The sequence below is a fragment of the Nomascus leucogenys genome, chromosome 23 (genome assembly GCF_006542625.1).
Source record: "Nomascus leucogenys isolate Asia chromosome 23, Asia_NLE_v1, whole genome shotgun sequence".
NCBI classification, from domain to species: domain Eukaryota; kingdom Metazoa; phylum Chordata; class Mammalia; order Primates; family Hylobatidae; genus Nomascus; species Nomascus leucogenys.
The window spans coordinates 19711148-19783236 of record NC_044403.1 but is presented as its reverse complement, the minus strand read 5'-3'; positions in this window follow the sequence as shown (position 1 = coordinate 19783236).

The following is a 72089-nucleotide window of genomic DNA, read 5'->3' as shown; positions in this document are numbered from 1 at the left end:
GGCTGGGCACGATGGCTCACACCTGTAATCCCAGCACTTTGGGAGGCCCAGGCAGGTGGATCACGAGGTCAGGAGATCGAGACCACCTTGGCTAACATGGTGAAACCCCATCTCTACTAAAAATACAAAAAAATTAGCAGAGCATGGTGGCAGGCACCTGTAGTCCCAGCTACTCAGGAGGCTGAGGCAGGAGAATGGCGTGAACCTGAGAGGCAGAGCTTGCAGTGAGCCGAGATCACGCCACTGCACTCCAGCCTGGGCGACAGAGTGAGACTCCATCTCAAAAAAATAAATAAAATAAAATACAAAAAACTAGCTGGGCATGGTGGTGCGGGCCTGTAATCCCAGCTACTCGGGAGGCACGGGTGGGAGAATCGCTTGAACCTGGGAGGCAGAGGTTGCAGTGAGCGCAGATAGCAGCCACTGCACTTTAACCTGGGCAACAGAGTGAGACTCTGTCCAGAAAAAAAGCCGGGCATGATGGCTCACACCTGTAATCCCAGCACTTTGGGAGGCCAAGGCAGGTGGATTACCTGAGATCAGGAGTTTCAAGACCAGCCTGGCCAACATGGTGAAACCCTGTCTCAACTAAAAATACAAAAAAAATTAGCTGGGCATGGTGGCAGGCGCCTGAAATCCCAGCTACTTCGGGAGGCTTAGGCAGGAGAATGGCTTGAACCCAGGAGGCAGAGGTTGCAGTGAGCCGAGATCACACCATTGCACTCCAGCCTGGGTGACAAAGCGAAACTCTGTCTTAAAAAAAAAAAAAAAAAAAAAAAAAAAAAAACTGAGATTTTTAGCATTGTTATGTAGCAATATTAACTTATGCAGCCACCTAATAATGGATGGTGTCCTATCTAACCTATTACACATAAGCAATAAAACAAAGTAGTACCATGCTCTGTTTCCTACAACCTATTCAATGAATCCAGGCTGAAGGGTAATGCCTAGGATACAACTATCATCAAATGCCATAGAAAGGTAACAAAACAATTGTCATGGATTTATCATGAAATTCTCTATAGAGAGGGCAATGGACTGGTATAAGCCTTAAAAGCCATTTTCTTCTGAGTATTATTAACAAAGAAGTAGAGAAGTACGCAAAAAATTCAGTTGTTTCTTTTTTGAGGCCGATAGATCAGGTTTAGATCTAACTCAGCACTACTCTATTACGCTAGCATTATAAACTGAAGGCCCATAAGCAAAAATGCATTCTAAACTTCTGTTTTGTTGCATGCCCTGTATCTTTTGCCCATACGACACAGAGCTTCTTGAGCAATTTTATCAGGTTTGTTCAATTCAGCAGCATCTAAAACAGAATATCTACATTATGGGGCAGCAGAAGACATCCTAACATACCTCACTCAAATGATAGAACTTACCAATAAATAATTGTTCATAACACAATGTCGTATGGCTCAAAATAGATGTCTGTGTATTTGGGAAAGATACCACCTCACAGATCTAGGAATGTTAACTTAAAAATCAGATCTCTTACCAGCATCATAAGGAATATTGTCAGTCTTGGCATTGAGATAGTAGTCCTCATATTGATGTACCACTGGAATGTGTGTATGCAGAGAATGGAAGACAGCAGGACACTTAAGGAGCTATTGTGTAAGAAAGCTGATGTCAAAAAAATCACAAGCAAGCAGAGCAGGATAAACGCTATAAGAACATATCGAAGCACAGCTTCAAGCAATGCCACAGAGCTTTGGACTGCTGGGAAATAGCAGCAGTACACAATCAGCCCTAGCTGCCGCTGTAATGAATGTGAAGAAAGCCTTCAGGTGAGAAGCTAAACAACAATGGGCTACCTCTGCTAACCCAGGATCATATTTCTTATGTGCATAGTTTATTCTACATTTGCCTACTTAGCCACACTTGAACTTGAACATAGCAGTTGTGGCTTGATCCCACAGCATCATCTTAAAAAACAGAAGCCAACAGAATGACTCTACTTATAGCCTATCAATCCTTTATTTTTATATTATTTTCTCAACAGTTGTATGCATAAGTTCTAATCTCATTTGAAAATGCCACATACTACAGGTAATAGATTAGTAGGAAGAATTCTGGCAGCCACAGATATCTCATCTGTAACCACTAATTCAGAAGCCAGAAAGTTCTGTGCCCTACAAGGAAATCAGCTATAATAAAGCTTATGGAGTTTATCTACAGAAGAAACAGCCTGCCATGGGTTTCAAGACTTACATTTTTGTAAAAGCTTATAGGCTTCATAAACTATCTGCTTTCTCTAGAAAATGATCAGGTTTTCTGAATTTCTAAGGGGCATCCAAGTTGCATTGGAAAGGGCATAGAAGTATACTTAGGAAACAATTACAAACATCGTGAAAAACACAGCCAAATTATCGAACATAATCACACATCAACCAGGGGGCATATTATATGAGAGTAATAGTCTTATGAGACTCATTAATTCATAAGGTATTAATAAAACACAACATAAAAAAATAGTGCTTCATAATGATGACACTGGCCTACCAAGAAAATGCTATATTAAGTTGCTTTCTCTGATTAAGAAGACGTAGAAGTAGTGGGGCACAGTGGCTCACGCCTGTAATCCCAGCACTTTGGGAGGCCGAGGCGGGTGGATCACTTAAGCTCAGGAGTTCGAGACCAGCCTGGCAACATGGTGAAACCGGATCTCTAAGAAAAAATACAAAAATTAGCCAGGTGTGGTGGTGCATGCCTGTAATCCCAGCTACCTGGGAAGCTGAGGTGGAAGAATTGTTTGAGCCGAGGAGGTAGAGGTTGCAGTGAGCCACAATCGCGTCACTGCCCTCCAGCCTGGGTAACAGAGCCAGACCCTGTCTCAAAAAAAACAAAAAGAAAAAGATGTAAAAGTAGAGTACACTTAAGGAGACTTTCCAAAAAATAATTTAAACAGTGAACATTTTAATGTTTAAGTGCATTTGGAAAATATAAACATGTAAAACACTTCATTGTGCAATGGCTGTAGATTGCCACTGTCTAATAGAAATATAAATGCCAGCCACAAATGGAAATGACATCTGTAATCTTTAATTGTCTTGTAGTCACTTTAAAAGAGATTTTTTAAGAGTAAAATCGCCAGGCGCGGTGGCTCACGCTTGTAATCCCAGCACTTTGGGAGGCCGAGGCAGGCGGATCACGAGGTCAGGAGATCGAGATCACGGTGAAACCCCGTCTCTACTAAAAATACAAAAAATTAGCCAGGCGTGGTGGCGGGCGCCTGTAGTCCCAGCTACTCGGAGAGGCTGAGGCAGGAGAATGGCGTGAACCTGGGAGGCGGAGCTTGCAGTGAGCCGAGATTGCACAACTGCACTCCAGCCTGGGCGACAGAGCAAGACTCCATCTCAAAAAAAAAAAAAAAAAGAGTAAAATCAATTCTAATAGATGTTATTTGATCCACTGTAGTCAAAACATTATTATTTTGACACATAATCAACATAAAAATTATTAATAAGATTTCCTTACATTACTTTATTTACACTAAATTTATAAAATCTGGTGTGTGTTTTATACTACAGCACATCTCAATTTGTACTAGACACATTTCAAGTCCTGGATAGACACATTTGTTTAGTGACTACCATATTAGACAGTGCAGCTGTCAATCAATGAAGCTTTAATGAAGAACTGAAATTAACGTAATATACAATCCCAATATTCCAATCCAGTATTCCGAACCACTAGAAGAAATGCAGACATCAAGCGACATGTGTTTCTGAGTTCCCCCGTAAACTCTGTAAGCAAGGATGAAATAATTTCCTATATATGTTTGAAAACCATTACAAAGGCAAAAAAGGTTAGTACTAATTCCTGGGGAGGGGGAGCAGAGTGCTAAATTCTTAAATTTTAGAGTTATAAAGAAACCGTCTCCGTAAAATTTTTCTTGAGCATTCAGAAATTAAGTACAGCCTTTGATACTGTAGTCCTTTCATAACTGGAGAGGAGAACGGAGAATTGCAAGCACTTAATACCATTTATTTAGTAACTTCTGGGTTTTATAAAAGTTCAATCTTCAAAGCCATAACTCTAAAATCACTAAAACTTAGAAGATTTAAGTTTTAATCTATTTCTGGACCACAGAGCCTATTAAATAAATCTACTAAAAATAGTTAAAAGTACAGCTTTTTTTTTCATTTTTTTGTACCAAATATCTGTTGATTTAGGGTAATTTGTTTATACGATTCTGAAATTTTTATGAAAACTTGCTATTAATATTTAGTAATTGTGTTATTATTTAGAGCTATGAGACTAAAGTCATGTAGATTTGCTTTGTTTAATTATACCTTTTCTAAAATAGAAATAATTTTAAAACTTATTAATGCAACATTAAAATTAGACTTTTTATATACAAAAGACAGGAAATATAAAGAAAATATTTCTTAGGGAAATATGCTTTCTCTTGATCTAATTCAGATCTTGTGCCATTACATTATTTTCTACAAGTCCTGGTCTTACTGAGAATTGTGCCTTGTGGAATTCCCTGTTCAACTTCCTATCCTGTGTCAAAAGGGAGGAGGTGATCCTTTTTTCTCTAACTGGATGAGACCTAGAACACAGTTTAGCAAAGCATTAAACAAAAAGGAATTGTATAAGTTTATGCCAGTGTGGACTGGTGAGAAGAATAACTCTTAAATGATGCAGGTAGAGAACAAGTCTGAGATCTTAACCCAAGGGGTAGTAATTAAGAACCACTGGAAGACAGAAGGGGTTTAGAAGGCAGATTGCAAGATACAGTACTTTTGGGAGGGAAACTCACTGCTTGAGTAAATAGGGAACTCAAAGAAGGAAGGATGGCAAGGATGAAACCTGCAAGGCTATTACAAAGTTTTACTTACCACATATTTAGTTTGTTTAAATATGCTAATCTTAACAAGGTATGGAAGCTTATTATATATTTCTATAATTTTATTTTCTCAAGGCTAAATCATCCTGTATCTTTTCATCTTTCTCTATGGCTCTCATATTCCAATACTTGATTACCCTCATCTGAACTTTCTCTAAGCTTTCTTCCTCTTCTGAGTTGTTAAGGATTTTAGTACAAACCATGATACATATTAGAGTCGGCTGAGTACAGTAAGACAAAAATCCAATGGTTCAGACTTTAACTTGCTCTTATGAAAGATCTTTGTGTTACAGGTTGATTTTTTTCAAACAAAATTGCATGCTGGTCCTGACCTGTTTTTGCCCCTCGTTGACCTTGTATTCTCTCTCAGCTTTGGAAGACCCTTTTATGGATCAGCAGTATGAATGAATACACTTCATAGTAATCACAAACAATAGATTGATGCTGTTATGCATCAGTTAGTTGATAGAAAAAAAAGCTGAAGTGATTGCCTAAGGGCAAAGAAATATGGTAATCTTAAACATTCCTGTTGACATTTAGATGCAAAATCCAGCTATTCAAGGTAGTCTAGGCAATTCCCATGATGTCATGTCACCAGGATGAGTTTTCAGAGTCCAGAACTCATTATTGTTTTCCAGTGGTACCTAAAGTTCTGGCTACCCTTCCTTTTGTAGGTATAGGTAAGTAGACAGGCATCTGAAAGTAAATGGAAGGGGGGTGACAAATTGACTCACACTAGCTAAGAGGTACATGAGATGAAAGTAAACATCAAAAGGCTCTTGCATTAATTTACAGTGAGAAATATAAGACCACATGTACAAGAAATATCACATTGGCCTGATCAAAACATTTTGTTTTTTACTTGTGGCCCAACCACATAGAAATCAAAAGATGGTTTTGTGAGCACAGACTCAAAAATAGGATGTAGATAAATCAAATCTTTAATTCATTGTTTCCCAAAATGCGTTATGTTCTGTGAGATGTTTTAATACATCTTCCAACAACGACAAAAAGTTCACTAATACAATAAATTTGAGAAACACTGGATTAAACTCAGATGTCATAACTGCATTCTTTCCTTTGGACTGCAGATATACATTGTGAATCTCAAAGGGCTCAGATAGACAGCTTTTCTAAAGTGCACTTGACTCCTGTCTATATAGAATACTTATCAATAGCTCATGAAACAATACTATTCTACAGATACAGTTTCAGAATGAATGAATTCTCAGTCTGATGTATAATTCTACCATAAAGATAATCTTGCCAATGGGCCTGGCATATTTGAAATGCAAGGATAAATCTCTGAATTATTCATTCTAGGGACATACTGTCCATGAGATCTAAAATAATCAGTCTCCGTTTTGAATCTCCCTTTCCATTTTAGAGCTTGGGTGAGCACTACCAATATGAACCTATGTCATTCTCCTTCTGCTTTAATTTGATTTAATTTTACTAGTGATTAAGACACTGAAGAGGTTACAGTATGGGCTTGCTTGCCTACAAACAATATCTTCTTCAGATGATTTTGCATATCTTTATTGTAAATTAGGTGTTGATTTTTAAATGTGACTCTAAATTACTCTATTTTCTTTATTTTCAATGTTAGAGTCCTGCCACACTATAACACCTAGTTGCTTGTTAAAAGTATATAACCAGGCCGGGAATGGTGGCTCATGCCTGTAATCCCAGCACTTTGGGAAGCCGAGGCAGGCAGATCGCCTGAGGTCAGGAGTTTGAGACCAGCCTGGCCAACATGGTGAAGCTTCGTCTCTACAAAAATACAAAAAATTAGCCAGGTGTGGTGGGGGGCACCTGTAATCCCAGCTACTTGGGAGGCTGAGGCAGGAGAATCGCTTGAACCTGGGAGGCAGAGGTTGCAGCGAGCCAAGATCATATCATTGTACTCCAGCCTGGGCAACAAGAGTGAAACTCTGTCTCAAAATAAATAAACAAATAAATAATAAAAACACATAACCAGAAAATAATGTAACTGTGGTAGGCAGAATAATGCCCTCCCCCAAAAAATCTACATCCTAATCTCTAGAACCTGTGGATCTTTTTACAGCAAAAGGGACCCTGCAGGTATAATTAAGTTAAGGATCTTGAGTTGGAGAGATTGTCCTGGATTATCTGAGTGTGCCCAGCATAATCACAAAGGTTCTGGTAAGTGAAAGAGAAAGGCAGGAGAGTCAGACTCAGAGGAGATGTGATGATGGGAGCAGAGGTCAAAGTGATGCAATTAATTGTTAGCTGGAAAGAGGCCATGAGCCAAGGAATATGGGTGGCCTCTAGACTGGAAAAGTCAAGGGAAGGGATTCTCCCCTAGTGCCTTCAGAAGAATTCAGCCCCGCTAACACCTTGATTTTAGACCTATGAAACACATTTCAGACCTTTGACCTTCAAAACTGGAAAATAATAATTTTTTATTGTTTTAAGCCGCTAGCTCCATGGCGATTTGTTAAAGCAATAATAGGAAATAAGTACAGTAGCTAAAACTTTTAGAGATACCTACCCCCTCTTCACATGGTCTTTTGTCATGCATATCCAATAGATGACCCTCTGGAATCTACCCTGACTAAACACTCTGAGCCAGTATCTATCTTTTTTTCTTTTTTTTTTTTTTTGAGACGGAGTTTCGCTCTCATTGCCCAGGCTGGAGTGCAATGGCATGACCTCAGCTCACTGCAACCTCCGCCTCCCAGGTTTAGGTTATTCTCCTGCCTTAGCCTCCACAGTAGCTGGGATTACAGGCATGCGCCACCATGCCCAACTAATTTTTGTATTTTTTAGTAGAGACAGGGTTTCTCCATGCTGGTCAGGCTGGTTTCGAACTCCTGACCTCAGGTGATCCGCCTGCCTCGGCCTCCCAAAGTGCTGGGATTACAGGCGTGAGCCACCATGCCTGCTGAGCCAGTATCTATCTACCCTTTAGAATTGATTTGGAGAATCATATGAATCTCACTTTATAGTGTTATGGAAACTTTAAGAATCTTAAGTACTTTTGAAAAACATTAAATAAACCACTGAATTTCTCAGAAAAAGGTCAATGTAGTCAGTTAAAAGAAGAAAGATATTAACTGAAGATGTTAGCTAATTGAGAAATGTGAGTTTTCAGAGCCCCTGGAATAGAATCAACTCAGGAGAACTGTCCTATTCTAAACTAATTCACAAGAGACTTGATATAAACCAAAATGTCAACTTACTAATTTAAATTTGGGACATTTCTTTCCAGTAATTAAAGTATCTATGCTCACAAGCCAGGAAACCCTCTTAGTATCAGATCATTTGATGGATTTAATTAATAATCCTAAAGCTACTTGATGAGTGTGAATCAGAACAAAGGTAGTGGGATACTTGTGGGAATAATCCTACTGTACTGGTCAGAGCCTTCCAATTATACTTGTCTTAGAGAAGTCTCTAAATTTTTGCCTTTTAAATCTGTCTCTATCAATAGATTTTTATTCTTTGTTTCACTCAATCCCACAGAGATGGGCCACTATCTAGAGGTCTAGGAGGTGTCCCTATACTGAATAGTGAGTGACAACCCAGTAAGATCATTTCTCCTTTAGATTTTAAATATGAAACATATATAGAGAGAGGAGAGAGAGAATAAGTAAAAGCCTTAAGACAGTAGAAGCAATCTTTTATCAGAAGCAATTATACAGAAAAAAAAACAGATTAGTTGGATTTGCAGTGTAACGCAAGCGCGGGTAGAGAAAGAAGCAAATACATAAGTGCTAAATCACGCACCTAGCAGACTAGTGGAGTCAGAGGCCCTTCCAGTGACAGCCATGCTGCTGTCCTGAGTGCAACAACCTGCTAGTTCTCCATGAGACTTGCGTGTGAAATGATTGTAGAGTTTGTTTCCCTGCCTTCCTATTTCCCTATGTATCTTTACAACAAATCCCTCTAGTTGGGGTAAATTGTGAAAGTCTCCTCTACTTTTTGCAGCCAAAAACTTGGACACATTTACCTAGGCTCTAGGAAAGCCAGATAAAATTTCACAATTTCACTACACGTGATGGTTAATTTTATGTCAATTAGATGGTCTAAGGAATGCCTAGTCAAGATAGCCAGTAAAACATGATTTCTGGGTGTGTCTGTGAGAATGTTTTGGGAGAAGATTTGCAATTAAGTTATTAGACTAAGTAAAGATCTGCACTCACCAATGTGGGTGGGCATTATCCAACCCTTGAGGACCCAAGAACAAAAAGGCAGAGAAAGGGAAAATTCTCTTTCCCCTTCTGGAACTGGGACATCCATCTTCTCCTGCCCACAGACATTGGAGCTGCTGGTTCTAGGGCCTTTCCACTCTGGGACTTACACTGACAACCCTACCAGTTTTCGGGCTTTCTGCCTCAAACTGGGAGTTACACTACGGCTTCTCTGGGTCTCAGGACTGCAGACTCGAGCTAAATTACACCACAGGCTTCCTTGGTTCTCCAGCTTGCTGATGGCATATCTGGAAGATCATGGGGTTTCTCAGCCTCCAGGATCATGTGATCCAATTCCCTTAATAAGTCTCCTCTTTTATATCTGTATACATCCTATTGATTCTGTTTCTCTGGAAAACCCTAAGATACTATCCTACAAGAGATTCTCCCACTAACCAGTGTGTTTCCACTGTCTGTACCCTAGATCTTTTGGACAATGCTGGAGACGTAGAGACTTTCTATGACTTTTTGGATTCTCCCCTCAATGCCATATAATAATTACAACATACAAGATATATATGCCCAAACAGGCAACAGACAATTGGTCAGGTCAATGCTCTGACCCTGTTATTACTATAAAATATGATTCAGCTTTTTCATCTGTTTCCCGGAATGGCTTGGGTTACACTTGCAAAAACTGTGGTACCACAACAAAAGTAAAAATAGATAAATTGGGCTACATCAAAATTTAAAACTTCCATGCATCAAAGGACACAGTCAAAAGAGTGAAGAGGAAAGAAACAGAATGGGAGAAAATATTTGCAAATCATATATCTGGTAGGGCGTTAACATTCAGAGTATATAAAGTATTCCTATCACTCAACAGTAACAACAAAACAACCCAATTTAAAATAGGCCAAGCAGCAATAGCCACTGAGGACTACTAGAGGGGGAAGGGAAGAAGTGAGGGGGAAGGGAAGAATTAAGGGGCAAGGGTTGAAAAATTATTGAGTACTATGCTCAGCATCTGGGTGATGGGATCAATCAGTCATACCCCAAACCTCAGCATCACATAATGTACTCAAGTAACAAACCTGCACATGTACCACCTGAATCTAAAATAGAAGTTGAAATTATTTTTCAAGAAAAAAAAATAATAGGCTGGGCACGGTGGCTCACTCCTGTAATTCCAGCACATTGGGAGGCCGAGGCAGGCAGATCACCTGAGGTCAGGAGTTCGAGACCAGACTGGCCAACATGGTGAAACCCCGTCTCTACTAAAAATACAAAAATTAGCTGAGCATGGCGGCACGTGCCTGTAATCCCAGCTACTTGGGAGGCTGAGGCATGAGAATAGCTTCAACCCAGGAGGCAGAGATTACAGTGAGCTGAGATCGTGCCACTGCACTCCAGCCTGGGCAACAGAGCAAAACTCCATCTCAAAAACAAAATAAAATAAAATAAAATTTATCTGAGTAAGAAAAAAAATTTTTTTTAATTAAAAGGGAACAAGGATTTAAGTAAACATTTCTCCAAAGAAAATACACAAATGGGTAGCAAGTACCTGAAGAGATGCTCACCATCACCAATCAAGAAGATGCAAATCGATAGAGTGGCTGGCAAGATGGCCGAATAGGAACAGCTCCAGTCTACAGCTCCCAGCGAGATCAACAAGAAGGCAGGTGATTTCTGCATATCCAACTGAGGTACCCAGCTCATCTCATTGGAACTGGTTAGACAGTGGGTACAGCCCACAGAGAGTGAGCCAAAGCAGGATGGGTCATCACCTTACCTGAAGAACAAGGGGTGGGAGGAATTTCCTCCCCTAGCCAAGGCAAGCCGTGAGGGACTTTGCTGTGAGGAATGGTGCACTCCAGCCCAGATACTACACTTTTCCCACAATCTTTGCAACCCACAGGCCAGGAGATTACCTCGGGTGCCTACACCACCAGGGCCTTGGGTTTTGAGCACAAAACTGGGCAGCTGTTTGGGCAGACACCAAGCTAGCTGCTGCAGGATATTTTCATATCCCAGTGGCACCTGGAATGCCAGCAAGACAGAACCGTTCACTCTCCTGGAAAGGAGGCTGAAGCCAGGGAACCAAGTGGTCTAGCTCAGTGGATCCCACCCCCACAGAGCCCAGTAAGCTAACATCCACTGGCTTGAAATTCTTGCTCCCAGCACAGCAGTCCGAAGTCAACCTGGGCTGCTCAAGCTTTGTAGGAGGAGGGGTGTCTGCCATTACTGAGGCTTGAGTAGGTGGTTTTCCCCTCACAGTGTAAACAAAGCCGCTGGGAAGTTCGAACTGGGTGGAGCCCACCACAGCACCACAAAGCTGCTGTAGCCAGACTTTCTTTCTAGATTCCTCCTTTCTGGGCAGGGCCTCTCTGAAAGAAAGCCAGCAGCCCAGTCAGGGGCTTATAGATAAAACTCCCATCTCCCTGGGACAGAGCACCTGGGGGAAGCTGTAGGCACAGCTTCAGCAGACTTAAATGTTCCTTCCTGCCAGCTCTAAAGAGAGCAGTGGATCTCCCAGCATAGTGCTCAAGCTCTGCTAAGGAAAAGACCATCTCCTCAAGTGGATCCCTGACGCCCATGCCTCCTGACTGGGAGACACCTCCCAGCAGGGACCGACAGACACATCATACAGGAGAGCTCCAGATGGCATCTGGCGGGTGCGCCTCTGGTATGAAGATTCCAGAAGAAGGAACAGGCAGCAATCTTTGCTGTTCTGCAGCCTCCACTGGTGATACTCAGGCAAACAGTGTTAGGAGTGGACCTCCTGCAAGCTCCAGCAGACCTGCAGCAGAGCGGCCTGTTAGAAGTAAAACTAACAAACAGAAAGGAATAGCATCAACATCAACAAAAAGGATGTCTCCACAAAAACCCCATCTGAAGGTCACCAACATCAAAGACCAAAAGTAGATAAATCCACAAAGATGAGGAAAAAACAGCCCCAAAAGGCTGAAAATTCCAAAAACCAGAACACTTCTCCTCCAGAGGATCACAACTCCTCACAAGCAAGGGAACAAAACTGGATGGAGAATGAGTTTGACAAATTGACAAAAGTAGGCTTCAGAAGGTGGGTAATAACATACTCCTCTGAGCTAAAGGAGCATGTTCTAACCCAATGCAAGGAAGCTAAGAACCTTGAAAAAAGGTTAGACAAATTGCTAACTAGAGTAACCAGTTTAGAGAAGAACATAAATGACCTGATGGAGCTGAAAAACACAGCATGAGAACTTCATGAAGCATATACAAGTATCAACAGCCAAATCAATCAAGCGGAAGAAAGGCTATCAGAGATTGAAGATCAACTTAATGAAATAAAGTGTGAAGACAAGATTAGAGAAAAAAGAATGAAAAGGAACAAACATAGCCTCCAAGAAATGTGGGACTATGTGAAAAAACCAAACCTACATTTGATTGGACTACCTGAAAGTGACTGGGAGAATGGAACAAAGTTGGAAAACACTCTTCAGGATATTATCCAGGAGAATTTCCCCAATCTATCAAGATAGGCCAACATTCAAATTCAGGAAATACAGAGAATACCTCAAAGATACTCCTCAAGAAGAGCAACCCCAACACACATAATCATCAGATTCACCAAGGTTGAAACGAAGAAAAAAAGTTAAGGGCAGCCAGAGAGAAAGGTCAGGTTACCCACAATGGGAAACCCATCAGACCAACAGCAGATCTCTCTGCAGAAACCCTACAAGCCAGAAGAGAGTGGGGGCCAATATTCAACATTCTTAAAGAAAATAGTTTTCAACCCAGAATTTCATATCCAGCCAAACTAAGCTTCATAAGTGAAGGAGAAATAAAATCCCTTACAGACAAGAAAATGCTGAGAGATTTTGTCACCACCAAGCCTGTCTTCCAAGAGCTCCTGAAGGAAGCACTAAATACGGAAAGGAAAAACCGGTACCAGCCACTACAAAAACATACCAAATTATAAAGACCATTGACATCCTGATGAAACTACATCAACTAACGGGCAAAATAACCAGCTAGTGTCATAATAACAGGATCAAATTCACACATAACAATATTAACCTTAAATGTATATGGGCTAAATGCCCCAATTAAAAGACTCAGACTGGCAAATTGGATAGAGTCAAGACCCATCAGTGTACTGTATTCAGGAGACCCATCTCACGTTCAAAGACATACATAGGTTCAAAATAAAGGGATAGAGGAATATTTACCAAGCAAATGGAAAACAAAAAAAGAGCAGGGGTTGCGATCCTAGTCTCTGATAAAACAGACTTTACCAACAAAGAACAAAAAAGACAAAGAAGGGCATTACATAATGGTAAAGGGATCAGTGCAACAAGAAGAGCTAAATATCCTCAATATATATGCACCCAATACAGGAGATCCCAGATACACAAAGCAAGTTCTTGGAGACCTACAAAGAGACTTAGACTCCCACACAATAATAATGGGATACTTTAACACTCCACCATCAGTATTAGACAGATCAATGAGACAGAAAATTAACAATGACATTCAGGACTTGAACTCACCTCTGGACCAAGCGGACCTAATAGACATCTACAGAACTGTCCACCCCAAATCAACAGATATACGTTCTTCTCAGCACCTCATCGCACTTATTCTAAAATTGATCACATATTTGGAAGTAAAACACTCCTCAGCAAATGCAAAACAACAGAAATCATAACAAACAGTCTCTGAGACCACAGTGCAATCAAATTAGAACCCAGGATTAAGAAATTCACTCAAAACCACACAACTACATGGAAACTGAACAACCTGCTCCAGAACGACTACTGGATAAATAATTAAATGAAGGCAGAGATAAATAAGTTCTTTGAAACCAATGAGAACAAAGACACAACATACCAGAATCGCTGGGACACAGCTAAAGCAGAATTTAGAGGGAAATTTATAGCACTAAATGCCCACAAGATAAAGCAGGAAAGATCTAAAATTGACACCCTACTATCATAATTAAAAGAACTAGAGAAGCAAAAGCAAACAAATTCAAAAGGTAACAGAAGACAATAAATAACTAAGATCAGAGCAGAACTGAAGGAGATAGAGACACAAAAAACCCTTCAAAAAAATCAATGAATCTAGGAGCTGTTTTTTAGAAAAGATTAACAAACTAGGTAGACCACTAGCAAGACTAATAAAGAAGAAAAGAGAGAAGAATCAAATAGACACAATAAAAAATAATAGAAGGGATATCACCATTGATCCCACAAAAATACAAACTACCATCAGAGAATACTATAAACACCTCTATGTAAATAAATTAGAAAATCTAGAAGAAATAGATAAATTCCTGCACACATACACCCGCCCCCCAAGACTAAACCAGAAAGAAGTCGAATCCCTGAATAGACCAAAAACAAGTTCTGAAATTGAGGCAGTAATTAATAGCCTACTAACCAAAAAAAGCCCAAGACCAGACAGGTTCACAGCCAAATTCTACCAGAGGTACAAAGAGGATCTGGTACCATTCCTTCTGAAACTATTCCAAACAATACAAAAAGAGGGACTTCTCCTTAATTCATTTTATGAGGCCAGCATCATCCTGATACCAAAACCTGGCAGAGACACAGCAAAAAAAAAAAGAGAATTCCAGGCCAATATCCCTGATGAACATCGATGTGAAAATCTTCAATAAAATACTGGCAAACCAAATCCAGCAGTACATCAAAAAGCTCATCAACTGCGATCAAGTCGGCTTCATCCCTAGGATGCGAGGCTGGTTCAATACATGCAAATCAATAAACATAATGCATCCAATAAACAGAACCAATGGCAAAAGCTACATGATTATCTCAATAGATGCAGAAAAGGCCTTTGACAAAATTCAACACCCTTTCATGCTAAAAACTCTCAATAAACTAGGTATTGATGGAATGTATCTCAAAATAATAAGAGCTATTTATGTCACACCCACAGCCAATATCACAGTGAACAGGTAAAAACTGCAAGCATTCCCTTTGAAAACCGGCACAAGACAAGAATGCCCTCTCTCACCACTCCTATTCAACATAGGGTTGGAAGTTCTGGCTAGGGCAATCAGGCAAGCAAAAGAAATAAAGTGTATTCAGATAGGAAGAGAGGAAGTCAAATTGTCCGTTTGCAGATGACATGATTGTATATTTAGAAAACCCCATCGTCTCAGCCCAAAATCTCCTTAAGCTGATAAGCAATTTCAGCAAAGTCTCGGGATACAAAATAAATGAGCAAAAATCACAAGCATTCCTATACACAAATAACAGACAAACAGAGAGCCAAATCATGAGTGAACTCCCATTCACAATCGCTAGAAAGAGAATAAGATACCTAGGAATACAATTTACAAAGGAGGTGAAGGACCTCTTTAAGGAGAACTACAAACCACTGCTCAAGGAAATAGGAGAGGACACAAATAAATGGAAAAACAGTCCATGCTCATGGATAGGAAAAATCAATATCATGAAAACGGCCATACTGCCCAAAGTAATTTATAGATTCAATGCTATCCCTATCAAGCTACCATTGACTTTCTTCACATAATTAGAAAAAACTACTTTAAATTTCATATGGAAACAAAAAAGAGCCCATATAGCCAAGACAATCCTAAGCAGAAAGAACAAAGCTGGAGGCATCACACTACCTGACTTCAAACTATACTACAAGGCTACAGTAACTAAAACAGCATGGTACTGGTACCAAAACAGATATATGAACCAATGGAACAGAACAGAGGCCTCAGAAATAACACCACACATCTACGACCATCTGATCTTTGGCAAACCTGACAAAAACAAGCAATGAGGAAAGGATTCCCTATTTAATAAATGGTGTTGGGAAAACTGGCTAGCCATATGCGGAAAACTGAAACCAGACCCCTTCCTTACACCTTATACAAAAATTAACTCAAGATGGATTAAAGACTTAAATGTAGGGCCTAAAACCATAAAAACCCTAGAAGAAAACCTAGGCAATATCATTCAGGAATAGGCATGGCCAAAGACTTCAGGACTTAAACACCAAAAGCAATGGCAACAAAAGCCAAAATTCACAAATGGGATCTAATTAAACTAAAGAGCTTCTGCACAGCAAAAGAAACTAACATCAGAGTGAACAGGCAACCTACGGAATGGGAGAAAAATTTTGCAATCTATCCATCTGACAAAGTGCTAATATCCAGAATCTACAAGGAATTTAAACAAATTTACAAGAAAACAAAACCCCATCAAAAAGTGGGCGAAGGATATGAACAGACACTTCTCAAAAGAAGACAGTTATGCAACTAACAAACATACAAAAAAAAAGCTCATCATCAATGGTCATTACAGAAATGCAAATCAAAACCACAATGAGATACCATCTCATGCCAGTTAGAATGGTGATCATTAAAAGGAAACAACAGATGCTGGAGAGGATGTGGAGAAATAGCAATGCTTTTACACTGTTGGTGGGAGTATAAATTAGTTCAACCATTGTAGAAGACAATGTGGCAACTCCTCAAGGATCTAGAACCAGAAATACCATTTGACCCAGCAATCCCATTACTGGGTATATACCCAAAGGATTATAAATCATTCTACTGTAAAGACACATGCACACATATGTTTATTGCAGCATTGTTCACAATAGCAAAGACTTGGAACCAACCCAAATGCCCATCAATGATAGACTGGATAAAGAAAATGTGGCACATATATACCATGGACTACTATGCAGTCATAAAAAAGGATGTGTTCAAGTACTTTGCAGGGACATGGCTGAAGCTGGAAACCATCATTCTCAGCAAACTAACACAGGAACAGAAAACCAAACACTGCATATTCTCACTCATAAATGGGAGCTGAACAATGAGAACACATGGACACAGGGAGGGGAACGTCACACACTGGGGCCTGACAGGGGGTTGGGGGATAGGAGAGGGATAGCATTAGGAGAAATACCTAATGTAGGTGATGGGTTGATGGGTGCAGCAAATCACCATTGCACGTGTATACCTATGTAACAAACCTGCACATTCTGCACATGTATATCAGAACTTAAATTTTTTTTTTTTTTTTTTTGAGACGGAGTCTCGCTCTGTCACCCAGGCTGGAGTGCAGTGGTGCGACCTTGGCTCACTGAAAGCTCCGCCTCCCAGGTTCACGCCATTCTCCTGCCTCAGCCTCCCGAGTAGCTGGGACTACAGGTGCCTGCCACCGCGCCCGGCTAATTTTTTTTTGTATTTTTAGTAGAGATGGGGTTTCACCGTGTTAGCCAGGATGGTCTCGATCTCCTGACCTCGTGATCCGCCCGTCTCGGCCTCCCAAAGTGCTGGGATTACAGGCATGAGCCACCGTGCCCGGCCAAAGTATAATTTTAAAAAAAGAAAATGCAAATCAAAACCACAATGAAATAATACCTCATACCCAATAGGATGGCTACTATAAAACAAAACAACAAAAAAGAAAAGGATACGTGTTGGTGAAGATGTGGGGAAATTAGAATCCTTGTGCACTGTTTGTGGAATGTAAAATGGTGCAGCTAATATGGAAAACAGTATGGTGGTTCCTCAAAAAATTAAAAATAGAAATGCTACATGATCCAGCAATTCCATTTCTGGGTATATTTCCAAAAGAACTGAAAGAAGGGTCTCTTTCAGTTCAAGAAGTACTTGCATACTCATGTTCATAGCAGCATTATTCACAATAGTCAAAAGGTAAAAGCAATCCAAAAGTCCATCAATGATGGATGAAAGGATAAACAAAATGCAGTAAACACAATGAAATATACTCAGCCTTAAAAAGGAAAAAAATTCTAAAGCATGCTACAACATGGATGAACCTTGAGGACATTATGATAAGTGAGATAAGACAAAAAGACAAATACTGTTTGATACTATTCACATGAGGTACCTAGAGTAGTCCAATTGATAGAGACAGAGAGTAGAAAGGTGTCTGCATGGACGCAGGGGAGGAGGCATGGGGAGTTTTTGAATGAGTACAGACTTTCACTTTTGCAAGATGAAAAGAGTCCTGGAGATTGGTTGCATAACTATGAAAAATGTACTTAACAATACCAAACTGTACACTTAAAAATAGTTGAGGGTAAATTTTATTTTATGTATATTTTATGACAATTAAAATTCTAAAATAGGAAAAAAGTCATGGTACCATTTTGTCTTCTTAAGACTATACCCTGGTCATCCTGCTATATAGAATACCATGTTGTCACACAGATCTTGTCCTCTGGGCATCGATTTCTCAATTTTTCCTCCAGGTGTATAAATTTTTATCGTTCATTATGTGTGGATCTTTTTTTTTTTTAGTTTTACTGCCACAGGTTAACATTATTTTCCAGTTCCCGTGTGGCACATTTCATTTCCCCCTTTTCATGCTCACAACAGCAACATGCTTATCAATGAAAAATTCAGAGCTTTAAGATTAATTACACAGTAAACTTTAGGCAGATGCAGAATTATAATGTAAAAATCCAGGCTTATTCAATCAAATTTAGTGTATTCACATTCAAGAGAGCAACAAGGAATACAAAAGCTGATGTTAATGACTCTGACGTTCTTAAATATTCCTTGCCTTGCATTGAACAGGTGAGCAATGACAGAATACAGCAGGCCAGATGCAGTCAGGAGCGGTAGTCTCTGAGTTGCAGGAGCCTGGCAGGTGCTTCTGGCCCAGGCCAACAAACCCTTGAGACTATTGAGCCACAGAGGAGAACCCAGCAGATACAGGGGCTCAGGCAATGAGAGGACTCCTACCTGAGATGAAGGCAAGAGCAAAGGGGCAGAATAAGACAACGGGGCAGCACCACCAAACAACCATGGCCCTCTGACCCCAGTACAGAGGCCCTTGACCCTCTGCCCTGGCTTAGGGGTGGTTCCCCGGGTACAGGAGGCCCCCAGACTTCTAGGGGCTGTTTCTAACTAGAAAGAATGAGTTGGTCTGCAGATGAATGCCATTCCTGGAGAACGCCTGGGCAGACAGTTCAGCATGCCCCACTTTCTTGTCACAGGAAGCAAGCTGCCATAAAAATCCTTTAGAGCAGTGATTCTTTTTGTAATGGTTAGCAAAAGAACCTTTCTTCGAGTGAAATTTTTTTGAGGAACGTCAATATATAAAAATAGTTTAAAGCCTATCAGCCCCGAACAGCTCAGAGCCCAAACACACGGCCACCCCACTGTGCCCCACCCTCACAGCAGCCTCTGCAGCCCCTCCGTGGAGCTACAGGGACGGGTGGGACACAGTGTGAAAGCCACTGCTTCAGAATGCCAGACAGTCTGTCTGTGAAAGCCTCAAAGCAGAAACTCAGGCAAATGTGAAAAATAAGAACCGTGCATCATGCCAAGAATTTGAAAAACTTATCAAAGTTGAACCAACTGGTCCCTGGAAAACCCTAAGTGTCAAAGGCATCCTTGAATCCTATCACATCAGCAATCTGCTGTTGGAAATACTCTTACTGAAAGGCACCTAAGAGGCCATGCAATGCCTTGGGACATGTCATTTGGAATTCTAAGCCCTGAATTTGAGTCACAACTCTGCTACTTGTAGCTCAGTGACTCAGAAAACATCTCCAACTGTCTAAGCCTAACTTTCTCATCAGCAAGAGTAGGATATAGGTTCTGTACCCACTTTACATGGATTACAAGGATCAAATGAAAAAATGTATTAAAGCGGTATCTAATTTTTTTTTTTTTTTTTTTTTTTTTTGAGACAGTCTCGCTCTGTCACCCAGGCTGGAGGCCAGTGACGTGATTTCAGCTCACTGCAGCCTCTGCCTCCTGGGCCCAAGTGATTCTCCTGCCTCAGTCTCTGGAGTAACTGGAATTACAGGCATGCACCACCACGCCCAGCTAATTTTTGTATTTTTGGTAGAGACGGGATTTCGCCATGTTGGCCATGTTGGTCTGAAACTCCTGACGTCAGGCGATCCACCCTCCTTGGCCTCCCAAAGTGCTGGGATTACAGGCATGAGCCCCTACACTGGGCCTAAAGTGGTATCTAAACTCTAAAGTTCTTGTATGCATGAAAGCTGTCCACATTATAAAAATCTGCTGTGCAGTGGACCATCTCATGCATTCATTCACTCTACAAATTGTTATTGAACAATACTCAGCCAGCTACTGAAAGATCAATAAATTGAGCTGATTTGGATGTGACTTCTCTGTACCCACTGAATAAGGTAACAGTAAAGAGTAGCAACCCACTTCCATGAATAGTGATGGGATCCACACCACCTGCAATGGCTCTTCTCCACTTCCTGCCTGGTCTCCCTGACATGCTACTGTAGCTTTCTCATGTCATCGGCATTGCCTCTCAGTCACCGCTACACTCACTGTCATCTGCCCCACACAGGAGCCCTGAGGATCCCAGCATCTATGCAGAAAACTCAGAGCCAGCTGACCTAGTTTTCCCATGATAGAACTAACTTTCACCACTAACTGGACTCTGGCCACACCGTCCAACAGAACTTTCTGCAATGATGGGAATGTTCTGTATATGCACTTTATGGTAGGTAGCCTCTAGACAAATGTGGCTACTGAGCCCTTGAAATGTGACTAGTGCACCTAAAAGATTAATTTTATTATTTAAATTAATTAAATTTAAATAGCCATAGGTGGCTAGTAGACGGAGCAGTTCCACAGGAATGGAACAGAGGGCAAGCCTGATCTTTTTCATGAAATGTGAAAAACATACAGTAATTGCATTCGTATCATTTTCAAACATAAAATCATTGTTAAATTAATAAGTAATGGTTTTACCATGTTCATGTGATTTTGTTAAGAGCAGATAAAGTTGCCTGTCCTAATTCAGTCTCAAATAGTGCTTCTCCTAATTATTCAAAGTTGTGAGCAGACGCCAGTGCCAGACAAAAAAAAAGAGCACGCATCTGCAGGGTTTAGCATGCATTGTGAACAAATAAAACCTGTGATAAAAGTAACCTGTCACCTCTTAATGATGTGCATAAGAGCTATGGTACATGCAGTAATTCGTCATAAGGGGTAAGTCATTCTCGTAAATTACTAAACCTAGCAGAACTTTTACATCATTTGTTCTCTGGTATTAACTAATTATGCAAACATTCCCAGCTTCTTTGAATTCTTTGTAAAAGTTCATACACTGCTCATCCCCAGTGTCATTAAGAGACCAGAATCGTGGCTCCAAAACGATTGCTGCATGTTCTATCTCAGCATTCTTCCCCAACCTGATACAGCCCCAGGCTGAGGTGTTTCTGGCCATACTGCCAAGTTCTGCCATTCTCTGTCCCATCCTTCATATGTCGCTGAGCTAAGCCATTATCACTGCTCCCACTTGAAGTTTCTGTCCAGGAGGGGCCAATGGCAGAAACGCTGAGGCAAATTGTGAATGAACAGCTCTACCTGATCACCACACATCAAAGAGAGGAATTAGGGAGGAAGTTAGCTGCTGGGCAAGGGCAGCCCTTTAGAGTACGCAGAGGAGGTGTGAAGATGGACTCTGGGTAAAGGACAGATGGTAGTTTGGGGCCACAGGGGAATGGAATGAAGTAAAAGAAAAAGTGCAACAGTTGATGAGAGGATCTGCACTCTTGCAGATTGCGATTCTGGTCCTGTGGCCCACCCGGCAGGAATAGTGGCCTCTGGGCACATGTGCCCGGCTGAGCAGTCCTTGGCCATGAGCTTCTAGTGCTCTCATTCTGAGATAGCTTTCACAGTGAAGAACAAAAATAGCTAACATCACTGCAGCCTTTGATCTATTGGAAGACTAGGGGAAGAGGAGGGCCAATAGGCACCTGAAAGTAGACAGAGGATAGGGTAAGAAGGAAGCTGGAAAGCCCAGGAAAAAGAAAGCCCATGGTTCTCCATGGCTCGGAAAACTGCAGAAGTCCTGCTATACTTCAAGGAAATGGTCATTTCCATAGCAAGTGTTGTGCTGTATGTATCTCAAGTACAACCCAGTCTGGCCCCGCAGGCAGATTTACATGCTTTCCAGGTAAGGTCAGGAGTTGGAGGGCAAATAAATGCTGCAGCTTTCTCACCAAATTTTCTAAACAAGGGGTCAAGACATTATCATCATGCTCAAGCTATGCTTTTTCTCAGGTGGAAGATGTCAAGTTCTGCTTTATTGTTCCAAGTCCAAAAAAAAAAATAAAGAGAGCTCACAATCGCATTTTTTGCAAGGACCCTCTCTCTATCTTCACTGTTTTTGTGGTGACTCTTAAATGAAATACCAGGACAACCACAACAAACCACACTCACTGAGGGATTTGTATAAACTGCACTAAATGCCAGCCCCCACCTCTGCTATGCCATGTGTGTGCGTGTATATCCCTCTTTCACAATCATACACACACACACACACACACACACACACTCCACAGCTGTTTCTGCCACCAAAGTTCATGCTGCTTCTCTGAATCCCAGACTTGAGGGTCACATCATCCTTTTCTGAAATTCTCCTCAATTGCCCTCCTTACCCAAATGCTTTCATATAAAAGACAAGTTCCTAAATACTTGATCATCTTTTCTATGTGCATGGCTTTCTCAAACTAGGTTATAAATGACAAATTGCAACTTGAACCTGACTTAAGGTAAAAAGCCAGGTGACTCAGTTCTTCTGAGGAAGGGAATAGAAGCACAAGAAAACAAGAACCCAGGCAGGGGGCTCCTTCAGCATCCCAGCACTGCATGTCTCTGCACTTCTACACCCCTCACCCCTCAGCCCACTGCATGGCTACTGCACAGGTCTTGGCTTGACATATTCTCCATCCACAGAGCCAGCTTAGCTAGAAACCAGCATTTCTTGGTCTCAACCTAAACTCACAGGGAGGGAGAATTAACTGGCCCAGTCTGAGTTGGAATCAAACATTGGTGGAATCAAGGGATGATGGAAGATACTCATAGAACAGGATATCATGTACTCAAAGAACAAAGGTGAATAATGGGGGGAGGGTGAGGTGGGAGCATGTGGCAGGGCAAGGAGGGTGACAGTCCTTGGAGAAGAGAAATGTGAGCTGAACAGACTTGGAAACGTGTTTACTGCAGCGCAATACTTAATACTGTAAGTAGGGAGTTTCTTTAACATTGGGCAAGAATGATTTTCACTAGAGGTGAGGAAAACGCTGAAAAAGGGGCTGAGGTAACCTCCAGCTTCTGCATGGTTTTACCCAAGATGGTCTCAATTACCTCCAACTGACCAAGACAAATAATAGCTGTGTGCAGAGCAATTTGGCTCTGTCTGATCACATGCACACAGGGAGACAGAATCACAATCTCTTTTTAATAAGGTGCTGCTTCTCATTCCTCTGAAGCCAAGAGGTCCCTTGGAAGGAAGACATTCATGATACTAAAGTCCTTGAACTGAGAGGTTGTCATGTGCTCTGTTCTTTTTAGGGAATCTAGACAATCTGGTGGGAGAAAAGGGCTCAGAAGGCAGTAGGGGGCAACTGTCTTAGAGACTGTGTGAAGGGGAGATCAGCTTATGTTCTATCAGTGAATCTATTGTTAAAGATTCCTGTCCTCGTGATTAGGTGATTAAATAACTAAAACAGTCATTGCAGTTGGACTAATAAAGGTATTTCTAGTTATCTTTATTAGACACTAGCAGAAAAAGTAAGGACCAAAGACCAGAAGATTAGGCTCACTTTTGATGGTGGCTGATAGAAAGCAATTCTGAGCTGCATCTTTGATGGTGCACTCCTTATGACTAAGAAGAAGACACCAGTACAGAAACCTTTCTGTGGGAAAACTTTAAATAAAGAAGAGCCTTATCTCCTAGGAAACCAATTCACTCCTCCTCATTCTCTGTTCAAAAAGATGGCCAGCTTTCCTGTTTCCCATCCCCAACCCCATCCCCATTTCCTTCTTCAGAAATTTCACACTCTAACAAAGCAGGCATTTTAGGAGAGTGGGTTTTCTTTAAGCCAAATAGTATCCAGCTAGGGTCCAACACCATTTCCAGATTCAGAATCCATTTGAAAAGATATTAGAATGTAGAGAGGCAGGCAGCTGCTGAATAATTACTTGGATATGACAAGGAATACAGGCTATGAATAGAAAGACAGCTGGAACCTACCTATATAACGCTATTTTCCATAGGGCAGGATTTAGCAAATGGTGTCTCCATAGCAAGGGATCTGGCTGCTTATATCTCCTGTAAGCAATTTCACTGATGCTTTGACCTCAAGGTACAGTGCCTTATAGGAGATTTCATCTACTCATTTATTCCATAAGAGATGAACTGGGTGTCTATTATAAGCCAAACATTAGGCAGGGCACTTGGGGGATAAAGGTAAAGAAGAAACAATTAAGGAGCTTACAGTATAGAACAGGAAGCAGGCACATAAATGAATACTGGATTCACTAAATAAAGAGGTGAGTACAAGGAACAATTATGGGAGAAGAGAAGATCAAGAAAACTTCACAGAACAGACAGTCTTTGCATTGGTGTCATAAGAACAAATAGAAGTTTGTCAAGAAGGCCACTCATGGGAGTAGAGGGTGGTAGAATGACTTCCACCCCTGGGGAATAGCATTTGCAAAGGCATGGAGGCAAGAAACTATGCATAAAGTGCAGTTGTGCAACTGCAAGTCAGTAATTCAATAAGGTCAGCGCCAAGGAAGAAAGGAAGAGAGATGATTACAGAGGAAGACACCAGCTTGTGAAGGCTATGGTTTTTCTTTGTTGAGCAGTTTGGATTTTACCCCGCAAGTGATGGGGGTGGTGTGTGCCAGATCATCTGTGGTCTTCAGAGCCATTTCCGCTCCTTCCATGCTCTCTCCTGTATAGCATGAGTTGAAAATCTGGGAATCCATTTTCTAGATCCCATGTCAGCTGTATTCCAGTTTAAAGGCCACCAATTTGGAATCCTGCCAGATTCAGAAAGAAAGAAATCCAGGGCCAGCATTATTCCTCCAACAGTGGCAGGCAGATGCGTGAGCTCCAACAGACCTTAGGTTTTTCTCGTTCTGCTGTGTGTGAAACACTCATTTTTGTGCTACAGGCACCTATGAACATCCCTAGTGGTTTTCTAAAGTCCTTAACTTGGGCAACAATAGCCTCTTCCTTTATCCCCAGAACGCTGCTATCACTTTATAGAGCAACTGGCAAACTTCAGAGCCACTGGTAACCTTTTCTGACCTACAGTCCTACAGCCTTTCCAGGGTTTTGTAAGCACCAGTTAGCAGTTTTAAATTCATTCCTGCTCAAAATACTTCATGTGGTTTCTCTTTCTGTGATCCAAACTGGAGCATTTTAGAAGATGACCCTGGTGGTTTTGGGAAGAGAGCATTGAATAGGGAGAACACAGGGAGATCAATAGACAGATTATCTCAATAATACAAAGGAGAGATGATGAAACTCAAAATTCAGTAATGAATTTTGACAATGCCAATAGAAATAAAGGAGGAAGATGAATTAAACAAATATTTAGAACCTATGACCTACGGATGGAGGGGCAAAATAAGAGACATTTAGGAGTCTCTTGGACTTCTGGTCTGAATGATTGCACTGATGGTGGGAAATAGAAAGTAAAAACAGGGAGAGTGGGACAAGGAGATTTGGCAGGCATTACAGAGGATGAGTTCAACTTAAGATGTTAAGTTTTACCAGGTGTGGTGGCTGACACCTGTAATCCCAGCACTTTGGGAGGCTAAGACAGGTTTGAGCCCAGGAGTTCAAAACTAGCACGGGAAACCTGATGAGACCCTATCTCTACAGAAAAATTTAAAACTTAGCCAAGCTTGGTGGCATGCACCTGTAGTCCAAGCTACTTGGGAGGCTGAGGTGAGAGGATTGCTTGAGCCCAGAATGTGGAGGGTCCAGTGAGCCAAAATCACACCACTGCACTCCAGTCTGGGTGACAGAGTGAGACCTTGTCTCAAAAAAAAAAAAAAAAAAAGGTCAAGTTTCAGTTCTAGATATTCAGCAGGCAGCTAAATTAATCTGTGGGTGGAGGATTTAGGCTGAAGGTATTTATTTTGAGGACCGGGAACATAGAAATAGTCAATCATGAGAGTGGGTAAAATTGATTAAAGGAAGAATATAGTGTGATAAAAACAGAAAATTAAGAAATGAGCCCTGGAAAACATCAACAGTTAAAAACAAATACCAAAGAGAATCCAGCAAAAGAGACTAAGAAGGAATAGCAGAGAGGTAGAAGCGTCCAGATAGTATAGTGCTAAGCAGAAGGAGATCATCTGAAATCACGGGTAAAGAGATGATGATGGCGTAAATTATAATTGATGGACAACATCAACTTCAAAACGTAGGAAGGACTCTAACTGACTATACTCATTCAAATGTTATTTGTTGCTTTCATGCACAGAGGCCTGTTTCATGCAACGTAGAAATGAAGAGATGTTCTGCAGCTCTTTGCAGATTCACCTCTTCACTGGGTGTCATCTCTATTTCCAGCTTCTTCTTTCATCCTAAACACAGTTTTTTGTTTATGCCCTCATTTTATTCCTTGTGCTCTTTTCAGGATGGTGTCAATGCATTTCTGCCATTACAAATAAGAGTTCCTGATCAAGTCTTCCAAATCCATACTCTGTATTTCTTTGACCAGGCAATATGATCAAGGCCTGTGGACTCCAAGCCTATGCAATTTTGACTTGTAGCCACTCACAGAAGTATGGGTTCAACAACTGGGAAAAGGTCCTCTAGAGCTGTGTGGAAATCAGCTTAATTGGTCATGACCAGACAGTTTTATAAAATAAAATATAAGAAAGCAAAACAGAATAGAAAATACAAGCAAGGGCAAAGATTATGTCGTAAAACATTTGTTTCAGTGACAGATTATATGTGAGTGTTTCCATTTTATGCATGGTATGTGAGTGTTTCTGTTTTATGCATGGTATGTGATATGGCATGGATATTTGTTCTCTCCAAATCTCATGTTGCAATGTGATCCCCAGTGTTGGAGGTGGGGCCTGGTGGGAAGTGTTTAGGTCATGGGGACAGACCCCTCATGAATGGCTTGGTACCCTCTTGGCAGTAATGAGTTCACATGAGAGCTGGTTGTTTAAGAGTCTGCGACATTGCTCCTCTCTCTCTTGTTCTTTCTCTCATGTTCTCTTTCTCTTGCTGCCTCTCTCTTGATCCGTCTCTCACCATGTAATATGCTGGCTCCCCTTCGCCTTCTGCAATAATTATAAGTATCCTGAGTCCCTCACCAGAAGCAAATGCTTCCTGTACAGTCTGCAGAACCATGAGCCAAATAAACCTCTTTTCTTTATAAACTACCCAGTCTCAGGTATTCCTTTCTAGCAGCACACACATACTAGCACAGTATGTGTGATGAGTCACCAAGTAAATAATGGAGCAAGATCTCATAAGTGTAACATGAAAAAGAACTACCAAGGGGGATTGAGTTCTATATTAATTTGTATTTCCTCCAAAGCAGACAAGGTCTCAGATGCAGGTAGTTTATTTCCAAAATGGTCCTAGGAAACAGAAGAGAGGGAGCAAAGAAAGAAAGATAGGAAAGGGCAAAGAGCCAATAAAGTGTGCATTAAAGTGCTGGTTACCATTGTGAACATCTGGGTCTCAGTCTTGCTGAGGACACTCTGAGGAACCACTCAGAATGTGCCTCAGAATCGTCCCACTAAAGTAGAGGTTGGCAAACATTTTCTGTAAAGAGCCAGATAATAAATATTTTTCACTTTGCAAACCAAGCAATCTCTGTTGCTACTATTCAGCTCTGCCATTGTAATAAGCAAGTTGCCATGATGATTTGTAAATGAATGGGCATGACTGTGTTTCAATAAAACTTTATAAAAACAGGTGGGCTGAATTTAGCACACAGGCTGAAGTTGGCCAACTCTTGCAGTAGACCACATGGAGGCTGGCTCTTTTTCCTTTTTCCACCAATTGCTATGCCATTTATTGAGGACTGCCCTAGGCAATTTTTTTGCTTTGGAAATACTAAAATCTGGTGGTGTTATATTTGTTGTCACAATCCATTCTCTAATGAAATTAGTTATTGCTCTTCCAGGGCAGGCAAAAAAGCAAAAACCAAATAAATAAAACTAATAATAATAAAAGATGTAGTTATTACATTTTAAAGTTTTTTCTTTTACTTCTTCAAAGTTTGCTGTGTTCAGCTCTCATACCTAGCTTGGCATACATTTTACTGTTTCAAATCATTTTCTCTTAAAATTGTCCACACAGAGGATCTCACCTAATTATTCTTACACAGTCTAAAAGACATACTGTCTCTTATGCTTTTAAGCTCATTTCCTTTTCCACATGCTTTTCTTTTTTCTCCAAATGGATACATTCAATTACTCTCCTCTTGGGTATTTTAATTTCACACATTTTTGTACACTTAGAAAAACCATATATTGCACTACATTCACTGGAAAATCATCAAAAGGCATTTAGATGAAAGAAAATTTTAGTAAAAACATGTCTTTTGTAGCTACATAAGCCTGAGATCGTTCCTTGTTTTAAACCACATAACTAGAGAAGAGGAGGAGAACATGGTTTCACAATTTGAATTCTTTTGAATGACTTTATTTATATAGCATTTTTACAGTTCACAGAGCTCTTTCTCATAATAGTCATGTGATTCATACATTTTCTTTTTTGGCCTACAAGGAAACTGAGGCTTGGAGGTGAGCAGCTTTATAACTTTTACAGAGAAAAGTGGTAACATGACTGGATCCCTAATCCAATCCCCCTCCAGTATGCTTTCTGGTGTGCCTTACTCACAACTGCTGTGTGAACTGTAGAAATTTTAAGTCATTTTTTAGCTACTTACTTCTGACAGGTACTTTATTATACCATGCTATTCAACTCTCCCATGGCTGGATATTTGCTATAAATGCTTGAATTTTTGTTGTTATTGTTTGCTCATTTCTTCATATAGGTAAGTCCCAAGCAGGTTAGATTGTTTGCAGAGATGGCTACAATGCTCCATTTTGTCCCCATATGCTCATCGTTTTGCCACTCCTCCCATAGAGAGAGTCTATTTTTCCCTCCCCTGAATCTGGGCTGGCCCTGTGACTTGTTCTGAACAGTGGAATGCAGTGGCCTTCCCAAGCCTAGGCTTCAAGATGTCTCTTGATGTTCCATGTGAACACCAAGGCCTCACTGATGCCATGTAAGGAAGCCTGGGCTCTTTTGGTTGAGGATGGAGGACCTATGGAAAGGGGCCCAGCCAATAGCTAGCACCAAATGCCAGGTAAATGAGTGAAGCCACCTTGGACTATTTGGCTGCATTCAAGCCACTAGGTGACTGAGCCACATGAGTGAATCTAGCACCAGTAGAAGAACTGTCCAGCTAAGCTCACCCCATAGAATGATGAGCAAATAGCAACAGCAAGTAACAACAGTTGTTTTCAGCTACTAAGTTTTGAGGGTATTTGTTATGCAGCAATACATAACTGATACACTAGTAATGAGCAATTCCATAGTCCATCATTTTGTGGATGTAGAGATTCCCCAAAGTTCTGAAGCCATCTTCAATGCCCCTTAGATTAATGAGTTTTCCTCCAAATTTGAGGAATTTTATCTCAGTTCCCCAGGCTTTTTGCAGAGCAATAGAGACCTAGTAACATATTATATTACTGTCTCACAGAATGGCTCAAGTTCTCCACAGAGGTGATTTCTGGGAGCCGTCTTTACTTGTCTTTTCCCAGTGGCCATAGCTACTTAGTCCAAGAATAGACACCTGGTACAAGTTGGGCAATCAACATCTCTCTAAGGTAAATATGAAATATTGACTGGAGACCCAGAAACTAAAATCTTTGAGAACTCAGTCTATTGAATGGTAGTGTTCTGGAAGGAAATCTGTCACTACCCTGAGGTTCCAGAGCTACCCTGGTCCCTGCCCTTCCTGAAGAGTGGGTGTTCAACTCCTCATTAGACTGTGTCACATATTCTGATATTCTTCCAATAAATCTCCTTTATTGTCTAAGTTACTTTGAGCTGATTTTTGTTCCTGACTGCTAAAAAAATCTAAATTAATGCAGATCCCATTCCTACCTTTGGCCGAATGGAAGCCCATGGCTAACCCCTAAGGACACCTCAGGGGACAGTAGCCTCTGCTCTTCTCCTGTTCAGGAGTCAGAAGGGAGCAGCTGTCCAGGAAGATAATCTCATTTTATGAGGAGATCAAAAAAGTTGGCATCTCATGGTTCTTCATTGTTTCATCTGCTGCCCAAATCACTGCTAACATCAAATAAAAGTAAATCTCCGTCAGTAATGATTTAACTGATAAAAGCTCTTCCCATCCCTACTGCTCCACACTCTTATCATATAGACACATGGAAGTAGGGTTTATTGGAGGAATATTAGAATATGTGACAGAATCTAATGAGGAGTCAAACACCTACTCTTTAGGAAGAGCAGGACCAGCATAGCTCTAGGACCTCACAGTGGTGATAGACTTCCTTCCAAAACACTACCATTAAACAGACTCACTTCTCAAAGATTTCAGTTTCTGGGTCTCCATTCAATATTCTGTATTTACCACAGAGAAACATTGATTGCCCAACTTGTACTAGTTGTCTATTCTTAGACTAAGTAGCTATGGCCACTGGGACAGAGACAAGTAATAACAGAAAGATGACTATCAGAACTCTGTGCTCTTCACATCCACCTGTTGGTGACATTGCATGTAAATGATGATACCTATAGTTGATTTCTCAGGAAACAGGGCACACGGTGGTCTGTGGCACTGTGTACGAGGTCTTTTCCCCACTGCCTACCAAGGGAGGTGTGGCCGTTCTACAACCTTGTTTTCTGTGACATCAAAAATCTATACTCCTCTCTATATAACTGTAATATATATAATATATATACTCCTCTATATATAACTGTAATATATAATTTTGTATAAGAAAGCTTACTTTTAAAAGCAGGAATCTTACATAATTACCACAATTCAGGACCCAGCAAAAAGACTGCAGGTAACAAAGTCATTTTCTGTTCTATTTGTACATGGAAAGGTGAATGCTGTGAAACAGCTCCTGAGGGCATCTTGTTTTCAATAAGAGCTCACACAGTCCACAGCTAAATTCCACCTATTTCATTCAGGAGAAGTCTGGGAATTGATTTGGTTTTGTTACTAAAAAAGAAAAATTATCTTAGTAAATGTCCAGCAAATGAGAATTAGAGAACTTTACAATGTTATGGTAATATTTGCAAAGGATGAGTTAGAATAAAATTAAGTGCCTCATTGCCAGATGTTAATGTGTTTGGGTCTCTTTTTGGCTCTTTAAAAAATATAAACAAGGCATTTGAGTAAATTTAAATATTAAAGAAGTTGGGGTCTTTTAGTAAACAGTTTCAGGCTGAGACCCACAGATTGATAGCAAATATTCACCTTTGGATAAGAGTAAAGTCCCTGATTCTGATCAGATTAGAACTTTTTCCTCCATTTTCGGAAACCAAAATGTTGAGTTTTCTGAAAAAGTTATGATTTAAAGAAACCATCAATTTACTTCGACTCCTTGTTAAACGGAAAAAGGGAGAAGAGGGAAATAATTATACAAAAGTGGAAATGTTTTTAATCCCATTCTACCAACCTTGAAGTTTAAAAGAAGTTTCCTAAAATTGAACTGAAACATGTATCATTTTTAGTTTTAGTAATCCCAAAGAGACCACATTTCATATATAACATCTCTATTCAAGTTAAAAAAAAAATCAAGCAAAAATTTCTAGACAAAAACTATCCCTTTAGCACTTTCATTAAAGTTAAAACCATTTCTTTTAAAATGAGCAATTACATACTGATAATAGAACCCAGTGTATACTGTGTAGTATGTACATTTTTGTACATTATATGATGGATAAAGCTACATAGATACCAAAAACATTCCAAGAAAGGGTTGAATTTGGTCAGAGGAAACTGCCGTTCTTTCAACAACCTATGCTCATGACCTGTGAATCATTTTTCTTTCATTTATTCACTCACTCCTTTACTTACACTTTCACTCAAAAACATTCACTGATGGCTACAGTATACAGTATCAGGCAATGTGCTAAGCACTGGGAATGAAGAGAATTAAAATACAGCTTCCATCCTCAGAAGCTTACACTCTGATCATGGGAACTTTCCACTCTCTTACTCCCTAAATCCGATCATGAAAATTGACGTAAATGTCTTTTCTTTCCATCTCTTCCTTGCCTCCATCATGATCAAGGTCATTATCTTCGCAGCTGAATGGTTAAAATGGTTTTCCAATTGGACTTCCCACATCTAGCGTCTTCTCTCTCCACAACTTCTTTATACCATTACGTCATTCAGCTTACAAAAAGATTGATCTGATTTTGTCGCATTCCTGCACAAAAGTCTTCACAGTAGCTCCCCCACTTTCCCCAGGGAAAATATTAACTCCACATTTCAACTAGTATTATCAATATTGCTAATAATTGCTTACTATTAGCAATTAGGCACTGTGCTAAACACTTTATGCATTATTTCATTTACTTCTCATGACTGCCTCTCAAGGCAAGAACTGTCACCTTCATTTTATAAATGAGAAAAATAAAGCCAAGAGGTGATCAATGACTTTTCCAAGGTCACGCAGAGAGTAGGTAGCAGACTGACACCAAAATGCATATTCTTAACCACTCACAGACCCAGCATTCTGCTCTTGATTCAGTCTTAACTCCTTTACCTTCTCCATGACTTCTAAATCCTACTCATATTCATTCAAAGCCCAATTTAAGTCCCCTCTCCTCTGTGAACTCTTCCTAGACCACTCTAGTCTGTGTGCTATTTTCTCTACCACTCATTTGGCACTCAGAGATGTTCTGTACCATAGTTTTTACATAAATATCTCATACGTCTCAGGTACAACAATGAAAATCTCTTAAGAGAATTTAGAGACAGAGTCTCACTCTGTCACCCAGGCTGGAGTGCAGTGGCTCACTGCAACCTCCACCTCCCATGTTCAAGCAATTCTCCCACATCAGCCTCCCGAGTAGCTGGGACTACAGGTGCACATGACCACACCAGGCTAATTTTTGTATTTTTATTTTAAGTAGAGACAGGTTTTCACCATGTTGGCCAGGCTGGTCTCAAATTCCTGGCTTCAAATGATTTGCCTGCCTTGGCCTCCCAAAGTGCTAGGATTAAGCCACAACACCCAGCCCCTCATAGATTCTTAGTGAATATTTGCAGTTTTTGTGGTGCTACTCACACAACACACACTCAATAAATTAATGTTACATGAGCGAATGAAGAGTTTAGAGGGAAGTCTATCACCATTTAAGTGATTTTGATGCAGAAAACATTCTCCTGCCATGATTGGTGAAAAAGGTGGGTGTCTGAGGTGCTGTATTTTTCTTTCCCAGCATGTCATAGAGAACAGAAACTCCCGTGACGTTACAGGACTTCCCCAAATCCTACCCAAGTATTCAGACCAAAAAGGATTATTAAAAAATCCCTGTCCTACAGGAAGGGGAACATCACACTCCGGGGACTGTTGTGGGGTGGGAGGAGGGGGGAGGGACAGCATTAGGAGATATACCTAATGCTAAATGACGAGTTAATGGGTGCAGGAAATCAACATGGCACATGGATACATATGTAACAAACCTGCACATTGTGCACATGTACCCTAAAACCTAAAGTATAATAATAAAAACAAAACAAAACAAAACAAAAAGAATAGCTACTCCTGCTCAAAAAAAAAAAAAAAATCCCTGTCCTGATCCTCAGTCTGAATAAGATCTATGTGAAACTTTAGCCCCAGGGTCTTAGCAAGCTCCAAGATAAAAATTATGGACTTCCCAGACATTTGACAGCAACACAGTCTGGTTATGACTGGGTGATTACAGAGGCTGAAGATTCCCACTCTCTCCTCAAACTGCAAGGAATGGTTTTAATTATAGCTCCAATCTAAGCCACTTGGAGGCCTCTGGGAACCACAGAGCTCCCAACATGCTAGCCATGTCCTTGCAAACTGATACACCCTCACCATGCATGGTGGAAAAGGATGATTATCCTGCATGCAATATCGGAGGTTGGCCAACTGGACAGTGATCTCTAGTTGCTCATCTTATTAATGGAAAAGCCTGCCCAGTAGCAAGACAATACAAAATACCTGACACCATCCTTATCTTTGGGAATTAGCAGCAGAGCAGGGTCCATGCCTTCACTTCTTTGCTAAGAAAAAAAAATGGTGTATGACTTGACAATGGAAGATTCTGGACAGAGCCTAAGATGGCTTAAAGTAAGCATTGTTTTTTCTGAGGAAGGGAAGAAACAGAGAAGCTTGAGGCAAATTGGATACATGTTCTCTGGAAGAGAACTGATAATACATTACATTTGGAACTAGACTTTTCAGTTTTCAAAGTGGTTTCATAAAGTGTTATATGACCTCAGCCTCTATCAACCCTAGATGGCTTGGGCAGCTTATGTATCCTCCATTCAACACAGGTGGTAAGAAGAGCCCTAAGCGTTGCTGGGGATCTCACAGTTAGTGATTGTCAGAGCCAGGGCTAGAACCTTTTAGTCTCTCACATTGCCTCTAGCTGCAGGGCCAGTCACATCACATGGTTATTTCTCAAGACTGAAGGAGTTGTAATATAAAATTGCTTGGTTAGGTTGGTTCTTTTTTTTTTGCTTCCATTCCTGTTTCAATTTGCTCACTTTCTATTCCTTCCTTCCCACCTTCCTAGGCCACCCCCTCCCTCCCCCGACACACTGTCTCTCCTAAGCTTGCTTCAGATGCTACTTCACTGGCAGCCTTGGCTGCAAATCTCCTAGACTCACAGCCAACACTTGGAGCTCACAGATTACAGAGCTGTGTCCTCAGACTGCCTGTTGCTTTTTCTCAGGGTTGGATGGATGAATTGCTTTCTTTTTTTTTTTTAATGGAGGAGAAGGTTAGAGAGGAGAGGAAAAGAATTGAATAATTCTAGAATTAACAGCAATTTATTTTTACCCCAAGAAGGCCCCAAATTATCTAACGCTAACTCCTTAGGTTTGTGATGAACAAGTCAGAGACATTTGGCAGGCGGGTAGGAGGGAATACCCCAGGATAAAATGCTTTCAGTGTCATGGCGTTTTGTTCTAACTTACTGGCTATATTAGTCTGTTCTCACTGCTATAAGGACATACAGGAGATTAGGTAATTTATAAAGGAAACAGGTTTAATTGGCTCGCAGTTCTGCATGGCTGGGAAGGCCTCAGGAAACTTACAATCATGATGGAAGGCAAAGGGGGAGCAAGGCACCTTCTGCACAAAGCAGCAGGAAGGAGAAGTGCTGAGCAAAGGAGAAAGAGCCCCGTATAAAACCATCAGATCTTGTGATAATGCACTTATTATCAGGAGAACAGCATGGGGGAAGCCAACCCCATGATTCAATTACTTCCACCTGGTCACTCCCTTGACACATGGGGTTTATGGGGATTATAGGAATTACAATTCAAGATGAGAATTGGGTGGGGACACAAAGCCTAACCATATCACTGGCCAACATCTTAGCACCTAATGAAAAAGAGAAACAGAGCTCTCATATTACTCAGACAGCTTACTGCCAAATTGTGAGCAAGAGTCATCAGAGGGAGGGTGAGACATGCAGGGAGCTGTCAATCAGCTTCTCTGACTACCATTAAATTCACACTTGCATACAAAGCACATATGAGCAGTGAAAAGGGAACAAGAGGAAATCTGAAGGCTAAATTGTCATTCTCCCCAGAGGGAGAAAAGTTCTGAAACTATCAAAGCGAAGGTTCTACTTTGGTCTTCTCTTTCTTTCACATCAAAATTGTCCACACAACTCCTGCCATGACCGACACTTCCACTGAGCTTCTCAAGGAGAAATGGCGACACAGCCCTCCTGTGCTTCCCGAGGAATAAAGACTGTACCTGAACTGAGCGTTGCTGTGGGATCCGCTTGTTGCTGGCAGACTAATAAGAGAAAAGATTCACCGCTGTGAATCAAGTAAATAAACATGCCTGGGAAACACTATGGCAGCAGATAACACTGAGAGAAAAATGAGAATCAGTACTATTTTTAGTGGCAGCTTTCTGATGATAATTGTACTTGAAGAGCAACTAGCGTGAACAAAGTTAATTTCAGATCCTAAGCTTGCTGCACTGTTCTTGGATTATTTGAAATACAATGTAATCCACAGTCATTTTAAGTGTGTGACAAGGAAATCTGGGGACACCTTAAGTAGCTGCTGGGAGGCTCAGGGGTAAATGAGAGTGGAGGAAAGTTGATCATAGAAACATATTTTACTTTTAAAATATCTTATAGAGTGTATCCCCGCTCCCTTTCAGGCTAACATTTACTGGAGACTTATGTTCCAGGTACTGTGTTAACTACTCTAGTGAGAATGATCTCATTTAATTCTCACGGCCTTGTGAGGCAGATGTTATTGTTTCCATCTTACAGAAGCCATGCAGCTTGTAAAGATGGAGCTAGAATTTTAACCCAGTCTTTCTGACTCTAGAGTCAAATCACTGTGCTAGTGTAGATGGAGAAAGGAGATTCTGGGGCTCAAAAATTAATGCCCCCAAATGAGGGCCCCAACAGCAGCTTCAGAAGCAAAACCTTTTCTCTGACCTTCTCCTGCCTTCATCCCTCTCAGTCCCATTCTCCCCCCAGGCTAGCCATAGAAACTAGAATTTCTCTTCCCCAACATGGGACATAGAAGCCAGAATCCCTTTTTCCTAAAGCCAGTCATAAAACCTAAAAATATCATTCTAACTTTCCCTCCACCTTATCTATGTAAAAACCAGCCATAAAGAAATTATCTGACCTAACTTGTTTGATGATAGGTCATAAGATCCCCATTCCAGAGAGGGTCCTGCTGCACACCCAGAAGGAAGAAATGCATGCTCAGACAGGCCAAGAAGAATCTAGACAGACAGGCCTTGCTGGGTACCTCCAGTGTCTATTAGCTTTCAATCACGCCCTTTTTGTCCAACCATATTTCTATAATAGCAGGCTGCCCCATATTTTGTTGAACCTCAGCATAAAAATGGACAATTTCCCCTATGTCTTTGGGTCTTTATTCTGAATACTCCTGTGTATATACATTAAATAAATGTGTGTGTATGCCTTTTCTCCAATTAATCTGTCTTTCATGAGTTGGTTTTCAGTGAACCTTCAGTGGGCCAAAGTGAAAGCTCTCCTTTGGCCCCCACAGTGATAATTCACCCTTCTACTTTTTGTCATCTGCTATAAAAAAGAATCATGCCCTAATACTTGCGCTGACCTACCCATCCATCCCTGAGAACAGGACCCAGGGCTGCTGATGGGAGCAGAGCTGTCTCAGTGAGCCAGAGGTAATGATGGCTACAGCCTTCCCAGCACAACTGGAGTGCCTCCCTGTGGATCTACACAACCAGGGTCCCTCTCTCATCCTGAGTCCAGGCCCTGGCTTCACGGCACAACTCCTGTCATCCCTTTATCCAGATCAGAACCCTGAGACACAGGCTGTCAGGGCCCACTCTAACCACAACTCTGCCATTGCCCATGGAGCAGCATGGCTCGGAGAATCTTCCACACTCTACAAAACCCAGTCTCTCCTTCCTTTTCCTGCCCTTAAGCTACGAAGTAGCCAGATCCAGGTTCATTCAATACATGTATGAACACAAACAACCTTCATTCATATAAACTATACCAAAGGCTGAGCTCACAGGATCAGTAAGGAACAAATTCTCTCCACATTTTATGAGACTCTGAGTATTAGTGTTCAAGGTGTAAATATAGGTCCCACTGTGGGGGCTTCATCCATGAATATTGTTGCGGACCTGTATTCAAACATATTCAGATTAAGATGAGAGCCAAATCAAACTGCAAGCATAGGACAGAAGGGAGAAATTCCCATTGTAAAGGAGGCAGGTCTAAGAAGCTTTGCAAAGCACAGCATGCTTGCTGACAGACCACAGGGTTCTGTGATGTGGTGCTTCTTATCTCATTTCCAACAGCCTGTGGAGATAATTTTCTTAAGAAGGAAAAAAAATCATAACTTCATAAAGGAATTTAATGAAACAATAGTTTTTGCCTTTAAGGAAAAGTCTTATCCTGATAACCTACCTGGAATACTTTGTATCATTTTAAGAAAATTTCAGTCCTAAGTGACAGAAGATCCAACTCAAACTAGCTTGAGTTAAAAGGCAACTTGTTAGTGGATGCAACCGGCCTAGAGCTAGCTTCTGGCACATATGAATTCAAGGACACAAACTCTGTCACCAGAATCTGTCCTCTTTCCCTACCTGAGTTCTGTTTTCCTTCATGTTGCTTCCACTTTGAGTGTCCGCTTGGTGGCAGATAAAACCATCAGCAGCTCCTGTCCTAACACTCTCCAGAGTTCAGGGGGAGTTTGCAGAATAAGTGTTCTGGGTGCCACTCTGATTGGCCCGGCTTGTTTCATGCACTCATCCTTCATCACATCCCTGTGGCCAGGGGCATTGAGTGCACTTTCAGCCAAATTGAATCCCATGTCCACCCACAGAACCATAAGGGGTTAGAAAGAAAATGTCCCCAATGGAAATTCAAGAAACTATTTCTAAAAAATGGCTGGGGGCGGGGGGACGGGGGAAGGCCTAAAACCAATAGAGGTTCTCTCTACAGCATCTCCTTATAAAACAGAAGTACTTGTATTCATTTATTAAAATTATTCAGTGCTGACACATAAAACATTTAACTATGAGTACATTTAGGCCCCCCCCTCCGCCATGTAGTATTTTTAGATGGACCTAACATATTGGCATATATTTTCAAGATTTGGGTAAACACTGATATGAAAATGCTTCCAAAAATTATGTAGGCCTAAAATTAAAATCAAAGACCAAGACCAAAGAATCTTGTATTTCTATCTCAGATTGGCTCCTAACTCATAAAATGTAATCCCGATAAATTTACATAAACGTTCTGTACTATTCTCTTTATTTCCGGTTTGCGTTCCTCTCACAAAAGATGTGCCTGCAGGTCTTAGGTATTTTTACTTTGTATTAAATGCAAAAGTATGTAACTCTAAGAGATTTTCAATGGAGATAGTGAAGGAGATTTGCCTCTTTTTATAAAATGATTCATATCTTTTCTGTTGACTCCTCCAGATCCACTCTCGCTGATTTTCCAACCTAATCTCTGCCCTGGAGAAACTGACCTGTATGATCTACATCAATGGGCTCTCTTATTCTCCAGCTTCTGGTTGGGTTTCAGCCAATGAGGGGACATAGTGGAAGATCAGGAGAGAAAAAGACTAAGAAGCAAGCTGCACCCCTCGACCAAAAATCACATAGCCTAAAAAAGATGTCCTTTCTACCTGACTCTCTTCCTAATAGTTCTAATAACTGTTCCCTTCTCTTGAACCTGCAGGCTCCTAGCTCCTGCACCATCCACCATGGTTCCCCAACACTTTCCCACACCTTTGTAAACAGTCTCTTTATTAAACCCTTCTCCCATTTTTCTAATTTGAGGGTGTCATGTATTTCCTACTAGAACCATGATTAATATAATCAGTAAAATGTTGACAGAGAGAGGGAGCAGAAAAAAATGGAAAGGTGACAGAAACTTCAGATTAAGAAGTAGACCTAATTAATTATCTGATAAACAATAAAAACGCTATAAGTGGGTCCAACCAATTTGATGTTTGGATTAATTTACATTTTTGTTTCAATAAGCCCTTCAAACCCTCACATTAAAGGTGGAACCAAAAGACTAATAACAACACTCATTGAAAATTTTCCACCTCTGAGGGAGTTTTAGCACATACCTATCATAAATCTCTTAGCTACATTTTTGGTAAACAAGAGAGATCAAAGAAATGAGACAGTAATTCAGGAGGACGCCAAGGAAGACGGAAGATTTTCTGTTTGAACTCTTTCCTTCTGCTTGCTTCTTTCACAACAAGCACCATTCACAACCCGCATATTCATTTCCAACTCAGAGGAACCAGCTGTTTCCATAGGAGTCATTAATGTTTTTCAGAGCGTTCTCTTTGCCAAGGTTCAGACACGACTGTGATCATAAGAAGATGGGCAGGAAGGGAACAAGAAAGTTGCAGAGGGTTAGAAGAGGTGAGATGAAGAAGTGAGAGAATGAGAGGACGCGGGAGGACAGCAGACATGAGAGGTAGGCAATGGGGAGACTCGACGGCAGGTGGAAGAGGGGCCTCAGAAAATGGAATGGACAACAGAGGAACAGAGGGATGAGACGGTTGGACCACTGGATATTATGCAAGGAGATGAATTTTGTGGGGAGAGGACTGGCAAAGTCTTCACGGTTGCTCAGTAACCAGAGAGCAATAACCTGGAAGCTATTTAGCCTACCTTCCATTGGAAACAAGAGCTACTGTCCAGTATGGTTCTGTGAATGCGTCCTAAGAAGGGCTGATTTACCCATACTTGCCTGCTCTTTGTCAGATCAAGTGATATTTTCTGTTTATAAACAGAGTGTGTTGGGCTGTCACGTTAAGTGATCTAATGGATCTGAGAAACAATTAAAATTAGATGGGCCTGGCACGGTGGCTCACGCCTGTAATCCCAGCACTTTGGGAGGCCGAGGCGGGCGGATCACGAGGTCAGGAGATTGAGACCATCCTGGCTAACACGGTGAAACCCCGTCTCTACTAAAAATACAAAAAATTAGCCGGGCGAGGTGGCGGGGGCCTGTAGTCCCAGCTACTCAGGAGGCTGAGGCAGGAGAATGGCGGGAACCCCGGGGGGCAGAGCCTGCAGTGAGCCGAGATCGCGCCACCGCACTCCAGCCTGGGCGACAGAGCAAAACTCCGCCTCAAAAAAAAAAAAAAAAAAAAAAAGATGAAGAGAAAAGTCAGGGGTTAGCCTTAAAACTCCCCTGCTTTTAATCGGCATTAATTTTCCTATGAGGGGCTCACTTTCCCTATGGCTGAGCCAGGGGAACCGCTTACACAGTGGAACATGTCTCCCCCTCCTTGGTCTGCAAATCCCTGCTACTGCTGCTGCTTGTTTATTTGTTTGCAGTTAATTATGTTTTAAAGACAGTGGTAAGAGATCCAAGGAGTAAGAAAACATATTTGTTTCATCTTCTTGGCTGATGGACTTTCTTAAGTCTGATTTTTTTTTTTTGGTCTGCCCCCATCCACAGTGGCTGCTTTCAGTTCCCCAATGATTCTGCATTTTAATGAAAAGCGTGATCCTCTTCCATTCAGTTAGTATAATTGTTACCCAGACAAATCACTATAATTAAATTCAGTTTAAAAGTGAGAACCCACCTGCAACCATATGTTAAACCAGCCTTTGGATAAGGAAGTTGGTATTTTCATTTTGTATTAAATGCAAAGTTGTGTAACTACAAGAGATTTTCAATGGAGATAGTTAAGGAGATTTGCCTCTTTTTAAAAATGATTAATTATAATTCACATGTGTCTGAAAAGAAATTGACCCTTAGAAAAACATTTTCATTAAACAGAATCTACCATTAATCAGGCTTCTAGTGAGTGGATTTGGTATTGACACAGAGAAAGTAATGGAAATGAGAAAAAAAATTTAAGAAAAAAGATCATTTCAGTGGATGTTTGAAATAAGACTAAAACATGGAAGGCTCCTGTAAGAGAACGTTTGGCACTGTCTGGCTCCCCTAACACTTTCTGCTTCTCTCTCACACACCATGGGGTGGCCTTCACAGACTTAAACCAATCAGCCTATTCATTCCCCTGACCATAGTGATTTGATTAGGAGGCAGGTCAATGAAATGTTTGCTAGAACTTCTGGGAAGGAGAAAATTCTTCTCTCTTCTACAGGAACCATTTAAAGAGACTTTCTTTTCCTGGAGTGTGTGATTTGAAGATGTAAGTCTTAGGACTGCTGTAGAATTTTGCAATCCAGAAGGGAGATCTAGAGCAGCTGCATCACGTCAGTGACATCATTTGAGATGTTAGATCAAACTAGTGCTACCTCTGGATTTTTCAGCCATGTGTACCCACATTTATGGCTTAAGCTAATTTAAGTTGAGTTGCCTGTCACTTGCAACCACAAGAATCCTGGCTGTGCTGAGGCAAGGTCAGATCTCCCCCAGTGAGTGATTCAGTAGAAGGAATGTCAATACCTGCATTACTGGGACAGTGCATTAGATCAGGGATCCTGGGCCTGGCTGAGTCACCAGAATCACCTGGGAACTTCTTAAAGGTACATATAAAAAAAATTAAAGATCAATGATTTTTAAAACAAATCAATTAAAACAAATAGGTGATTTTAGAAAGGGAACCAAGATAAGCATAATTAATGAGCTATATCTAAGAGATAAGGAAATGTTAGAAGATGAGGGCAAATGAAGGCAAGTTTAATTCTCTTTTTTGACTATTATTTATGTGGAGTCATCTAAAAGCAAAGTACTATTACAAAACTCAGTAGAATTGATTACAAAGCTGTATAAGACAAAATCTATCCACTCAAGGGATTTTTTTAATCACTAGGGAAACTAAACATGTACACTTGTAAGTCCATCACTCACAAGACAAGTGCTGAGAAATACTTTCTGTAGTCTTTAACAGCTTACTAAGCATATTCACACTCATCATATCATTTGATTCTCACAACAACCCTTTGAGATAGGCAGTTGCACTTCTCTATTTGGCATAGATTTAAAAAAACTGAGACTAAAAGTGTGCAAAGATAAATATAAATGAATGTCACTTTGGCATTATTTAAAAGAGGAGGAAACAGAAAACTGCCTAAATATCAATAGCAAAGTGGCTAAATACATTTTGTACTTCCATAAAACAGAATGGTAGGCACTGTTAAAATAATGAGGTAAAGTTCTTGTTCTGGGTAAAATGGAGTAAGCACACTCTACCTCATCTTCCATTGAATTAGGATTGCCAGATGTATCAAATAAAATACAGGATGCTTAGTTAAATGTGATTTTCAGGTAAGCAATAATTTTTAGTTTAAATATTTCCCATGCAATATTTAAAATAAACTTATACTAAAAAATTATATAGGATGTCTTATATTTTACCTGGCAACCCTATACTGAATGCCATTAAAATGCTAGACAAAACGCATGGAAAAATTATCTGAAAACTGAAAAGTAAATGGTAGCAGGCAGATTTCTTGGCTAGTTAGGCATTCATGAGCAGGACAGGAGAGGGCCCCTTCCTGTAGGAATGTCAGGTGATGATGGTCAGGTGGTTGTTAAACTGTCTCTCTAAAATCATAATTGGTCACAGCTGGCACCAGAGGAGGGCAATCTCCCAATAGACAACACCTAGAACTGGTAATCAGCAGCTTCTTGATAAGAGCTCAGGAGAGGGGCAAGTGGGCTCAAGCATGCACACTAAGAGGCAAAATGTCAGGGACTCTGCCTCTGGGAACGCTTCACTGGTAAGGGAAAAACACCTCAAGTGAGCACGCACACGACTTCAGTAAACACACTGCGCATGCGGCCCCTCCCAAGTGCTGGCAGGCCACCGCACATGCAGACAGCCCGCCTCAAGAAAAAATCAAGGAGAAATGAAAACCTCAGAACCATGCCAATGTATAAAACCCAAAGTCAAGGGCCGAACAGGGCACTTAGATTTCTCAAGTTGGCTGCTTGGCCCTCTTCCACATGTACTTTGCTGCCTTTCATTCTTGCTCTAAAACTTTTTAAGAAACTTTCACTCCTGCTCTAAAACTTGCCTTGGTCTCTCACTCTACTTTATGCTCCTCAGCTGAATTCTTTCCCCCCAGGAGGCAAGAGTTGAGTTTGCTGAAGACCGGTCAGACTTGCCACTGGTAATAGATTGAGAAAGAAAAACTCAAACTGTGAACAATCTAGCGGTAAACTTCCTGAGTTTTTCGTTTTTTGTTTTTCTTTCCTTATCTTCAAGCCTAGACTGAAAAGCAACCTAAACCCCAGAGCTGTGGACTCACCACAGAGCAGGTGCTCCAAAAGAAGCCCTCTCTTTCTGATCTGAGGAGTGAGAAATGGGTCCCTTTACAGGACACAGAAAATGAGAGAAATGCCCTGCCTTCCTTCCTTCCTTCTTTCCTCCCTTTCTTCTTTCCCTCCTCCCTCCCTCTTTTTCTCCCTCTGTTTCTCCTTCTTTCTTTTTCTCTTTCCTAACCAAGACTCCAAGCAAGCCACAGTCCACAGAAAAACAAAGTCCACAGAAAGAAGGTAGGATGCAAAGCAGCTGGATGATGGCAGTTTTGACCAATAGGCACATAAAATTCTGAGAAGGAGAACTTCTCTTTGGCAAAAGATCCACTTCATACTTTTGTATTCAAGAAAATTCAAGATGGGTGTATATATATATATACACCCCCAAAGGACCAGAAAGAGGCACTCCTGGATGCCAGAGAGTGTTGGGGAGATTAAATAGAGGAGGCCACTCAAAAAAAGGATCCTATATATCTGTGATTAAATTCTGGGCTCACCCTTGAAGTGTGCGTGCATGGAAATGATCCTAAACAATATACTAGCTCGAGAGCTGAACTATGGGATAGAACACCACTTAGGTCCCAGATTGCCTACTGGGCGGCACACACACAGTATGGATTTGAATAATTTTCCAAAAGCTTTGAAAACACAGTCCACAGAAAGCAGATAGGAACATGCAACCTAAACATAGTAAGTTTAAATGCCTTATGAGGTGGCCAGCCTCCAAGATGGCCCCCAGTGACCCCACATCCTGGTATTCACACCCTCTCCTCATATACTGTACCAAGATTGGTCTGCATAGCCAATAGAGTAGGGCAGAAGTGACTGCTGGTCTCTTTTGAGGTTACAAGACTGTGGCTTCAGAATTGGGTTCACTCTCTCTTGATCACTCTATCTAGGGGAAGTTATGTCATGTGCAACCCTACGGAGAGGCCCACGTGGGTGGTGCAGAACTGAAGTCTCCTGTCAGCCTCCACGTGAGTGAGCTTGGAAGTGGATCCTCAAAATCCAGTCAAGCTTTGATTGCAGCATCATGAGATATCCTAAGCCAGAAGCAATGAGCTAAGTCACTCTTAGCTTTCTGACCCTCTGAAGCTGTGAGATAATGTTTGCTGTGTTAAGCTACTGGGGTTTGGCATAATTTGTTATGCAGCAGCAGATAACTAATACGCCTACCAAAACAAGCAAGCAAAAAGCAACATTCTCCATAGGATTCAAACAAGACACAGAGTCTTATAACAATCAAAACATCAATGATGCAATCCAGATTACTTGACCAAAGAACTGAGAAAAATCTCAACAATTTGCAAGGAAAAAGATAATCAACAATAAGAAGCAAACTACCCAGTTTCAAAGAGCTGGCAAGGATGCTAGGTTTACCCCTAAGTATATCATTTTTAATGTAACTATTGAAAAATTGTATTTTTACTTTATTTTCCAAATCCCTATTGCTAGTACATAAAAATATAACTGACATTTTTATGTTGACCTTGTATCCTGTACTGTTGTTAAATTCATGTATGCAGACTTTTAGCAGATTCCTTGAGATTTCCTATGTAGACACAATCACACTGAGTAAAAGAATCCAGTTTCCAAATCTTACATAATGTATGACTGAAAAAGGCCAGAGGTTACAGGTGGGGAGAGGTTCTTAATACAAAAGGGTAGCACAAGGGAATTTTTGAAGTCACATAAATGTTCTTTATTCTGCATATGTGTTGGTGCACATATACAATATATACATACACAAATCCATGTATGTGCTTAAACTCAAAACTATATATCAAAAAAATTCAATGTGTGCAAATTTAAAGCAATAAAACTATAAAAATGAGAGAAGCCTGTAATATATATTGCTTCCCATAAGAAGTCTCAAAAGTTGTTTTATAGTATTACATATTCTCCTTATTATAGGTAAAATGTTTGTGTGAATGTTTATGTGTATGTATGCCTATGTGTTTGTAGGTATGTATTATGTGAGTATAGAAATATCTTTAAGAATCCAAAGCAAATTATTAACAGAAGTGGAATTGGGGAGGAGTAAAAAATTTTACTTGAGTAAATTTTTTTTATTTTTATAACCAACTTGTATAATATTTGTAAATCATTCAAATTAAGATTTGTGTAATGAGAAAAATTGAGGCCCAGATACACTGTCTTGTCCAAGGTCATACAATGACATAATCAAAAGGATTCTTACATTATATGCCTAATGTTCTTTTCAATAAATCAGAGGCAATGGATTCTAGAGAAAGTCAGAAAGGGGAGACTGGGCAGTTAGGAAAGGTTTTTAGAGGAAGAGGCATTTTGAGCCATGCCTTAAAGGATTACAAAAATTTCAAAGATGTAGATTATGGGAGGGAATTTTTGGTGAGGAGAATATCTTAAGCACTAGAGCAGGGTCAGGAAAAAATAAAGCCTGCTCAGAGTAGTTCAGATTAATTAGATCAATTATATAGATATACTTATGGCATTAGTACAAAATGATGCAGAGATTTTGCAGGGCATGAGAACTTTGAAAAGGCTCTATGATAATTAGGATTATATTAATAGGTTTCAGAGGAATTTCAGGGGAAGTAGAAGGGAAAGAAGCCAGAGTGCAGGAGCTTAAAAAACAAGTAAATGATGTGTCAATAAGACACAGGGATATGTTTGGATGAGAAAGAAAATTACAGGAAAGTAATTTAAAGGGAAAGTAGTATCAGTGAAAGAATTGAAGGAGGGTAAGCTTTATGATAATTGATAATGGGCATGTTTCAGGCAAAAAGAAATATGGGCAAGTGAAAAAAGAAAAGAAAAGCACCAAAGAGGCAGCATTGATGAAACAAGAGCCAACAGGAGGGTGAAGATAGAGATAAGGGTATAGCTTTGCCTCTGAGGCTTGCTGCTTGATTGTTTGTTTCATTGATGAAACAAGGGCCAATAAGAGATGAGGGTAGAGATGGAGGTATTGGCCTTGCTTTTGAGATATGTAGAGGACTAAAAGGGATTTTTGGAAATGACAAAGAAAAAATGTGGAAGATAATATGGCAGATTGTATTTTTCTCAGGTGGCTGCAACCATACCTACCACCCTAAATGCTCTTCTTGCAATTTGATTTTTGGCATTTCTCTCTTTAAAAGGTAGGGTCAATTGCCTTTCCCTCTTAAATATGGGTGAGATTTGTGACCATTTCAACCAATAAAGTGGAGCAGATATGAAAGCTAGGATAGAGGTTAGCATATAAAAGAAAATGCAGCTTCTACTTTGCTCACTGGAACACTCATGCTCAAAACCTTGAACTATCACTACTCAATAAGTCCAAAGACTTTGAGTCTGCCATCCTATGAGAAAGCCAACACACATGGAGAAGCCATATACAGGTGCTCTAGTCTACAGTATTTGTCTTTGTTCCTCTTTTCCCATCCACCAGACATGTGAGTAAATGAGTCTTCCAATAATTCCAGCTTCCCCGTCATCCCAGTTAAGACCCCCAGATACCATGGAACAGAGGTAAATCATACTCACTGTATCCTTTCTAAATTCCTGACACACAGATAATGAAGTAGTTGCTGTTTCATGCCACTAACTTTGGGGTGCTTTGTTATATAGCAATAATCAGAACAGAGCACCTCAACTTATTAGAAAACCACTGTTCTGTGTTTAATGGGTTATGATGCAGGCTGAGAAAGAAGTAGTAAAAGATAAATCCTGGCCTCAGGAAGTTTATAATCAGAAGACAAAATAAGACATGTACATAACCATCCAATCACTCATAACTACGTGTAACCACCCAACAAGGCAGGAAGTCGGTAGTGCTGCTAGTGACAACTTTCTAACAACCTTTCCTTTCCCTGACAACCTTTCCCAGAGAGTGTAAGGAAGCCCAGGGTGGGACTAAGGTTTCAATGAGTTAAAGTACTTGGAATAAACTATTACAGTGAGTGTTCTAAAAAGGCAACAAGACATGACTAAAAAGATGGTTCAATATCAATGAGGGCACAGCTGGATTTAATAGCACGAATTTGGAAAGGGCCATATCAGCTCAGCTGGATTATGTCCTCTAGCAATGTTTAACAGTTTGGAAGAAGAAGTTGGAAATTCAACAGTGGCAAACAGCTGAATTTTATCTGGCATGACAATTACTTGCACACGCCTTGATTCATTTAGCAAATATTTGTTAAACACCTACTCTATGCCAGGCACTATGCATGATAGAATGAAAGGGGGAATATATAGCTGAGTATTAAAATATACTGAAATGGGAGGGCTTTGAGAAAATTTTGAGAAAGTTTTTGAATGGAAATGAGATAGATCTTCTTTCTAGTAATAGCATTAAAATGAGTATAAATATCACAATTAAAAGGAAGTAAGCCTGAGATAAATTAAGGCCCCTCGTACTCCTAAGATTCTGTAACTTGGTAAGGCCTGAAGTGAGGTCTTGTAATAGTTACAAGGAGGCCATAACTGAATAGTATTTGAAAGTTGGTCAAATTAAATTTTAACTTCCTCTTGGTTCTGACTTATTTTCCTCTGAGCCACCAAACAGCAATTAGTCTGAAGATGGACAGTGGCTAGCTGTGATTTCAAGAATAAGTAGTTATTTCCCAAAAATACATTTCAAAGTTTGGCTGGATTTCTTTTCAAGGAAGTTATGTTTAGCCCATCTAAAGACTTATGCCTCATATTAATTATATTTTACTGATCTGATAATTTAAATGGTACCTTCCTGTTTAACTTTTCAATTCCCTGGGAACTAATGAAGTTGAACATATTTTCATTAGCAATTGTCCACTTGGGCTTCTTGCTTTTTAAGTTGCCTTTTAATACACTTTGCCCATATTGCTACTGTATTCTTGTAGGGTTTTTAAAAATATATTTGGGATTTATATGTGGTTTCTGTTTTAAAAAAGGACTGATATTTCACATGTTGTGAGTTTAAAAGAATCTTTGGTGCTCTAAAAACTGAAGAAAACTGTCCTGACATTATCCTTTTCATCAGTTTTTAAAAATAATCGTAGCTGTTCTGGAATGCTTATTCCAAGTCTTACTGGCACATACTGGTGACCCTTGTTCCACACTATATCGTATCAGCTAAAGACAAATGATGTTTTACAGCTGTTTTCCTATGAGTTGTTTTGCAACAGAATGCAGCAGACTGAGTTTTTTAGTAATAATCTTAGATTTGTGACTTGTACTTGGCTTTGGTGGAACTAGGCAGGTTTGACAGTTAATCTAGTCACTTAACTATAATGTGCCTTTATGGCCATCTCAGTGTAAAAGAACTGGACCTGGAGCAGTCTTTGAGCTTCCTGGTAATGAGATGCTTTGCACACACAGTGGTGGTGGTTTGTGACCTGGAAACAAAGCATATTTTATTCAACCCAGCAACAGAAGGACAAAGAAACTTAGATAAGAAATCTCCTGACACTTTAAATACATATTCTTTTCCTGATATTGTTGTCCTGTATCCTTTGCTTGTAATAAAAGTGTTCCAAGAGTATAAATGATTTGAGTCATTTCAGCAATCAGTAATGGAACAGTTAAGTTAATTGATATAATTAATGCACATAGCATGGAGGTTAGGAAGGCATGAAGAAGATCTCTAAGGAAAAACTTATTTATTTATTTATTCAGCCTTTACTGAGTGTTTACTGGCTCCAAAAATCTCACTAGGCTAGAAAACGAAATCCTGCAAGAGGGAAGAGAAAAAAAATCTCACTAGCAATTGGCAGACAAAAATAACTCAGGCATGACCCTTGATCATAAGATATTCACATTGTGAAGAAAAATATAGACATACAAACAAAAGATCACAACCAATTGCAATAACTTCTGAGAGAGGGATGTGTAAAAGCAGTGAAAAAGAGAGTAAATCTTTTTGAGGGAGTTTGTTAGGACTTTGTATTTAAGCTTAGTCATAAAAGATGGGCATGACTTATCAAGGAGAAGTAAAAAACACAAATGCAAGGGAGAAATATATTCCAAGAAATTGAGGTGTAGTATTGTTTATAAATTTTCATTAACATAACAAGTGAGTTCACCATTTTTTGAGAAAGTAATTTTTTGATTTCATTAACAGAAAGCCTTTTAAACAAATTATGGCAACATTTGTGCAACTGAATACTATACAACATGTATATATACATATAGAAAGAAAAAGAACATTCTCTAAATATTAATAAAGAAAAATATCCACAATGTAGAATAGATCTCTATAATTCTGTTCCTATAGGAAGACTATGTCCAAAGAATATGACTTACTCATGAAAATTACATTCTCTTGGACATAATGAATGAGGCAAAAGCAGTATTGGAAGAAACATTATGGCAATTTTCCAAAACAGTTTAAAAACATGAAGCCATAGGTGGGAACAGTGGCTCATGCCTGTAATCCCAGCACTTTGGGAGGCCAAGGAGGGCAGATGGCTTGAGGTCAGGAGTTTGAGACCAACCTGGCCAACATGGCAAAACCCCATCTCTACTAGAAATACAAAACTTAGCCAGGCATGGTGGTGCATGCTTGTAATCCCAGCTACACAGGAGGCTGAGGCAGGAGAATCACATGAACTTGGGAAGCAGAGGTTGCAGTGAGCTGAGATCATGCCACTGCACTCCAGCCTGGGCAACAGAGCAAGACTGCATCTCAAAAAAAAAAAAATAATATATATATATATAGAGAGAGAGAGAGAGAGCTAAAAGTAATAGAACTCTAAGTAGAAATAGACAAATCCACAATCACATTTGGAGATTATGACAAATTTTCTCATTAATTTATAAGTTAAGCAAAAGGAAAAAATCATTAATAATATAACCTGAACAACATGATAAAAAAATCTAATTTGCTGAACACATATAGAACACTGTACTCAGCAGCTACAGAATACACATTCCTTTCAACTGTGTATAGTATATTTGTGAAAACTGATTCTAACTTAGGCCACAAAAGAAATCTCAACAAATTTCGAAAGATTAAAATTATATAAAATTATATGTCCAGGATCACAATGTAATTAACCTACAAATAAACAAGCGAAAGATAACTGAAAGTCAACTATCTTTAGAAATATAACACTATAACTATATATTAAAGAAAAAAATCATAATAGTAAATATTTGAACTGAATAGTAATAAAAATATTCAACTTTTAAAAATTTTAAATTCAGTCAAAAATTTCAGGGGTATTTGCAGCTTTAAATGTATACAAGAAAGGGAAAATGCTAAAAATCAGTGATCTACGCATTTATTTCAAATTTTAGAAAAATAAATCCTGAAAAAAAGCAGAAAGAATAAAATAATTAAAAGAAACTAGTGAAATAACTGTATAAGGTACAATAATGAATCAACAAAACAAAAAATTGTTTTCAGAAAAAGTCTAATAACATTGACTAAAAATTCTTGCAAGATCAGCAAGGTTGCAGGATAACAGATTAATACACAAAAATCAATTGTATTTCTGTAAACTACCTATGAACACTCTGAAAATTAAACATCCTTTTACAACACCAAGAAAAATAAAATAGTTAGAAATAAGCTTGATAAGGAATGCAAAACTTGTACACTAAAAACTATGAAACACTTTTGAAAAACATTAAAGAACTAGATAAGTAGAAAGATCTCCCATGATCATTTATTGGAAGATGTAATATTATTAAGATGGCAATACCACTCAAACTGATCTATAGATTGAACACAATCTCTATTGAAATCCTAGCTGGCTTTTTTTGCAAAAATGTAAAAGCTGATTCTAAAATCCATATGTAAATGCAAGTAACCCAGAATAACCAAACAATCTTTAATAAACAAGGACAAAGTTGGAGAACACACCCTTCTCAGTTTCAAACCTACTATAAAGCTACCATACCAAGATAGTTTGGTAATAGCATAAGACTAGATATAGCATAAGTCTAGACATATAAATAAATGGAATAGCATTTAGAGTCCATAAATAAACCCTTAGTTTCTGGTAAACTGATTTACCAGTGTGCCAGGAAAATGCAATGGAAAATGAATATTCCTTTCAAGAAATGACGCCTGGACAACTGGAGATACACATGCAAAAGTATGAAGTTGAGTCCCTCCCTCACATCACATACAGTCATGTGCCACAGAATAATGGTGCAGTCAACAACAGACCATATATGCAGTGGTGGTCATATAAGATTATAATGGAGCTGAAAAATTCCTATCATCTAGTGATGTCTTGATGATCCTGACCCTGTATAGGCCTAGGATAAAATGTGTGTTTGTATCTTAATTTTTAACAAAAAAGTTTAAAAAGTAAAAAAGAAAACAAATTAGAGAAAAATCTTGTAGAATAATGATATAAAGAAAAAATATTTTTGTACAGCTGTACAATGTGTTTGTGTTTGAAGTGGTATTACAGAAGAGTCAAAAGTTTTAAAAATTAAAGTTTATAAAGTAAAAAAGTTATAGTATGCTAAGGTTAATTTATTATTAAAGAAAGGAAATTATTTTTTATAAATTTAGCATAGCCTAAATGTACAGTTTATAAAGTCTACAGTAGTATACAGTAATGCCTCATGCCTTCACATTTACTTACTACTTATTCACTGACTCATCCAGTCTTGCAAGTTCCATTCATGGTAAGTGCCTATACCAGTGTACCACTTTTTATCTTTTATATTTTATCTTTACTCTATCTTTTCTATGTTTAGACATGTTTAGGTACACAAATACTTACCATTATGTTACAATTGCCTATAGTATTCAGTACAGTAACATGTTGTACAGGTTTGTAGCCTAGGAACAATGGGCTATACCATATAGCCTAGATGTGTAGTAGGCTGTCCCATCTAGGTTTGTGTAAGCTCACTCTATGATGCTTGCACAATGACAAAATCACCTGATGACACATTTCTTAGAACACATCCCCCTAGTTAAGCAGTACATGATTGTATTTCTTTGAATAAGCTTTTAGTCCCCTTCTCTTTCTCTTCTCCTTTTGTAACTCCCATAATGCCCATATTGTTGTCCCATACCCCTTTAAGCTATCTTCACTCTTTTTTATTTTTTAATTTTTGCTCCTCTAACTGGATGATTTCCAATGACCTGGCTTTGTTTCCTGATTCTTTCTTATGCTCGATTTAGTCTTCTGTTGAACCCATCTATTTAATTTTTCAGTTTTGTTATTGTATTCTTCAGCTGTATAATTCCTATTTAGTACTTTTAAAATATTTTATATTTCTTTGTTGAAACTATAACTTTGTTCATGCTATGGCCCCCTGACCTCAATGAGTATTGTTATGACTGTTATTTTGAATTCTCTGTTTAGTAAATCACATACTTCCATTTCATTAGAGTCAATTTCTAAAGATTTATCTTTACTTTTATTTGGAATACATTTTCTTGTTTATTCATTTTCCACAACTGTGTTGGTCTGTGCATTAGAGAAAATAACCACCTTTCCTAGACTTCAAAGACTGGTGTCGTATAGAAAACCCTCACTAATCAGTTTGGTCAGAGATTCTGGGTGCCTCTCAAGCCTTTATGTTGGTTCAAACTGCTGTCCTTTGTTCTTAGCAGCCCCTAGAAATCTAGAGAATGCCATTTCCCATCAGCACCCAAGACAAGCAAAATAGAAGCCAGTTCCTCAAGCAGCAGTCAAAAAATTTGGGAAGCTAGATCTGTGGTCCACTTTTTTGCACCACAAGGTAAGTTGGGGGCTGGAGTTTATTGCCCACTTGCTCTGCACTGAGGTGAAAGAGCCACTGTGGCAACTTCCCACATAGGTATTCAAACCATGCTTTGCTCTCTGTAGCCTTCAGGGAACTAACAGATACCAAGCCCCATCAGCTCCCAGAGTCAGGCAAGTTAGAAGCCAGTTCCTGGATATTAACCAGGAAAGTTGGGGTGCTAGTTGTGTGATCGAACTCTTTCTACTGAGAAACTAGAAGCTTGGTTTTATAGGTTTTATTGCCTGAATGAGAGCCAGGGGAAGGAGCTATGGTAAGTGCACTCATACCTATTCAAAATCACTGCTTGCTTTGTTCTGTATAGCCCCTGGGGACTAGCAAATGCAGGGCCCTGCCAACTTTCTGTGAGAGGGTTAAGGGGCAGGAGAGAAAGAGAGAAAGAGAGAAGAAAGATTTATTATATGCAATTGGCTCACGTAATTATGAAGGCTGAGAAGTCCCAAGATCTGCAGTTGGCAGGCTAGAGACCAAGGAGAGCCAATGTTGTAAATTTTAGTCTCAATCCAAGTCTAGAGGCAAAGAAGACCAAAGTCCCAGCTCAAAGACAATCAAACAAAATGAGGGAATTCTCTTTCACTTAACCTTTTTGTTCTATGCAGGCCTTTAATGGATTGCTTGAGGTCCACTGGTATTAGGAAGGACAATCTGCTTTTCTCAATCTACTGGCTCAAATGTTAATCTCATCCAGAAACCCTCATTATCCAGAATAATGTTTAATCAAATGGCCACCCTGTGGCCCAGTCAAGTTGGGTATAAAATAAACCATTGCACTGCTATATGTACATCTGTTTTTTCTGTAGTAATCCTGTGTTTAGTAACTCTGCTACACTCATTTATTAATTCAATAATTTACCTGTAAGTTGAGTTTTCTAAATATACATCATATTATCTGTAAATAATTTATTTTTCTCATCCTAAGTTTATAAGTTTTATTATATTTATTTATTTTGCCTCCTTGAATTTTCTAAAACCTAAGTACAGTGTTTATTAGAAGTGATAAGAGCAGACATTATTGTTTTGTTTCTAATCTCAGAGGGAAAGCATTTGACATTTCACCATTAAGTAAGATGTTTGCTGTAGCTTTTTTATTAGAGACATTTTATCACGAGAAAATTCTCTTTTATTCCCAGTTTGCTAAGAGTATTGCCTGCCTGACTGCCCTCTCGCCTGCCCCTGCCTCGCCTGCCCGCCTGCCTGCCTGCCCGCCCTTTTTCTTTATTTTTCTTTTTTGAGACGGTCTCCCTCTGTTGCCTGCCTGCCTGCCTTTCTTTTTCTTTCTTTTTTGAGACGGTCTCCCTCTGTTGCCCAGGCTGGAGTGTAGTGCCGTGATCTCGGCTCACTGCAACCTCCCTGCCTCGGGCTCCCGTGATTCTCCTGCCTCAGCCTGCCGAGTGCCTGGGATTGCAGGCACGCACCGCCACACCTGGCTGGTTTTTGTATTTTTGGTGGAGATGGGTTTTCACGATGTTGGCCAGGCTGGTCTCCAACTCCTGACCTTGAGTGATCTGCCTGCCTCGGCCTCCCGAAGTGCTGGGATTACAGACAGAGTCTCACTCACTCAATGCTCAATGTTGCCCAGGCTGGAATGCAGTGGCGTGATCTCGGCTGGCTGCAACCTCCACCTCCCAGCAGCCTGCCTTGGCCTCCCAAAGTGCTAAGATTACAGCCTCTGCCCGGCCGCCACCCCTAGGAGTGGGCGTCCTGCCCGCCACCCCGTCTAGGAAGTGAGGAGCGCCTCTGCCTGGCCGGGGGGGGGCGCTCTGCCGGCCGCCCTCTGGAAGTGAGGAGCGCCTCTGCCTGGCCGCTGTGCAACCTTCCAAGTGTGAAGTGACAGCCTTTCTTGTGAAGTGACAGCTGCAGGTGTACCCAACAGCTCCGAAGATACAGCAACCATCCAGAACGGGCCATGATGATGATGGTGGTTTTGTCGAAAAGAAAAGGGGGAAATGTGGGGAAAAGAAAGAGAGATCAGATTGTTACTGTGCCTGTGTAGAAAGAAGCAGACATAGGAGGCTCCATTTTGTTCTGTACTAAGAAAAATTCTTCTGCCTTGGTATGCTGTTAATCTATAACCTTACCCCCAACCCCGTGCTCTCTGAAACATGTGCTGTGTCAACTCAGGGTTAAATGGATTAAGGGCTGTGCAAGATGTGCTTTGTTAAACAGATGCTTGAAGGCAGTAGGCTGGTTAAGAGTCATCACCACTCCCTAATCTCAAGTACCCAGGGACACAAACACTGCAGAAGGCCGCAGGGACCTCTGCCTAGGAAAGCCAGAGACCTTTGTTCATGTGTTTATCTGCTGACCTTCTCTCCACTATTATCCTATGACGCTGCCACATCCCCCTCTCCGAGAAACACCCAAGAATGATCAATAAATACTAAGGAAAATAAATAAATAAATAAAAAGAGTATGTTTGCTATTAATGTTTTTTAAAGTAGATACATTGCTTCATTCACATCTACTGACTATATAATTTTATTTTCCTTATTTTACTATTGATTTTTTAAATGTTGCTTTAGCAACATTATATATTAAGTTTTACATTCTGGAAAATTCCTACTCAGTTATCAATTTTATATATTGCTTAAGATATTGTTTTCAAATTTGTGTATTTATGTTTATTAATGATATTGGCTTGTCATTTTTCTTTTTTACAATGTCTTAAGTTTTGGTATCAAGGTTCAGTGGGCCTAAAATGAGTTGAAAAATATTTCTTCTTCTATTTTCTGAAAAAAAAAACCATAAACTTGCAACATTTTTTCTTATATATTAACTTAAATTTGCAAAATTATCTTTTTCTTTTTTTTAGAGACAGAGTCTCGCTCTGTCACCCAGGCTGGAGTGCAGTGGTGCCATCTTGGCTCACTGCAAGCTCTGCCTCCTGGGTTCACGCCATTCTCCTGCCTCAGCCTCCCGAGTAGCTGGGACTACAGGGCCCCGCCACCATGCCCATCTAATTTTTTTTGCATTTTTCGTAGAGACGGGGTTTCACCGTGTTAGCCAGGATGGTCTCGATCTCCTGACCTCATGATCCACCCGCCTCAGCCTCCCAAAGGGCTGGGATTACAGGCATGAGCCACTGCACGTGGCTGCAAAATTATTTTTAATGTGGAAATAAAGTGATAAATATAAATATTAAAATTGTATAATTGTACAAAAAAGATATATAATTATAATATATAATTATACACATAAATATACATTTTAACATATTTATTACATATACACTGTACCTAGGTTTTAGAAAATGCAATTTTTATAAATTATAAATATAAAAATTATAAATATAAAAATTTTTAAACATTATATATCTATTCAAATTTCCTCATCTATCACTCTGGGTAAAAAATGTTTCCTGGGGGAGGTTCCAAGATGGCTGAATATGAACAGTCTATAGCTCCCAGCATGAGAGATGCAGAAGACAGGTGATTTCTGCATTTCCAACTGAGCTTTGAAGAGAGTAGTGGTTCTCCCAGCACAGAGTTTGAGATCTGAGAACAGACAGACTGCCTCCTCCAGTGGGTCCCTGACCCCTAAGTAGCCTAACTGGGAGGCACCTCATACACCCCATAGGGCAGACACCTCATACCGGTGCCCTCTGAGAAAGCTTCCAGGGAAGATAGGCACATACCATTCTAATATTCATCTAAGCCCACTGTATACCAGGAACAGGATCGAGTAGACCTCAGAAACTCCAACAGACCTCAATGAGGTACTGTAGAAGAAAACTAACAAACAGAAAGGACAACCACACCAAAACCCCATCTGTATGTCACCATCGTCAAAGACCAAAGGTAGATAAAACCACAAAGATGGAGAGAAACCAGATCAGAAAAGCTGAAAATTCTAAAAACCAAAGTGCTTCTTCTCCTCCAAAGGAGTGAAGCTCCTCGCTAGCAATGAAACAAAGCTAGACGGAGAATGACTTCGATGAGTTGAGAGAAGAAGGCTTCAGAAGATCCGTAACAACAAACTTCTCTGAGCTAAAGGAGGATGTTCGAACCCATCGCAAAGAAGCTAAAAACCTTGAAAAAAGATTAGACAAACGGCTAACTAGAATAAAGGCATAGAGAAGACATTAAATGACCTGATGGAGCTGAAAACCATGGCACGAGAACTACGTGATACATGCACAAGCTTCAGTAGCTGATTCGATCAACTAGAAAAAAGGGTATCAGTGATTGAAGATCAAATGAATGAAATGAAGTGAGAAGAAAAGTGTAGAGAAAAAAGAATAAAAAGAAATGAACAAATCCTCCAAGAAATATGGGACTATGTGAAAACACCAAATCTACATCTGATTGGTGTACCTGAAAGTGATAGGGAGAATGGAACCAAGTTGGAAAACACTCTGCAGGATATTATCCAGTAGAACTTCCCCAACCTAGCAAGGCAGGCCAATATTCAGATTCAGGAAATACAGAGAATGCCACAAAGATACTCCTTGAGAAGAGCAACTCCAAGACACGTAACTCTCAGATTCACCAAAGTTGAAATGAAGGAAAAAATGTTAAGGGCAGCCAGAGAGAAAGGTCGAGTTACCCACAAAGGGAAGCCCATCAGACTAACAGTGGATCTCTCAGCAGAAACTCTACAAGCCAGAAGAGAGTGGGGGCCAATATTCAACATTCTTAAAGGAAAGAATTTTCAACCCAGAATTTCATATCCAGCCAAACTAAGCCTCATAAGTAAAGGAGAAATAAAATCCTTTACAGAGAAGCAAATACTGAGAGATTTTATCACCACCAGGCCTGCCTTACAAGAGCTCCTGAAGGAAGCACTAAACATGGAAAGGAACAACCTGTACCAGCCACTGCAAAAACATGCCAAATTGTAAAGACCATCAATGCTAGGAAGAAACTGCATCAACTAACGAGAAAAATAACCAGCTAACATCATAATGACAGGATCAAATTCACACATAACAATATTAACCTTAAATGTAAATGGGCTAAATGTTCCAATTAAAAGACACAGACTGGCAAATTGGAAAAAGAGTCAAGACCCATCAGTGTGCTGTATTCAGGAAACCCATCTCATGTGCAGAGACACACATAAACTCAAAATAAAGGGATAGAGGAAGATCTACCAAGCAAATGGAAAACAAAAAAAAAGCAGGGGTTGCAATCCTAGTCTCTGATAAAATAGACTTTAAACCAACAAAGATCAAAGAGACAAGGAAGGCCACTGCATAATGGTAAAGGGATCAATTCAATAAGAAGAGCTAAGTATCCTAAATATATATGCACCCAATACAAGAGCACCCAGATTCTTAAAGCAAGTCCTTAGAGACCTAAAAAGAGACATAGACTCCCATACAATAATAATGGGAGAATTTAACACCCCACTGTCAATATTTGACAGATCAATGAGACAGAAGGTTAACAAGGATACCCAGGAATTGAACTCAGCTCTGCACCAAGCAGACCTAATAGACATCTACAGAACTCTCCACCCCAAATCAACAGAATATACATTCTTCTCAGCACCACATCGCACTTATTCCAAAATTGACCACACAGTTGAAAGTAAAACACTCCTCAGCAAATGTAAGAGAACAGAAATTATAACAAACTTTCTCTCAGACCACAGTGAAATCAAACTAGAAGTCAGGATTAAGAAACTCATGCAAAACCGCTCAACTACATGGAAACTGAACAACCTGCTCCTGAATGACTACTGGGTACATAACGAAATGAAGGCAGAAATAAAGATGTTCTTTGAAACCAATGAGAACAAAGACACAACATACCAGAATCTCTGGGACACATTCAAAGCAGTGTGTAGAGGCAAATTTATAGCACTAAATGCCCACAAGAGAAAGCAGGAAAGATCTAAAATTAACACCCTAACATCACAATTAAAAGAACTAGAGAAGCAAGAGCAAACACATTCAAAAGCTAGCAGAAGGCAAGAAATAACTAAAATCAGAGCAGAACTGAAGGAGATAGAGACACAAAAAACCCTTCAAAAAATCAATGAATCCAGGAGCTGGTGTTTTGAAAAGATCAACAAATTCGTAGACCACTAGCAGACTAATAAAGAAGAAAACAGAGAATAATCTAAAAGAAGCAATAAAAAATGATAAAGGGGATATCACCACCGAACCCACAGAGATACAAACTACCATCAGAGAATACTATAAACACCTCTATACAAATAAACTAGAAAATCTAGAATGGATAAATTCCTCGACACATACACCCTCCCAAGACTAAACCAGGGAGAAATTGAATCCCTGAACGGACCAGTAACAGACTCTGAAATTGAGGCAATAATTAAGAGCCTACCAACCAAAAAAGTTCCAGGACCAGACTGAACAGCCAAAATCTACCAGAGGTACAAGGAAGAGCTGGTACCATTCCCTCTGAAACTATTCCAATCAATAGAAAAAGAGGGAATCCTCCCTAACTCATTTTATGAGGCCAGCATCATCCTGATATCAAAGCCTGGCAGAGACACAACAAAAAAAGATAATTTTAGACCAATATCCCTGATGAAATTCGATGCAAACATCCTCAATAAAATACTGGCAAACCGAATCCAGCAGCACATCAAAAAGCTTATCCACCATGATCAAATGGGCTTCATGCCTGGGATGCAAGGCTGGTTCAACATATGCAAATCAATAAACATAATCCATCATATAAACAGAACCAACAACAAAAACCACATGATTACCTCAATAGATGCAGAAAAGGCCTTTGACAAAATTCAACAGCCCTTCATGCTAAAAACTCTCAATAAATTAGGTGTTCATGGGACGTATCTCAAAATAATACAAGCTATTTATGACAAACCCACAGCCAATATCATACCAAATGGGCAAAAACTGGAAGCATTCCCTTTGAAAACTGGCACAAGACAGGGATGACCTTCTCACCACTCCTATTCAACACAGTGTTGGAAATTGTGGCCAGGGCAATGGGCAGGACAAAGAAATAAAGGGTATTCATTCAATTAGGAAAAGAGGAAGTCAAATTGTTCCTGTTTGCAGATGACATGATTGTATATTTAGAAAACCCCACCGGCTCAGCCCAAAATCTCCTTAAGCTAATAAGCAACTTCAGCAGAGTCTCAGGATACAAAATCAATGTGCAAAAATCACAAGCATTTCTATACACCAGTAACAAACCGAGAGCCAAATCATGAGTGAACTCCCATTCACAATTGCTTCAAAGAGAATAAAATACCTAGGAATCCAACTTACAAGGGATGTGAAGGACCTCTTCAAGGAGAACTACAAACCACTCATCAATGAAAAAAAAGAGGACACAAATGGGAGAACATTCCATGCTCATAGATAGGAAGAATCAATATCGTGAAAATGGCCATACTGCCCAAGGTAATTAACAGATTTGATGCCATCCCCATCAAGCTACCAATGACTTTCTTCACAGAATTGGAAAAAACTCCTTTAAAGTTCATATGGAACCAAAAAAGAGCCCACATTGCCAAGACAATCCTAAGCCAAAAGAACAAAGCTGGAGGCATCACGCCACCTGACTTCAAACTATACTACAAGGCTACAGTAACCAAAACAGCATGGTACTGGTACCAAAACAGATATAGACCAATGCAACAGAAGAGAACCCTCAGAAATAATACCACAAATCTACAACCATCTGATCTTTGACAAATCTGACAAAAACAAGAAATGGGAAAGGATTCCCTATGTAATAAATGGTGTTGGGAAAACTGGCTAGCCATAAGTAGAAAGCTGAAACTGGATCACTTCCTTACACCTTATACAAAAATTAATTCAAGATGGATTAAAGACTTAAATGTAAGATCTAAAACCATAAAAACCCTAGAAGAAAACCTAGGCAATACCATTCAGGACATAGGCATGGGCAAGGACTTCATGTCTAAAACACCAAAAGCAATGGCAACAAAAGCCAAAATTGAGCAATGGGATCTAATCAAACTAAAGAGCTCTGCACAGCAAAAGAAACTACCATCAGAGTGAACAGGCAATCTACAGAATGGGAGAAAATTTTTGCAATCTACCTATCTGACAGAGGGTTAATATCCAGAATCTACAAAGAGCTTAAACAAATTTACAAGAAAAAATCAAACAACCCCATCAAAAACTGGGCGAAGGATATGAACAGACACTTCTCAAAAGAAGACAGTTATGCTGCCAATAGACACATGAAAAAATGCTCATCATCACTGACCATCAGAGAAATGCAAATCAAAACCACAATGAGATACCATCTCACACCAGTTAGAATAGCCATCATTAAAAAGTCAGGAAACAACAGGTGCTGGAGAGGATGTGGAGAAATAGGAACACTTTTACACTGTTGGTGGGACTGTAAAGTTGTTCAACCATTATGGAAGACAGTGTGATGATTCCTCAAGGATCTAGAACTAGAAATACCATTTGACCCAGCCATCCCATTACTGGGTATATACCCAAAGGATCATAAATCATGCTGCTATAAAGACACATGCACACATATGTTTATTGCTGCACTATTCACAATAGCAAAGACTTGGAACCAACCCAAATGTCCATCAATGATAGACTGGATTAAGAAAATGTGGCACATATACACCATGGAATACTATGCAGCCATAAAAAACGATGAGTTCATGTCCTTTGTAGGGACATGGATGAAGCTGGAAACCATCATTCTGAGCAAAGTATCACAAGGACAGTAAACCAAACACCGCGTGTTCTCACTCATAGGTGGGAATTGAACAATGAGAACACTTGGACACAGGGTGGGGAATATCACACACCAGGACCTGTCGTGGGGTGGGGGAAGGGGGGAGGGATAGCATTAGGAGATATATCTAATGTAAATGACGAGTTAATGGGTGCTGCACACCAACGTGGCACATATATATATATATGTAACAAACCTGCACATTGTACACGTGTACCCTAGAACTTAAAGTACAATAAAAAATAAAAAAATAAAAAATAAAAAATTTTTCCCTGGGAGTTTGTTCATTTCATCAAAATTTTCAAATTTATTTTCATAAATTTTTTTGAAACATCTTTTTTTTTAGTATTTGTGGGACATATAGTAGCGTTATTTTTATTAGTATTATTGATTACCTTTTTTGCCCTTTCTTTTCAGTAACAGCTTTGAGATAAATTTACATAATATTCACATGCCATAACACCGTAAAGTGTTTTTTAGTATATTCATAGTTGTGCAACCATTACTACTATATAATTTAAGAATATTTTTATTACCCCAAAAGAAACTCTGTACCTATCACCAAGCAAGGACACTCCATTTTTCCCTACCCCCAGTCTTAAGCAATCACTAATCTACTTTTTGGACCTGTGAATTTGCTTATTCTGGACATTTTACATGAATGACATTATACAATATGTGGCCTTTTGTGACTGGATTTCCTCAGTTAGCAAAATGTTTTCAAAGTTTATCCATGTCGTAGCATGTATCAGTAGTTTATTGTTTTTTATTGCCAAATAACACTTCATTGTATAGATATTACACATTTTGTCCTTTCACTCATGAGTTAATGTATATCTGAGCTTGTTTTTCACTTTTTATCCATTATGCTGCTATATAAGTTTTTATGTTTACATATGTTTTCAATTATCTTGTGTATATATCTAGAAGTGGGATTTCTGGGTCATACTCTAGGTTTAATGTTTTGAAAAACTGTCAAACTGTTTGGCAGAGTGGATGTACCATTTTACAGCCCCAACGGCATCCATTGAGGATCTAAATTTCTCCATATCCTCTATAAACTTGTTATTGCCTATATTTTATATTTTAGCCATTCTAGTGACTATGAAGTGGTATCTCACTGTGGTTTGATTTGTACTTCCCTAATAACTAGTGAGGCTAAGCATCTTTTCATGTGATTATTGGCCATTTTAATATCTTCTCTGGGATAAAAGATTCTTTTTCTATTTTTAATTAGGTTATTTCTCTTTTTATTATTAAGTTGCAAGGATTTCTTAAATATTCTAGATACACATTCCTTACCACATATATATGTGCAAACATTCTCTCTCATTTTGTTGGTTGTCTTTTTATTTTCTTAATGGTGTCCTTTTGAAACCCAAACATTTATGATTGTGATAAAGTCTCATCTACCTAAATTTTCTTTTGTCACTTGTAATGTTGGTATTATAGGTAAGAAATCATTGCCTAATTCAAGGGCATGAAGATTTCCTCTTTTGGGGTTTTATACTTTTAGCTGTTATATTTAGAACCATGATCCATTTTGTGTTAATTTTTGTACAGTCATATGTCATTTACTGATGGGGATATGTTCTAAGAAATGTGTTGTTAGGGGATTTTGCTGTGCAAACATCATAGAATGAATTTACACAAAACCAAATAGTATAATGGTATAGCCTACTATATACTTAGATTTCATGGTACAGCTTATTGCTCCTAGGCTATAAACCTATGTAATACATTATTGTACTAAATACTGTAGGCAATTGTAACACAATGGTAACTACTTGTATATCTAAACACATCTGAACACAGAAGAGGTACCACAAAATACAGTATAAAAGATAAAAAATGGTGCACTTGTATAGCATATTTACCATGAATGGAGCTTTCAGGACTGGAAGTTCTTCCAAGTGAGTCAATGAATGAGTGGTGAGTGAATATGAAGGTCCAAGACATTAAGGTACACTACTGTAGACTTTATCAACACTGCATACTTAGGCTACTCTAAATTTATTTAAAAATTATCTCTCTTCAATAATAAATTAACCCTAGCTCACTGTTAATTTTCTACTTTACAAACTTTATAATTTTTTTTTGAGATGGAATTTCACTCTTGTTGCCCAGGCGGGAGTGCAATGGTGCAATCTCAGCTCACCGCAACCTCCACCTCCCAGGTTTAAGTGATTCTCCTGCCTCAGGCCCAGAGTATCTGGGATTACAGGTACCCACCACCACGCCCAGCTAATTTTTTTGTAATTTTAGTAGAGACAGGGTTTCACCATGTTGGCCAGGCTGGTCTCAAACTCCTGACCTCAGGTGATTTGCCCGACTCGGCCTCCCAAAGTGCTGGGATTACAGGTGTGAGCCACCGTGCCTGGCCCAAACTTTTTAATTAAAGAAAAAATGTGCTCCTTTAATAACACTTAGCTTCAAACACACTGTACAGCTGTACAAAAATATTTTCTTTCTCTATAAGTTTTTCTATTTATACCTTTTTTACTTTTTAAAATTTTTGTTAAATACTGAGACATGAACACTAACATTAGCCTATCCTTACACAGGGTCAGGATCATCAATATCACTGTCTTCCACCTGTACATCTTGTCCCACTGGAAGGTCTTCAGAGGCAATAGCATGCATGGGGCTGTCATCTATGGTAACAATGTCTTCTTTAGAATACCTCCGGACCCTACCTGGAGCTGTTTTATAGGTAACTTTTTTTAATAAGTAGAAGGATTGCACTCTAAAATAATGATTAAAAGTATACTATAGTAAATACACAAACCAGTAACATGGTCATTTATTATCATAATAATATAATTGTATTTGCTATACTTTTATATAACTGACAATGCAGTAGGTTTGTTTACACCAGCATTACCACAAAAATGTGAGTAATATGTTGGACTAAGATGTTACAATGGCTAGTGTCACTAGATAACAGGAATTTTCAGCTCCATCGTAATTTAATGAGACCACTGTCATATACGCAGTTCGTCATTGACCAAAACATCATTATGACAGTAACGGCTGAAAACTTTCCAGGTCTGTGGAAGGAAATAGAAACCAGACCCAGGAATCCCAAAGGATACCAAATAAATGAACTTAGAGAAATCTACACTGAAAACACATTATAATCAAATCATCAAAAGTCAAAGACAACGAGAATTTTGAAAACAGCAAAAGTGTCTTGTCACATACAAAGGAACTTACACAGGGCTATAAGTAGATTTTTCAGCAGAAATCTCTCAAGTCAGATGGGAGTGGGATGATATACTCAAAGTGCTAAAACAAAACAACAACAACAAAAATCTGCTGATCAAGAATACCATGTCTCGCAAAATTGTCTTTCATAAGAAGAAGAGATGCTTTTCCAGAGAAAGAAGCTGAAGGAATTCTTTACCACTAAACCTGCCCACAATAAATGCTAAAAAGATCTCTTCAAGTTGAAATAAAAGAATGTTAAACAGCAACACAATGGCATAAGAAAGTATTAATACAAAATAGAAATATTGGTAGAAATAAATACATAAACAAATGCAGAATTCTCTATTATTGTAATGGTGGTAAGTAAATTACTTTTAATCTTGACATAAAAGTTAAAAGACAAAAGTACTACCAGACAGTTAAAATTACATAAATGAATATATGATATAAATAAATATAAATTATAACATCAAAAACATATAATGTTGAGGGGAGTGGTAAAACTGTAGAGTTTTATATGCAAGTGAAGTTAACTTGTTATCAGTTTAAAATAGATTATGATAACTATATGATATATTGTGGAAGCCCCATGGTAAACACAAAGAGAACACCTATAAAAGTTACACCAAAGAAGCAAGGAAAGAAAAGAATCAAAGTATATCAACACACACACACAAAAAATGAAACACAAAGGAAGACAGCAAGACAAAGGATGAAAAAAACTACAAGATAAACAGAAAACAGTTGAAAAAATGAAAATAGTAAATACTTCCTTCTGAATAATTACTTCAAATGCAAGTGAATTAAACTCCCCAATTCAAAGACATAAACTGGTTAAGTGGATTTTTTTAATCCAATTTTATGCTGTCTATAAAAGACTCACTTTAGATTTAAAGATACACATAGGATGGAAGTTAAGGGATGGAAAGAGGTATTTGGCATAAATGGTAACCAAACGGAACATGGGTGGCTACATTATATCAGACAAAATGAATCCTAAGTAAAAAAACTGTCACAAGAGACAAAGAAGGACATTACATAATGATAAAAGTGTTAATCAATCAGGAAAATAAAACAATTATAAATATATAAGTACTCAACAAAGAGCCCCTAAATATATAAAACAAACATTGACAGAAACAAAGCAAGAAATAGACAGCAAAACAATAATACTAACAGACTTCCATATTCCACATTAAATAATGGATAAGTCAACATGATAGAGAATCAACAAGAAAACAGTGGAAGTAAATAACAACATAGACCAAATAGAACTAACAGACATATCTTTTCTTTTTTTAATAGTTGGAAAAATTTATTATATTCAATGAAAATGATTAAGTTACCTATCCAAGAAACTCAACAAACTCCAACTAGGAAAAAAGTCAAAGAAATCAACACCTAGTTATATCATAATAAGCTGTTGAAGGAGAAGAAAGAATCTTTTTTTTTTAACGTTTGGGTAATTATACATTTTAGAATCTTTTTTTATTAATGTACTTTAAGTTTTAGGGTACGTGTGCACAACGTGCAGGTTTGTTACATGTGTATACATGTGCCATGTTGGTGTGCTGCACCCACTAACTCGACAGTTACATTAGGTATATCTCCTAATGCTATTCCTCCCCGCTTCCCCCACCCCACGACAGGTCCTGGTGTGTGATGTTCCCCACCCTGTGTCCAAGTGTTCTCATTGTTCAATTCCCACCTATGAGTGAGAACATGCAGTGTTTGGTTTTCTGTCCTTGTGATACTTTGCTCAGAATGATGGTTTCCAGCTTCATCCATGTCCCTACAAAGGACATGAACTCATCGTTTTTTATGGCTGCATAGTATTCCATGGTGTATATGTGCCACATTTTCTTAATCCAGTCTATCATTGTTGGACATTTGGATTGGTTCCAAGTCTTTGCTATTGTGAACAGTGCAGCAATAAACATATGTGTGCATGTGTCTTTATAGCAGCATGATTTGTAATCCTTTGGGTATATACCCAGTAATGGAATGGCTGGGTCAAATGGTATTTCTAGTACTAGATCCTTGAGGAATCGTCACACTGTCTTCCATAATGGTTGAACAACTTTACAGTCCCACCAACAGTGTAAAAGTGTTCCTATTTCTCCACATCCTCTCCAGCACCTGTTGTTTCCTGACTTTTTAATGATGGCCATTCTAATTGGTGTCAGATGGTATCTCATTGTGGTTTTGATTTGCATTTCTCTGATGGTCAGTGATGATGAGCATTTTTTCATGTGTCTATTGGCAGCATAACTGTCTTCTTTTGAGAAGTGTCTGTTCATATCCTTCGCCCAGTTTTTGATGGGGTTGTTTGATTTTTTCTTGTAAATTTGTTTAAGTCCTTTGTAGATTCTGGATATTAGCCCTTTGTCAGATGGATAGATTGCAAAAATTTTCTCCCATTCTGTAGGCTGCCTGTTGGCTCCAATGGTAGTTTCTTTGCTGTGTAGAAATTCTTTAGTTTAATTAGATCCGATTTGTGAATCTTGGCTTTTGTTGCCATTGCTTTTGGTGTTTTAGACATGAAGTCCTTGCCTGAATGGTACTGCCTAGGTTTTCTTCTAGGGTTTTTATGGTTTTAGGTCTTACATTTAAGTCTTTAATCCATCTTGAATTAATTTTTGTATAAGGTGTAAGGAAGGGATCCAGTTTCAGCTTTCTACATACGGCTAGCCAGTTTTCCCAACACCATTTATTAAACAGGGAATCCTTTCCCCATTGCTTGTTTTTGTCAGGTTTGTCAAAGATCAGATGGTTGTAGATGTGTGGTATTATTTCTGAGGGCTCTGTTCTGTTGCATTGGTCTATCTGTTTTGGTACCAGTACCATGCTGTTTTGGTTACTGTAGCCTTGCAGTATAGTTTGAAGTCAGGTAGCGTGATGCCTCCAGCTTTGTTCTTTTGGCTTAGGATTGTCTTGGCAATGTGGGCTCTCTTTTCGTTCCATATGAACTTTAAAGGAGTTTTTTCCAATTCTGTAAAGAAAGTCATTGGTAGCTTGATGGGGATGGCATTGAATTTATAAATTATCTTGGGCAGTATGGCCATTTTCACGATATTGATTCTTCCTATCCATGAGTATGGAATGTTCTTCCATTTGTTTGTGTCTTCTTTTATTTCATTGAGCAGTGGTTTGTAGTTCTCCTTGAAGAGGTCCTTCACATCCCTTGTAAGTTAGATTCCTAGGTATTTTATTCTCTTTGAAGCAATTGTGAATGGGAGTTCACTCATGATTTGGCTCTCTGTTTACAGACATATATTTTCAATCAACAACAGAATATATATTCTTCTCAACTACACATAGAACATTCTCCAGGACAGTTCACATGCTGGTCACAAAACAAGACTTAAAGAATTTAAAAGACCAAAATCTTACCAAATAACTTTTCTGACCACAATGGAATTAAACTGGAAATTAGTAGCAGAAGAAAAACTAGAAAATTCACAAATAGGTGGAAATTAAACACTACACTTTTAAACAACCAATGAGTCAAAGAAAAGTTAAAAAGCAGTTAAAAAACATATTAAGACAAATAAAAACAACACAATACATAAAAACTTATAAGATACAGGAAAAGCAGTAATGAGAGGGAAGTTCATAGCAACAAATGCCTACATTGAAAAAGAATGATCTCAAATAGCATAACCTTATATCTCCAGGAACTAGAAATAAGAACAAACCAAACTCAAAGTTAGCAGAAGGAAGAAAATAATAAAGATTGGAGCAGAAATAAGTAAAATAGAGAAGAGGTAAACAACAGAAAAAAATCAACAAAATTAATGGTTGGTTGAAAAGATAAACAAAATTGAGAAATCTCTAGCTTGATTAAAAAAATACTTAAATAAATAAAATCATAAATTACAGAGGAGATATTAACACTGATACCACAGAAATAAAAAAGATCATGAGTCTACTGTAAACACAGAAATAAAAAATATCATAAGAATCTGCTATAAACAATTATGTCAACAAAATGGATAACTAAAAAGAAATAGACAAATTCCCAGAAACAAAGAGCCTACCAAGACTGAATCATGAAGAAACAGAATGTCTGAACACACCTAGAACAAGAAGAGAGACTCAATCAGTAATCAAAATCCTTCAAACAATGAAAAGCCCAGCACCAGATGACTTTACTGGTAAATTCTACCAAATATTTAAAGAAATAACACCATTCCTTCTCAAATTCTTCTTAAAAAAGAAAAACCGTAGAGGAGAAAATACATCCAAACTCATTTTATGAGGCCAGCATTACCCCGATACCAAAGCCAGACAAAGCGCAAGTAAAGAAAACTACACACAAATATTCCTGTGAATATAAGTAAAAAATCTTCAAGAAAATACTAGCAAATCAAATTCAATAGTGTATTAAAAGGGTCACACACCATGACCAAGTGAGATTTATCCCTAGGATGCAAGGATAGCTCAACATATACAAATCAATTAATGTGACACACCACATTAACAAAATGAAAAAAAAACCCATAAGATCATCTCAATAGATGCAAGAAAAAGCATTTGATAAAACTCGACATCCTTTCCTGGTTAAAACTCTCAACAAATTAGTAATAGAAGGAAATTACTTCAACATAATAAAGGCCATATATGACAAGCCTACAGCTAACATCACACTCGACAGGGAAAAAAATGAAAGCTTTTTCACTAAGATTGGGAAAAAGGAATCCCAAAGGGTACCAAATTAATGAACTATTGCTACTTCTCTTTAACATTGTTCTAGATGTCTAGCTAGAGCAACTAGGAAAGAAAAAGATAAAAGATCCAAATCAGAAAAAAAGAAATAAAATTGTTCCTTGTCTCAGCCCATTTTGTGCTACTGTAACAGAATACCCGAGACTGGGTAATTAATAAAAAGCAGAGATTTATTTCTTACAGTTCTGAAGGCTGGGAAGTCCAAGGCTGAGGGGCCCACATTGGGTAAGGGCCTTCTTACCACATTATCCCATGGCAGAAAGTGGAAGGGAGCACAAATGAAAGTGAGAGGTGGCTGGGCGTGGTAGCTCACTCCTGTAATCCCAGCACTTTGGGAGGCCAAAGCAGGAGGATCTCTTAAGCCCAGGAGTTCGAGACCAGCCTCAGTAACATGGCAAAATCCCATCTCTACTAAAAATACAAAAAAATTAGCCAGGCATGGTGGTATGCACTAGCTACTCAGGAGGCTGAGGTGGGAGAATCACCTGGGCATAGGAAGTTGAGGCTGCAGTGAGCCATGGTCATGGCACTGTACTCCAGCCTGGGTGACAAGAGTGAGATCCTGTCTCAAGTAAATAAATAAATAAAAGAAAAAAAGAAAGAGAGAGACGAAGGATAGTCAGAGGTCAAACTTGCAGTTTCAAGCCCCTTTACGACAGGCAATAGTCTATTCATGAGGGGGGAGCCCTAATAAACACTTCCCATTAGGCTCCACCTCCCAACACTGTTGTGTTGGGGATCAAGTTTCCGGCATATAAACTTTGGGGGACACATTCAAAATGTAGCATCCCTATTTGCATATGATATGATCTTATGTATAGAAAATGCTAAAGACTCCACAAAACTATTACAACTAATAATTGAATTTAGTAAGTTGCAAGATACAAAATCAACAAACAAAAATTGGTTGTACTTCTATACTATAATAAAATATCCCCAAAGCTTAAGAAAAAAAAATCCCATTTACAATGGCATCAAAGAGAATAGAATACTTAGTTATAAATTTAAATAAGGAGGTGAAAGCCTTACATACTGAAAACTATAAATTACTGATAAAAAAATTAGAGAAGACACAAACAAATGGAAACACATTTTGTGTTCACAGGTCGGAAGACTCGATATTTTTAAGATGTCTATGATACTATCCAAAGCCATCTGCAGATTCAAAGAAATTCCTATCAAAATGAAAATAACACTTCTTACAGAGATAGAAAAAATTATAAAATTGATAGAGACTCACAAAAGACCTTGAACAACCAAAACAATCTCGAAAAAGAAGGACAAAGCTGGAGGCAACACGTATCTTCAGTTCATGGATAAAGCTACAGTAATTAAAACAGTATGGTACTGGCATAAAGACAGACATACTGGTGAATACAGTAGAACCGAGAGCCCAGAAATAAATCCATGCATATGTGGTCAACTGATTTTCTGTAAAGATGGCCAAAGAACACATGATGGGGGGAAAATAGTTTCTTCAACAAATGGTGTTGGAAAAGTGTGTATCTACATGCAAAAAAAAATTAAATCGGACCCTTATCTTACAGCATACACAAAAATCAATTCAAAATGGATTAAAGACTTAAACATACGATCTGAAACAACAAAATTCCTACAAGAAAACATAAGGGGAAGCTTCATGACATTACACTTAGAAATGATTTTATGGATATGACACCAAAACCACAGACAACAGAAGCAAAATTAGGTAAGTAGGACTACATCAAACTAAAAGGCTTCTCCACAGAAAAGGAAACAATTAATAGCAAAAAGAGGCCAGGCATGGAGGCTTATGCCTATAATTCCAGCCCTTTGGGAGACTGAAGCCAGAGGATCACTTGAGCCCAGGAGTTCAAGACGAACCTGGGCAAATCTAATAATAACATTATTATTTCCCCCTACAAAACTTTTCAGAGTTCTATTGCCTATAAGATAAAGTCCAATTCCTTATTTCACCTTAGTCCTAACC